The 58,939-nt window shown below is 37.0% G+C and overlaps 8 protein-coding genes and 1 pseudogene across 9 annotated transcripts; 4 read left to right on the top strand and 5 right to left on the bottom strand.

Annotated features, from left to right (window-relative positions):
- Window positions 1-164: 164 nt before the first annotated feature.
- LOC125213026 (mitochondrial inner membrane protein OXA1-like) lies at window positions 165-3,023 on the bottom strand. The gene is made up of 8 exons (XM_048113375.2): window positions 2,948-3,023; window positions 1,986-2,419; window positions 1,766-1,858; window positions 1,262-1,328; window positions 974-1,105; window positions 770-877; window positions 407-461; window positions 165-319 (listed from the first exon to the last, which is right to left on the bottom strand). The coding sequence occupies exons 2-8, from the start codon at window positions 2,414-2,416 to the stop codon at window positions 249-251; spliced, it is 957 nt and encodes a 318-aa protein (XP_047969332.1). The 5' UTR covers window positions 2,417-2,419; window positions 2,948-3,023; the 3' UTR covers window positions 165-248.
- A 1,239-nt stretch (window positions 3,024-4,262) lies between these two features.
- LOC125213027 (uncharacterized) lies at window positions 4,263-5,212 on the top strand. Its single transcript, XM_048113376.2, has one exon. It carries the CDS (start codon window positions 4,311-4,313, stop codon window positions 5,076-5,078), a length of 768 nt encoding a protein of 255 aa, XP_047969333.1. The 5' UTR covers window positions 4,263-4,310; the 3' UTR covers window positions 5,079-5,212.
- Window positions 5,213-8,060: 2,848 nt separating this feature from the next.
- LOC125214973 (light-induced protein, chloroplastic-like) lies at window positions 8,061-9,879 on the bottom strand. Its single transcript, XM_048116235.2, has 3 exons — window positions 9,262-9,879; window positions 8,934-9,132; window positions 8,061-8,523 (listed from the first exon to the last, which is right to left on the bottom strand). The coding sequence occupies exons 1-3, from the start codon at window positions 9,690-9,692 to the stop codon at window positions 8,212-8,214; spliced, it is 942 nt and encodes a 313-aa protein (XP_047972192.1). The 5' UTR covers window positions 9,693-9,879; the 3' UTR covers window positions 8,061-8,211.
- An 852-nt stretch (window positions 9,880-10,731) lies between these two features.
- LOC125209402 (protein CLMP1-like) lies at window positions 10,732-18,593 on the bottom strand (annotated as a pseudogene).
- A 2,454-nt stretch (window positions 18,594-21,047) lies between these two features.
- On the top strand, window positions 21,048-21,620 carry LOC125216761 (uncharacterized). The gene has a single exon (XM_048118526.2). It carries the CDS (start codon window positions 21,107-21,109, stop codon window positions 21,398-21,400), a length of 294 nt encoding a protein of 97 aa, XP_047974483.2. The 5' UTR covers window positions 21,048-21,106; the 3' UTR covers window positions 21,401-21,620.
- Window positions 21,621-29,510: 7,890 nt separating this feature from the next.
- On the top strand, window positions 29,511-30,631 carry LOC125214129 (uncharacterized). Its single transcript, XM_048115028.2, has 2 exons — window positions 29,511-29,657; window positions 29,957-30,631. Exons 1-2 carry the CDS (start codon window positions 29,643-29,645, stop codon window positions 30,362-30,364), a joined length of 423 nt encoding a protein of 140 aa, XP_047970985.1. The 5' UTR covers window positions 29,511-29,642; the 3' UTR covers window positions 30,365-30,631.
- A 3,909-nt stretch (window positions 30,632-34,540) lies between these two features.
- Window positions 34,541-37,457, bottom strand: LOC125214128 (uncharacterized). 2 transcript variants are annotated; one of them, XM_089068486.1, is made up of 4 exons: window positions 35,542-37,457; window positions 35,404-35,441; window positions 35,256-35,311; window positions 34,541-34,938 (listed from the first exon to the last, which is right to left on the bottom strand). In XM_089068486.1, the coding sequence occupies exon 1, from the start codon at window positions 37,330-37,332 to the stop codon at window positions 35,572-35,574; it is 1,761 nt and encodes a 586-aa protein (XP_088924612.1). In that variant the 5' UTR covers window positions 37,333-37,457; the 3' UTR covers window positions 34,541-34,938; window positions 35,256-35,311; window positions 35,404-35,441; window positions 35,542-35,571. The 2 variants fall into 2 exon arrangements, with proteins under 2 accessions (XP_088924612.1, XP_088924611.1); XM_089068485.1 differs by having other exon boundaries at window positions 35,256-35,441.
- A 579-nt stretch (window positions 37,458-38,036) lies between these two features.
- LOC125216388 (putative MO25-like protein At5g47540) lies at window positions 38,037-43,168 on the top strand. Its single transcript, XM_048118080.2, has 11 exons — window positions 38,037-38,287; window positions 38,783-38,944; window positions 39,102-39,220; window positions 39,573-39,647; window positions 40,381-40,474; window positions 41,563-41,622; window positions 41,909-41,977; window positions 42,123-42,221; window positions 42,520-42,564; window positions 42,652-42,754; window positions 42,836-43,168. Exons 1-11 carry the CDS (start codon window positions 38,162-38,164, stop codon window positions 42,919-42,921), a joined length of 1,038 nt encoding a protein of 345 aa, XP_047974037.2. The 5' UTR covers window positions 38,037-38,161; the 3' UTR covers window positions 42,922-43,168.
- Window positions 43,169-45,469: 2,301 nt separating this feature from the next.
- On the bottom strand, window positions 45,470-50,735 carry LOC125216918 (kihadalactone A synthase LFS-like). Its single transcript, XM_048118705.2, has 11 exons — window positions 50,557-50,735; window positions 49,913-50,108; window positions 49,732-49,830; window positions 49,497-49,548; window positions 48,344-48,465; window positions 48,167-48,267; window positions 48,031-48,089; window positions 47,624-47,680; window positions 47,054-47,099; window positions 46,424-46,503; window positions 45,470-45,753 (listed from the first exon to the last, which is right to left on the bottom strand). The coding sequence occupies exons 1-11, from the start codon at window positions 50,653-50,655 to the stop codon at window positions 45,675-45,677; spliced, it is 990 nt and encodes a 329-aa protein (XP_047974662.2). The 5' UTR covers window positions 50,656-50,735; the 3' UTR covers window positions 45,470-45,674.
- Window positions 50,736-58,939: the final 8,204 nt, after the last annotated feature.

Raw genomic sequence — 58,939 nt, 5'->3', positions numbered from 1 at the left:
AAAACGGAGTATACGTCTGTCAGTGTGAACAATTTAGACAAAATCAATGAAGAAAAGGGAATAGGAGTAACATGTCTGCCGTTCACACTTTAACATCCTAGTTAGTCTCTTTGAATCCACATCACCATTGTAGGGTTACACATTTTTTGAACCACGTAGCCATATTGACTGAAGAGACAAAACAACAATTTCAAGATACGGAAATCGGAATAGTACTAGTATTTTTGGTCTCTCTAAATTCAGGATCGCTATTTTCCAGCTTTATGTGGCATGGTCAATGATATCCCTAACAATTTCTGAACTCGAGGCTTTCTCATCACTATGAATACAACATTTCAAACAGATCAAAATACATGTAACAGATTCAATTATTCAAATAAAGAAGAAGAACAGAAGGAGAACACACCCATTGAAGATGCTATTGCAAAGAGGTTATAGGTCCACAAGTAAAAGTACAAACCCTGCAAAATACGCACGAAATAATTATTCATTTCATGGAGATTGTTCAAAAATACCAAAGATTATGATAACACTAGATTTAAATGTATATACACAGCAATAAAAACAAGCACAAAAAAGCTAGATAATGAATATAATGCGTTATGTAGTCAATAGTATTAAAACATTTTACTGTAATGAAAGCATGAAATGAACAAATTGAAAAACACAGCAATAGATCCTTGATAAGGTCTGGAAACGAAATATGAGAATAATTTTAAGGGGATGAATTATTGTTGAAAACACATAATGAGGGTGATGCACTACAAACCGTGTGGAATCCTATAACGATACCGACAGCGGATACTACTCCAAATCCGTAATGGATGGAACTTTCCTCGTCTGCTCTGGCGCCTTTGGTAAAGTGAAATGGATCCAACTGAAGAGGGATCAGTGATAGTTAAGGGGTGAGATTTCAGAAAAACAAATTCAAAACAACAGCCGCAGTTAGAATATGATGGAGAAGTTAGCTTACATTCTTGTTAGCCCAATATGTCAATGCCACAAGGATAGGAAGTTCCACGTAAGTAGGACCTGATAAATCCGTAAACCATAGTATTCCACCAGTTTTAAATGAGGGTTCTTCTTTCACCACCAATTCCACAATCTGAATTGGAAGTGATTAATAGATGGTGTAGTAGATTATTTATAGGACACTGTTTATTAAAAGAGTCAAATAGTATAGAAAGATGGATGCAAAACCAGAGGAAACAGAGGGAGCATAAGAAAATTTTATATAGAACTAAAGGGAATGTGATCTTACAGAAAAGTAAACACCACCCTCAGTCCATAACCACCATATCAATTCCGCTGTCAGTAAACTCAATGGGCTGCAAGTCAATATTCAATTACATCCACTAATACATCTCCAAAAATCAAAGCTAAGGACACAGGTCTTCAAGTGGGAAAAAGGAAGAAAAGTATAGTGCCTCACTCATATCCCATTATACTCCTTGTTACAGCATTTTCAATGTAAAATTGTTTCCTATGTTCAATTTTCTATTCTTTCTCCTTACCGTTTCTCTGTTTATGGCAACGGCCGCAACTTCCAAAACAGTACAACACAATTGTGTGTATAGTTATGAGATAGAAGTTGCATCAGATACTACATCCAAAACATCAATTCTATCCATACAGTAATTATCCAAAATGCATATGTTGAGGATATTTCACATTCACAACATAGTAACCTTGTTGTTCTTATTCATCCCAACCCAAATTAATGGAAAATCCCCAAAATATGCATAGAAATTGGTTTGGAACTTACTCCTTGGAATTTTGGTAATATCCCACCCTACTTACTTCAAAAGGAATATGCGCGAGACGCATAAAAAGAGCCGCAACTGCAATTGATGCCCACCTAATAAAAATTCCCAATGAGATGACTTTGCCAACCACAATCAATCCAATCAACAATTTAACAGTATAACACAAAGTGTTAAGTTCAAGTAAAGCATTAGATTTTGGCTTCAGAGAAACACCCTCACCATTCCAAACCTGTGTAACAGTGCACAAATTGAATTATGTTATAGTCAGAAATTGAAGTTGCTGCTGCAGTGGCCACTTCATTCGCCACCGGAGCTGCCTCAACAGCCTTTTCAGCCACCGCAATGTCCAAAGGCACCTTCGACATGTTTCTATGGAAAATCAGCCCATAGCCCGCGGGAACCTCAGCACGCATAAGTCGGGATACATTTCCTGATAGCAGCCCATAGCCTGCCGGAACCTCAGAACGCATAAGCCGAGAATTGCCTGCATTGTTTCTGGATATCAGAAAATTGGTGATCATCTCCGGATTCCTTTTAGCAGGCGACTCTTCACGGTCTCTGCCACTAATGTGCGAAAGTGGAGGCGAAAATCGCTGGTGCTGTTGGTAGAACAACTTCGATCTAGCTATGATGCTACGCCAGTACGCCATTACCTAAAGGAACGGATGAAAACAGTTGAATATAACCACAACGAAACAGTATAAGCTTATAAACACATCAAAGTTTTCATTTACATTCTACTAATAACAGCCAACAGAGCAATTTGGCAAAGGTTTTATGCGCTTCAGAGTAAATAACAATTTCCGCTGAGTCTATCAAAAAATTCTGAGTAACAACTAACAAAATATCTACATTTGCATCGATTACTCACGAAAAATTTCACCAGACACCGTACGCATTATCCAAATTCAGTCATTCAAATTAACACTTCAAAATATCCCCAAATGTGTATCAGCTCAGCTTTCACAAACAAAACATGCATACATTTTGTTTTTTTCACAGATTTCGAAGTGCGCAATCAGATCGCATCTCTGTCAACGAAAATCCTCCTAAGAATGAGCAAAAAAAAAAACTATTGTAAACGGAAAAAAAATGAACGTTTTCAAGCATATCTTCAACGGCGTTTATGATCTCCAAACTACAGTAGCATGCAATTTTCAAACTCAAAAGAAAAATCTTACTAGGTTTTGGAAACGGAAGAGAGAAAATGAGGAGAAGTGAACAAGTGTTGGTGGTGGAGGAAACAGCTTCCGAGTTGGTATGGGAAATGTTGTGAGCTTCCAACTTAGTAACTGACTTAGTTTCTTTTAATATTCATTTTTTTTCATTTCCATTTCAGGAATTAAAGCTGGCAGTCACAGTAGCGGTTGTACATATGTGATTGAGTCAAAATTCTCTCAAAATTAGTCCATATAGGGGTGTTCGATTTTGCAAAAAATGTATCCGGGTTTAAATTTGTAGCGTGTTTGATTTATGAGATTCAATCCGACAATTTAATCCTAGATAAATAATTATGGAATAATTAGTCATAGTAAACCTCGCATGACTAAAATAATCTCACAATTCTTGTATCTTGGTATTATTTTATATTGGAAACAGAACAATATCATAGTGATGTATTTATCATTCTAGTGCAACCAATCTTGGTACATGCAATCAAAAGTCTTTAAAATCGTTTCTTCTGTTATCAACATTGATTAATCATCTCTAAAGTAATAACTTTTATTTTTTATTCAATATATATTTTTTAATTATATACATTTATATATTCTAATTAAATCCAGTTGTTATATAATTTCATTAATGAATTGGCATGTGGCGCAAAACAATATGCAATGGTTCACAGATTTGGTTTTTTTTTTTAGAAAAAAACAAAACGACTTAACTTAGTTGAGAACTAAAAAAAGGAATACGGAGTCAACTTGGTTGAGAGTAGAGGTGCCCACGGTTCTGGAACCGGCGGTTACGGTTCAAAACCGCCGGTTCTAGTTGTGGAAATTGCCGAACCGGAACCGAACCGCGAGGGTGTTTCGCAGTTATGGTTTCGGTTCTAAAACCGCTGGTTTCGGTTTCAGTTCTGAACCGGCGGTTTTTTACGTTTTTTCACGGTTTCGAACCGTTGGTTTTTCACGGTTCCAGCTTGGTTTCACGGTTTTCTGACAGTTTTTCGTGGTTCCGGTTTGAAACCATCCGGAACCGGTGGTTACGGCACGGTTTCGGTTTGAAAATTATTGAACTAGAACCGAACCACAGTTCAAAAATTGATGGTTTTGGTTCGGGTAAATTCTCACTATTTCAGTTCGGAACCGCAACCGGCGGTTACGGTTTCGATTTTAACCGCTGGTTCGGTAAACCTTGGGAGGTCTAATTGAGAGTATATGCGTCCCTTTCATTGCCTTTAGTACTACTGAATGCTTATTCCCACTCCATGTAGGGTCTCTTTCTATCTCCAAACCCCAAAACCACATTTTTTTCCTATTAGTGAAACAAAGACCTCATAAAAATAAGATAACGTAAAACTGGATAGACAGAAAGAGAGAGAGAATGGAACAACCACATTCCTCCCCTCAAACTCCCTCAACAACCAATTCACCGGAATTCGAGTTTTGGATGCTCCGAAACCCTTCTTTACCTCAGCCCAATCTCCTCTCCGCCGACCAGCTCTTCTCCGGCGGCTTCCTCCTCCCCCTCCATCTCCTCCATCTCTCCCCCGAGCCTCCGCCAAAACCCACCGAAGCTACTGAACCTGAGTCGAAACGGTGGAGACATCTATTCAAGAAAAACGCACACGCCGCTAACAAGGAGAGGGATTTCAGCCATGTGAAGAAGAGCGGTGGGGCAGTGAATAAGGCGGTGAGTGCGGCCGAGCTCAATATCAACATATGGCCTTTCTCGAGGAGCAGGTCCGCCGGCTCTCGGCCGCGCCCGGCGGCGGTGGCTCGGAAAGCGAGCAGCGCGCCGTGCTCGAGGAGCAACTCGGCGGGGGAGTCGAAGGCGAGGAGATGGGCGCATAGCCCTAATAGAGCCGGGGTTCACTTGGGAAGGAGCAGCCCCGTTTGGCAGCTCCGCGGCGGCCGGGAAAAGGTGGCGAAAAGAGATGGGAACTATGGTTTGACGAAAGCTGGGGGTTCGAAGGCGAGAGTGTTGAGTTTGAATGTGCCTACGTGTATTGGCTACCGGAATCATTTGAGCTGTGGGTATGGTGAAGGCCGGGCCGGCGCGGGCAGTGGTAGCGGTGGCGTTTCGGGTGAAGTGATACGGAGGAGTCACTTGTTTAGTATTAGGAGCTTGTTTAGCAAGAAAGTTCATTAGTTAATTTTTGAGTAGTGTAGTGTGTATATTATGTTAGTATCTCATGCTTTGAATTACTACTCTAGGGGCCATGTACATTGTGACAAATGTTATTATTTGGTATATATATTTCAATACATGAGCTCTTGGGATTATATTCATGTGCTTAAATACAAGTAATTATTTTATTTCAGCTTTATTTTTCCTTCGTACTCCGACTCAACATGCCCAATTTTTGAATTCAAGCACATGATAATTCGAAAAACTGAAGCTTGACAACTCATGAATGACTCCTCTTTTGGGTATGAATTCACGAGTTCAATCTTGCAATCTTGTAAATTGATCTCTTCGTCCTCATTTCACATGTTGGTAAGCTCTACCCTGTGATTAATTTATAAATATATGGACAAACAAGTACTTTTGCGTACACTAAAGTTATCAGCTCTATCATGTGATAATATTAATTTAGATTAAAGGACAAATAAGCACTTTTACATACAATAAACTTACCTACTACTTTTAAAACTTTTTTTTATCTCAAATTGCCATTTTTTAATATCACCATAGCAAATGTATTAGTTCTAATTGTTGGAAAATCGTGAACTAAATAATTAAAAGAGTGGCTTTAATTAATTTTTATTGTGTCTAACCATTTAATTTTGCTGAATTAAAAGAAAAGATCGATCTAGTTATGAGTTGATAATCGAACTATAATAATTTGCTCCAATCTAGATTTGAAAAAAATGATTAATAATTAATCACTTGATGGTGAATTTTTTAGAAGATCAAGTGCTTGCACCACCCAGGCCAGAGCCTGTGGCTCATGAACCTTGTACCTCGGTTATTGCAATCGGACTTTGGCCAGGCTAATTGTTGGAGTACTCTATTGGGGTTTTGGCATAGACCACTTTTGGACCAAAATTCGTTGGGGGCCCAACTGAGGACGGCTCAGCTCGTTGGGCCCACCTGTGCATGTGGGAGGATCGTTGGTTCTCGTAACGGTTCGGGAGTCTTCCATGCCAGTTGAGGCACATGTGGCTGCACGGTGGATTGGCCTTGGTGCATGTGTTCCCTTTAACGGTTATCCTCTAGCTTTCCACTAATAGCGTATCGATTGTAACATCAAAACGTTGTTAATGGAACAAATCTTAGCTTCACTTTTCATAGCATGTAAGTTCATTGACAGAGCTTCACAATTCACCCTTGTCTTCTTTGCATTCGTATGTTGTGCTACCACCGTGAATGAAGAAACTGCTTCATATCTGGGGAGGCCATGCCAATAACAATCTAGAGCACTATCAACGTATACCTCATCTTACATAGGCTCCTGAATTTTAGTTTATTTTGTTCCATGTATTTTCAATTTTCGTTTCTTATATTTCTCATCTTCTATATCCCGCATGTTTAATTTTGAAATGTATCGCAATATATCTATATATGTGTAAGAGTTTCCAATACTAAATACTATAAACTAACACTATTTATGGTAAATTAGTAATAATAATTTCTTTGTCCTGAAAAAGTAAATTGTCCAAAACTACATGTTTGAATTGTCTCTTTTAACTTTAACAAAGTGTGATGGTATAACTCGTACAGTGGTCCTTAATGTGGATCCTTTCCATACATCGCGTGGGCACGTTTCTAATTGACTTCATGATAGTAATTGTTAATTCAATTTCAATTTTCTTATTGACATGAAAATTAAATGTACAATTTTACAAATATAGACTAGTTCATTCATTGTAGATTTTCTTATTGACATCACAATTAAATATTTACAACATTAAAAATATAAACTTAGACAAGCACACCCTTTTAATCATGTAAATAAATTAGGGAGTAATCATTATTCAACCTATGTTCTTAAAATTTGAAAACATGCCACCTAATACATGTCACACTAAAGTAACTAAAGTCAGTTCAGATCTAAGGTAAAATCATAACCATCATTACCATAATAAACAAACCAAATGGTTCCCTCCTTATCTGTTCAATTCCTCCCCAACCCAAGTCACGCCACCACCTTTTTTCACACACAACACACACTTTAACCTCAGGACACAATCATGATCACCCCAAAACCCAATTCACTCACACATAAAATCACTTTTCAAAGACATGACACAATAGTTTAAACTCAAGAATGCAGCAAAGATCCAACAACTCGATCACGCAGCAACGGCGGAGCAGAGGATTGTGCTGCAGCTGTAGGATCAGCGTTTCCTCGTCCGAGGAGGCGGAGAGCTCGAGTGGCTCGGGAAGGTACGAGAGCATCTCAAGCATAGCGCACGCGATGGTGCAGGAGAGGCTGGATCAGATGATCATGGAAGGGAGGAATGAGGCAGAGAGAGTTAGGCGGCGGGAGAGGGCGGCGGCTACTAAGTTCGTGGTGATGGTGGCGGCTGAGATGTCGACATGGGATCCTCGGGAGGACTTTAGGGAGTCGATGGAGCAGATGATCGTGGGCGGAGGGATTCGTCGGCCCAAGGATTTGAGGAGGCTCTTGAATTACTATCTTGGTATGAATGGAGAGGAGATTCATGGGATTATACTTGAGGTGTTTTATGATGTTTGTACTCGTTTGTTTCTGTATATTGCAAACTAGGATTACTACTATGTTGTTGGTTCTTGTTTAGTCAATTGGATGAGTTAAGGTTGATTCATTGATTATTAGTAGGAAAGTTAACTTGAAGATATCAAATTATTAGCTCAATGTATCTTGTCTTCCTTTGTAATTTAGTTAGTGATTAGTTTTTCAGATACACCCTCCGTTATGTAGTAGTAGAGAAATCAAATATTTTGATTTTTTGTAAAATAAAAGTTCAAAACGAATCCCATTCACGGGGCACATCCTCCCCATTGATCGAGAAGCAAGGGGCACGTGACAGGACGTCAGGCTGCCCTTGACTTCAAATCGCGATGCCCATCCCACAAATCCCTCCAACACATCTTGGATGCGTTCCATCCCCTGTGAGTGACCCAAGCACCGTTTTGCGGATGCCCTAAAACCAATCACCATTCCGTTGTATTGTCATAATATTGTATTGAACATTGATAACTCCAACTACATAGATAGTATCTGATCTAAGTTATTATTGATCGCTCATATTTATTTCACAAGCCCAAGAGAAAAGAGAGAGTGGTGTCTAAAGAGTCAATTCAAAAGGGGACTGCCTTCCTTGACGAGCACAAATATGCTGCCTCCATCTCCTCTCGAAATCCGGAGGTCATCGTCGAGGTATGTAGTCAGCAGCCACGACTCAGAGTTGCGATCAGGGATGGAGAACTTCAATGGCGGTTGGCTGGAGATAGTCTTGGCCAAGGATGAGGCCGTGTCCTGCACGGAGGTGAGCAGGCCTTTGAACGGCGAGAGGTCAATCTTCTGCCCCAGAAACTCCACATTTTCCGGCAGTTCGATAGAGTCCGTCAGCTGTGGTGTGCCGATCACCCCCTCTTCGAACTTAATCTGTAAGACTCACAGTAATTGATAAAGCTTGATATATTTAATTCAGATATTTTATATTACTGCATAAAATACAAAGATTATATCTCATTATTAAATACTACTTGTATTATGTTTGGTTCACGAGATTGAATCTCATGACTTAATCCTATGCGAAATAATCATACGATAATGAGTCATGGTAACCGAAGGACACCTTAATATCTTATACTCCTACAACCTAATTACTCATAACAAAGAGAAGTGAAGCACTACCTCCGACCAATTTAAAGTGACTCGTTTTCATTTTCCGAGACGTGCTATTTAAAATGACATATTCCCTAAATTAAAAACATTATCAATAATGTACAAAATCAGAGAAAATGCTCCACTTTAAATGAGACGAACGATGCTAAAGAGGTAGAACAGCAAACCTGCACGCGTTTGGGGCTCCGGAGTTCGAATTTAGCGTTGGTGGTGATGGAAGTTGTGGCCAACGGTCCAGCAAACACGACGGAGTTCTGCACGGTGAATGAAACGGAGTCGATTGTCTGCGATATCTCTTCAACTTTCACCGGAGACAGAGCAGCACCCCTCGACAGCAGGGGAAACAAACCCGAAAACGATGTATAGCTACAGAGATCAATTACATATCATCTCAAAATCAATTCACAAACAAGATGTAATTCGATATTGCAATTGTGTTGATTCGAATGTAATTACACAAATCCCCAATTAAGTTATGGCGGAAGCAGAACTTACACGAGTATCCATTTCCCGTTGAGCAGCGTGAGAGCCTCGGTGGGGGCAGGGGTAGGGTTCTTAGCCTCGAGCTGCGATATGAGCTCCACGATCTCCCCACGCGTCTCGGCGGAGGCGCTCAGCCCCCTTTGCGTTCCGTAGAAACTGGCAATCAATTGCTTCTTCAGCGCGTCGATTTCCGGCGCCTTCTTCTCCAAAACCGCCACCGCCGGCGCTTCTGGATCGGGCCCCCACTCGTCGTCGCTCACCACCGCTCTCATGGAGAAATTCGCCGCCGGCTTTGCTGAGAGAGACGGGAAATTGATCCGATTGAACGGAGAAGAGGAGGCGTTGGGGATTAATTTGGAGCTCTGCTGGAATATGCGGGGGAATTGATTGACGGAAGCGGTTGACGCCATTTTTGTGGACGTTGAAGCGATTGAAGAAATCATGATTTTGGGATTATTTTTTTTCGAATTAGAGAGGAGAAGTTGAAAACAGAGAAAGAGTAGATTGAAAACAACAGAGTGATGAGTTTTTGTTAGAAGAAGGTGGCGAATTGCGTGATTACTTTGTAGTGCTTGGGTTTTTGTTCATGCGTTTGTGACTCTGAGATTGACACAGATTAGGCTTATTGGTTTTAAACATTTTTCGCTCTTTTGCAAATAATTTGTGGTTTATACATTCTTCATTTTTTCTTTATTTTTCTATTTTTATTTTTATTTTCTATATATTCATGTATAGGATAGGACTAGGAGTATGTTTTACCAAAATATAGTTTCTACAACCTTCTATTGTATTCTTCTTTTCTGTTTTGTTTTGGCAGAAACATGGTGTTTTTTTGCGTGGCCACGTGGCAAATTTAGAAGCCTTACCCCATCGTCCATTCTCTCTCTCTTATATTTTCTTTCTTTGTTTTTCTTTTTCGGAATTTATCATGAATTTTACAAATATCTAGTGTTCTGAAAATTAAAAAAAACTTGTTGCTCGTTATGTTTTTTAGTTATTAAATATTATCCCTTATAAATAATGGAGTCATACTCTAATTGTCAATTATAAATTAGGCTTGTCAATACTGAAATTATAAACTAGACTGTGAGTCAATGTTGATTTTTTAGCTTAAACTTTAAGATAGTAGTTATTACCAATATTTAGTAAACCGAAGCCACAAATATTGAGAACTCCACAACGAAAATCATCAACATTCCAGCAATTAAATAAGTATTTTAGGTTATATAAGTGTTTAGATTAGTATAAGATGAAAACAGATACTGTGGCAGAAGCCATAATTCCAATTCATACCAAATCTGTTAGAACACAGTTTGTATGAAGCAACAGAGATAGATAAAGCAGAATCATCTCAGAAACAAGAAACTCTGTAGACAAATCACATATCTAAACCCAAAGAACTCACAATCAAAGGTCTCAAAGAGCTCAAAATCAGATTTCTAGAAGATGATGAGAAGCAAACATGATTCGACAAATTAGAAGTACATGCAAAAAACAAAACTTTCTTTATGACCATTGCAAAAATTAGGTTAGCTTTCAAGTCTAGAAGCTAAGGACATGATAGGAAACATTAAAGTATGGGGTCGATTAAATCCCACGGGTAGGCGATCCAGCTGAAGAGCTAAAAATAAAATTCCGACTCCATTCTAGAACCACGATCGAGTATACCATCATAAAAGGGTTATCGAGCACTGCATCGGTCACACATGAACCTACAGTTGTGGAAATTTTCGGTCATCTTTGTAAACCACACCAGTAGGCACAACAACCTCAGTCTTTTTCTGATTTCCCAACAGAAGGTTCTTCATTAGAGCAGTGATTTTTCAGAACTGTAGAGATGTCGGCTTCAGAAGCTCCAGCAAGTTTAAATCGCTCCACAGCAACGTCCAGATTCTTGTTCCATCCAGGCATGTTGAGTTTACATTCAATTTGAGATCTTTCGAAAAGCATATTGCCCCAAAATAAGTGAATTTGTGATCTCATAGCAGCAGCTTGCTCTGCTGCTTCCTCGGGTGAAATGTCCCCTACATGACCCGAGTCACCTTGTGCACCATTACCCTGTTTCTTCTTCCTTTTCGATAGTTCATCCTTGTTTGCACTAGGATCTTTCAACTCATTAGCTCTCTGCTCCTCCAGCTTCTCCCAAATTGCTGTTGCTGTTTTCATCTTTTCTTCTGCGCTGTCAAAGAGACCAATGGTCTCGCTCGGATCCCATTTCGATAGATCCTCTTTCTTTGCTAATACAAATGCCCAATGAAGTTTAGCCATTTCAAATTGTTGCTGGCCTAGAGCTAACAATCCTTCATAGAAGTCTGGTTTGACCATTAGAGCCTCGTCATACTTCTCTTTAGCAAGGGTATACTTGTCTTTCACCCAATCATAAGCATTTCGAAGCTGTGCATTCATCGTTTCTTTATCAGCCGATTCATCTACAGGCATTCTTTTCCTTGCTGCACACATATGAACATTTCCCCAGTTTAAAAAAGCAAGAGCAACCACCTCCTGGAACTTGAGGGCGGCCTTGTTGAAAAGACTTTGAGCCTCGTCACTAGTCACTGTCTCCTCAAGGGCTTCAGAGCACAACTCCATCCCAAGCTCATGAAGATCAATGTGAGCATCAGGGTCAATCCCTACATGGGTCCGGAACAGCTGCGCAAACTCAAATAGCCAATCATCCATCTCCACTTCCTTACACTCCGGATCCTCTGTTCCTCCTGTCTTCTCCTTTTGAGCAACTTTGTCAATGCTATCAATCTCAGAGTCCACAGCATCCCCAAGAGATTCCGCGGCAGAAGATTGGGACACATTCTCATCTCCTTCAACCTCCACAATCTCTTCCTCTTCCGGTAAAGGCGGCTCCTGCTCCGGACTCACTTCAACAATATGCAACTTCAACATCGCAGGCGCATTTCCCTTTTCAGTATCAGGGTCTTTCGGAATCATATTGTCAACTGATGACTCTGCCAGCCTAAGCTCAGCTGAACATGTTACAGTCACCAAGTCCCCATCACTGTCCTTGTACTTAATCAGCACGGCTTTTGACATTGGAAAACGCTTACCTACAATTTCCCTTAAAACTTTCAGACTGCAATTAACAGGCATTTGTGCTAGCCTTATGTCATGGTCATAAACAAGCTTCAACGGCCTGTATTGTATCACAGGCTCTTCAGATTTTCGATGAACTGAAGAGAACACTGACCGAGAGGGCAACTGTTCCTTATGGTTGGTATCCTTGCTAGCATTCGGGTTAGCTCTTGCAGTGCCATTTGAAGGCTTCAACACAACCTTAGGCAAATGGTTCTTGCCCTTGGTCCCATTCTCAATCGGAGGCACAGTGTTAACTTGGCAGTCACAGCTGTAGAAGATCATAGAGAAAAGCCAGAAAAGGTGGCAGTCACAGCTGTAGAAGATCATGGAGCAAAGCCAGAAAAGGGAGTATCAATAATAGAACAAAATCAGGGATCATAGAGTGATCTCAGGGATTGCCTCAAATTTAATTTATTTCCCTTCCATAGTTTCCTTTTTATTCCTTGTACAGACGTTCTGAAATCTCTATTTAAAGAGACTCACATCAGTAATAACATCATCATTCAACACAGCAAAAAATATATTGCATACCTCTTTTCTTGCTTTTCCTTTATGGTATCAGCGCATAGGTTTTCCTAGGCCTGATTTTTTTTTCCGCCGCTCATTATCCGAGCAATGGGTGAAACAGAGGGAACCATTGTTACAAATATGCTCTCTACACAACAACCTTCTCTCATTCCAATATACCTACATAACAACTCAATCTCTGTGAAACTTTCTGAAACCAATTACCTAGTTTGGCGACAACAAATCATGGCAACCGTTAGGGGATACGGGCTCGAAGCCTTCCTCACCGGAGACCAACCCATACCACCTCGTATGCTTCCAAAAGAAGGAACAACACAACCTACTTTGAACCCAGATTTCATTCAATGGGATCGCCAGGACCAGCTGTTGGCCTCCTGGATCCAATCGTCTCTCACCGAGAGTACTATGGTTATGGTTGTAGGAATGAACTCCGCCCAAGAAATTTGGGAGGCTTTGGAATCGAGCTACTCGAACCAGTCGAGAGCCAAGATCATGCAACACAAGTTACAACTGCAAACAGTAAAAAAGGAATCCCTCACAATGAGAGACTATTTAACCAAAGTAAAGTCACTCTGCGATCTCCTAGGGGCTGCCGGCTGTAGAGTTTCCGAGGAAGACCAGATCCTCCACATCCTAGGAGGATTAGGGATGGAATATGATCCCGTGATGGTTGCCATAACCTCGAAAGGTGACACGTGGTCTGTACAAGAAGTCGGAGCTCTTTTGATGAGTTTCGAGTCCAGACTGGGGGTGACAAAACCTTCAACAATCAATACAGATGGTTCTCAGGCAGTAGCTCACCTTGCTCAAACTACTGGCCAACGCAGAGACAATGTGCCACACTACAAATATGGACAATATGACACCCATGGAAGTGATGGAATGAGGGGTGGTTTTCGCAGCAGTCGCGGTGGTCGTGGAGATTCCCGAGGACGCACAACTGGAAATAAAATCATCTGCCAGTTATGCCAGAAACCGGGCCATTCAGCGGATAAATGCTGGCACAGGTATGAACAAAATTTTGCTCCTCAAGCGCCCCGCCCACAACAGCAAAACATTCGCCAGTTGCAACAACCACACCAACCCTCTGTGAACATTGCTCAAGCTAGAAGTGTTTATGCTCCAACTGAATATCTCAGTGAGAGTGTTGTCTCCTCCTGGTACCCAGACTCGGGCGCCACTAATCACGTTACTAATGATTTCTCAACCTTGAACACCTCATCTGAATACCATGGAGGTAACCTTCTACAACTTGGTGATGGTCACGGTCTTGGTATTGCTCATGTGGGGCAGTCAATACTTAAGCCCTCTTCCTCTCCACAAAATTCATTCTTGCTCAATAATCTCCTACATGTCCCCAAAGTCACCAAAAATTTGCTAAGTGTCTCACATTTTGCTCGTGATAACAATGTGTTTTTTGAATTTCATCCATCTTATTGTTTTGTGAAGGATCAAATCTCCAAGGCCATACTCCTCAAAGGTCATCTTGACAACGGCCTCTACAAGTTTTTGCTTCAAAAATCTCCCTCAAAGTCTCCCAAGCCTTCAAGTTCCCCTAAGAGTTCAAGCTTAACTCATGCTGTTTGTTCCTTAGCACTAGGGCCTTCAGCTTTTTCCGTTAATTCTGTTGCGTCTTTAGATCTCTGGCATAGAAGATTTGGCCATTGTGCTTTCAATATTGTAGAGAAGATTCTCAAAGAATGTAATATCCCCTTTCATTCAATGAAGTCATCTTTATTATGTCATTCTTGCTGCTTGGCTAAGAGTCATCGCCTACCTTATGCCTCTTCTCAAACTCAATACACAAAACCTTTTCAATTAGTTCACAGTGATCTTTGGGGGCCTGCTCCAACCCCTTCTAGGAATGGTTTTGTTTATTTTGTCAACTTTATCGATCAATACAGCAGGTACACTTGGCTTTATTTGCTGAAATCCAAGAGTGAAGTCCTTGATGCCTTCAAACATTTCAAGGCCAATGTTGAAACACAATTCAACTCCAAGATCTTATCTCTCCAATCAGACGGGGGTGGAGAATATCAGGCTCTTACCTCTCTTCTTCAAAATGAGGGGATTCATCATCGGATTTCTTGCCCATACACTCCGCAACAAAATGGGCTAGCCGAACGCAAGCATCGTCATGTTGTTGAGACGGGGCTCGCTCTTCTAGCCCAAGCCGGCCTCCCTACATATTTCTGGGATGATGCATTTACTACCAGTGTACACCTCATCAACCGGATGCCCACTCCTATTCTCCAGTCCTGCTCTCCCCATGAGAGGCTCTTTAAGTCCCGACCTATCTACACTGATTTAAAGGTGTTTGGGTGCTTATGTTATCCACATACTCGGCCCCTGAACAAGAATAAGCTCCAATTCAGGTCTGATGCAGCCACATTCCTTGGTTACAGCCCTAAACACAAAGGATACAAAGCTCTCTTATCTAATGGAAAGGTGATCGTATCTCGGGATATCATCTTTGATGAGAATTCTTTCCCATTCAAGTCTGTTCAATCAGCTCCAACTCCAGCTCCTCCAGTTTCCACAGGTATCTCGTTACCATCACACTCTCCACCTATTCACATTCTTAACAACCCTCCTCCCTTACATTCCACTACACACATCATCCCAGAATCTGCCTCCCCCACATACTCTCCTGCTCCACATCACACTCTTAGAACTTCGACCTCTTCTCCTGTTTCTTTAACATCCCAATCTCCAGAAAGCACTGCCTCCCCAACTGAAATGCCCGCCAACTCTCATGATAATGTCCCTTCTCCTTCTCCGTCATCTACGGACTCCGAAAATTGTGCTATCTACCCTTCCACCGAAAATTGCCCTGCTCTACCTCCGGATCCTCCTCCAAAATCATCACATCACATGACCACTCGCTCTAAGGCAGGTATTTTCAAACCCAAACTATTCCTTTCTTCAGCTACTACACCACACCTCACCATTCCCAAATCTGTCAGCATTGCCCTATCTATCCCGGTCTGGAAATTGGCCATGACAGAGGAATTTCTTGCCCTCCTACGCAACAAAACCTGGATACTTACTTACCTCCCACCGGGTAAGAATCTTATTGGTTGCACCTGGATATTCAAAATCAAGAAACTTGCAACCGGTGACATAGCTCGACACAAAGCTCGTCTTGTTGCTCAAGGTTTCTCCCAAGAGCCCGGCTTTGATTTCACCGAAACCTTTAGTCCTGTTGTGAAACCCACCACAATTCGCCTTATTTTGAGTATTGCAGTCACCATGGGATGGTCCATTACCCATTTGGATGTCAATAACGCTTTTCTCAATAGTGATCTTAAGGAAGACTTGTACATGCGTCAGCCACCAGGATTTGAACAAGGCCCTCCTGGCCTCGTATGCAAACTGAACAAGACCCTTTATGGCCTGAAACAAGCTTCTCGTGCCTGGTTCTCCACCATCACCAGTGCCCTTCTTCTTCTCGGCTTTGTTCAATCTCGTGCTGACACTTCTCTCTTCCATCGGCGCACCAAATCCGACATTACCTACTTGCTCCTTTATGTTGATGACATGCTGATCACAGGGAGTTCATCTGCTGTTATCCGTCATGTTATTCAGCAACTCAATTCAAGCTTTTCCCTTAAAGATTTAGGGGAAGTCACCAATTTCCTAGGCATTGAAGTCTCTCGGACCTCTCAAGGATTGCATCTTAGCCAAGGTGCATACATCAAGGAATTATTGAATAAGGTTAAAATGCTTGACGCCAAGCCATTCCCAACTCCCATGACGTCTGACTGTAAGTTGAGTAAAGATAATGGAAATCCTACGGTGGATGGAAAATTGTATAGATGTGTTGTAGGGGCTCTTCAGTATGCCACAATCACTCGGCCAGAACTTAGCTTCGCCGTGAACAAAGTGAGTCAGTTTATGGCCTGCCCTCTTGATGCACATTGGAAAGCTGTAAGGAGAATTCTACGCTACTTGGTAAATTCAGTGGATTATGGTCTTCATGTTAGAACAAGTGATTTTGGATTAACTGGTTTTTCAGATTCTGATTGGGCATCGGATGTGGATGATCGCCGATCAACTACTGGTTACTGTGTCTTCTTTGGTAGAAATCTGGTGTCATGGTGCTCGAAGAAGCAGAAGGTGGTATCGCGGTCGAGTACTGAGGCTGAATATAGATCACTTGCTCATGTTGTTGCAGAACTTTCGTGGGTGAGCTCCCTACTAAACGAACTCGGAATCAAGTCCAAGAAAAAGACAGTGGTGTGGGTAGACAACATGAGCACAATTGCTCTTGCATCCAATCCAGTTCTTCATGCGCGTGCCAAGCACATAGAACTGGACCTCCACTTTGTAAGGGACAAGGTTGCTGGACAGGAAATCGACCTAAGATATGTTCCTACTGCTGATCAAATAGCCGATGTCCTGACGAAGCCATTGAGCAGCCAATTCTTCGTGAGGCTCCGAAACAAACTTGGGATTTGTCCGTTGTCCTCCCTCGAATTGAGGGGAAGTGTTAACTTGGCAGTCACAGCTGTAGAAGATCATAGAGAAAAGCCAGAAAAGGTGGCAGTCACAGCTGTAGAAGATCATGGAGCAAAGCCAGAAAAGGGAGTATCAATAATAGAACAAAATCAGGGATCATAGAGTGATCTCAGGGATTGCCTCAAATTTAATTTATTTCCCTTCCATAGTTTCCTTTTTATTCCTTGTACAGACGTTCTGAAATCTCTATTTAAAGAGACTCACATCAGTAATAACATCATCATTCAACACAGCAAAAAATATATTGCATACCTCTTTTCTTGCTTTTCCTTTACACAGGATACAACTTATCCGACTTATTAGATTGCGCATTTGCTGGAGGCACCGGTTTCTTGGGGACAGGTCTAGCCGGCAAACACGGCCCAAGGCCACCAACGGGGGCCCCACGAATTGCAGACGCCCCTAATGCTGCTGGAGACGGCCGGCTCTGAAGGTCCTGCTGAGCCTCCTGTCGAGGCCCAAGCGCCATCCTCAGCCTTCCAGCAATCTCAAATGCATCTCTGTGATTAGGATCAGCAGCCAGCAATGACTGCACATCCTGCATAGCCGTTTCGTACCTCCCCATCGCCTCAAACGCACGAGCCCTCCTAAGGAGAGCTCGCACGAAATTGGGCTGCGCCTGAAGCGCGAGCGTGCACTCGGATATCACAGTCTCGTAATCAATTGGCTTCATTTGCATCAAACAGGCGGCCCTATTGCTATGGAACACGGCTCGATCGGGGTGAGTTTTGGGGGTGAGCTTAATGGCATGTTCATACTGTAAAAGAGCACCTACAAAATCTTTAGCCTGAAACCTACGGTTGCCTTCTTCCTTGAGCTCATGAGCTCTCTTTAAGAAAACCGCAGAATTGAAATTAACACCGCCATTAACAACAGGCGGCGGCGATTGATTTTCGCCGCCGCTAGCTTGGCTTTGCGCCTGGGTTACGGCGGCAGCAGCCTTCTTCTTCCTACCCCCAGACTTCCCCATAGAAAAGGAATAAAAAGATAACCCTAAATTGCTGAAGCTTTCGCTATTGTAGTTGCACAGTGATAGATATCGCTCTTAATTACCATAGAACATAATTGAACAGAAAATTTTGGAAATCAAACTTACAGGAATCAAGAGCGCATTGTTCTGAAGAAATGTGTAGTTGGTCTCGACTGAATTCGAGATGATGAATAGCAGGGGATGGGAAGAACAGAAGAACGTTACAGTGAAAAGATAAAAATGGGGGTTTTGGAAAATTGAAGTTGAATATACATGTGGGCCCTGTGGGATCATTTCCACCGTAGGATTGATTTCTTTTCCTCAACACCGTTGATTATGACTACTTAACTGTCACACTAATAAAGTAATAATAGTATAAATGTACTTGAAAAATGCGTGACTTGATAAATTATGGAGTACTGGTAATGTTCAATCATGATTCAAAATAGCTCCTCTACTAATACTAGTATTCCCTCCGTCCCAAAGAAGATGACCCCTTTCTTAGGCGACATGAGGTTTTATGCAACTTTAGTTTGTGTGTTGAGTGGAGAGAATAAAGTAGGAGAGAAGGAATAAAGTAGAGATAAAAGGTGTTTCCATTTTAAGTAATGGGTCATCTTGGTTGGGACGGATGAAAAAGTAAAGTGGGTCATCTTTAATGGGACGGAGGGAGTATTTTATTTTCGAGATTTACACGTAGTTCAATAGATGTGCCATGGTTATCTTGCATAATTGCATTGGAATTTTATCCCGGATTTGATTTACCTCGGTGGACGTATGAAATCACACCCTTTTCTCGGAGAAATAGGTCCGTGGGAAGTTGCATGCATTGTGATTTGTGAATGTAAAAAATCGGTGATGCTTGCTTGGGCTAAGATGAGATATATGGGCCGAACCCATTTCAGTAGTAATATATTCATATTGTAATTAGAATTAAATTTTAATATTATACAATTACAATGTAATTAATTATCGGTTAAATCACAGTTTAGCCAAATGGTTAACTATTTGCATCCTAAATAAATGATCGTGACTGAACCGAAATAGTGATCTTCGGTTTTTGGTTATTTAATAACCAAGCAATTTCGGTTCAATTAATGGTAAACCGGTAATCGCTACTAAAATTATCAGTCCTACCCTAAAATTCAGAACAAGAACTAAAAAATTGAATACAGGAAAAGTTTAAATTAAGATACGGAGTAAAAATGGATGAGTTAAACAGAAAGTATTTACGTCCCTTCGGATACTACCTCCGTTTCAGAAAAGATGTCACATTTATGGAATGATACGGATATTTTTAAGAGATTTTATTTTTATGTGCTAAGTGAGAGAAAAAATAAGTTTTATATTAATCGGTGAAACATATGGTTTCAAAGGCGAGCACTTCAGGTGTTGTCTATATATGCTAGTGCAAACTAAGCCAGCTGATATTTTTGCATATTCGCATGTTTCTTTTTGTTTTCAGTAATTTTCGTTACCTTATTATTTACTAATCCGTTTGCTAAGTGTACAGGTGATACTTGGACTGAATGGACTTAGATCGGTGAAGATGGTGTAGCTATAGGGTTGTTGTTGGATCTTGTACCTTGATCGTTGAATGTTCTTTGTTTGGTTTGAAATCGGAGAGACTGACCATCTCTCCTAATTTGGCCTAGAAAAGTATTAGTTCAAGTGAATGCTTAGTGGTTTGATCCCTACAATTTTTACATGCTCGCAAGTTCTTGCTAGAATTTTGCAGTGCAATTTATCATTTCAACAATTTAAGTCATTTGCAATGGAGGCCATGAGGAGGCGTCAGCCGCTGGGAGGTGTCATCCATTACATATGGGAGGGGTGGGGGTGGGGGTGGGGGGCGGCATGGTGCGAGTGCCCATTGCGACTGCACCACTGGTTTCTAGGGGTGGGGCATGGTGCGGGTTGCCCATTGCAAGCGCATTTCTTGCTAGGGTTGTGGTGGTTTGTAGGGGCGAGTGTGGATAAAATATTTAGTTTTTTAAAATTTTAAATCCGAAACTCTATAAACTAACGATCGACTCACTAAAAGTCCGGTTTTAGATTTTTTTTAAAACTATTATTTGACTTCTAGATTTTGCTCTATATTGTTTGTATATATTTTAAATTTACAAGTATTTGACATGTAAATACTAAATCATGCAAATTAATTGGAGAGACATAATTCGGGTGCAGCAAAGACATTATGGGCGTTGTGGCTTGACACGAAAAATAATGACATGGCATGTTGACTCGTGGATGAAATTATAGTGAATGCTCTTATAAACCTTAGAACACAATCAAATAAAAATAATGTCGATAAACCCTTTTTTATTGTCCTAATCTAAGTATCGAACAAAGTTATAGTAGTAGCATCAACTTTGTTGTCGTGAGTCAGTATCTCTTACGTAGTTACGTTATGCTAGAATAATAAATTCACCATTTTTTTTCTTTTCTATCCGAAGCACGCGGCAGTGTTGGAATTCAATTTGGAGGAGCCATTAATATTTAGCAATCCAAGGCAAACCCTGTGGCCATCACCAGGCATTCAATTTTCACACCAAATTTATCAGTAAACAGCCAAGAAGTCAAATCCACTTAACTACAATGAAAGAAACTAATCAGCCAACAAACAATCATCAGACACAGAATTAAATCAGGTGATGGCATAACATAACATAAGAACGTCTATAAATACAAAGGCTGCACCGTCTCTTTAATTTGCCAAAACCAATCCCTTCCTGATAACAATATTTTCCGATGCGAGGGGCGCCGTTTATAGTCTGCTTGGTGATGCTGGTACTGTTGTTGGTGGCTCCGCCGTGCAAGGGCTGCAGCCCCTCCGGCAACGGCGGCTGCAGAAACTGCATCGTGCGGCAGTTGAACTCGGGCTGCCCCAGATGCGTGCCGATAATGCAGTGCACGGCGCGGTGCCTCTGGGGCGGCGCGTCGCGCTCCAAATGCGTCAAGAAATGCGACTGCGGCACCGGCTATCCGCGCCTCGCCGATTGCAAGAAGTGCCTATCGCAGTGCAAATGCAGCTGCTCCGTTTAAGCCTAGCTAGGTTGGCTTTTGGCATCGGCTTGTAAGGTTGGTTTGGTTAATTAGGAATTCAAGTTTGTTTTCGATGGCTATGTTTCTTGTGCATGTTAATAATGAATCGAGGTGTGTTGTCCCTTGAAGATGGCCTATATATCGATAATTACTTACATCTTAGTAACATTGTGAATTTTTTGCATATATCAATTAAGCTTAAATATTCTAATTTCATGAATTTCTAGTTTTGCATATGCAAGTACTACTATCCTTTATGTTAGTACGTCTTCAAACTGTATAGTTTGCCGCTAGTTGAATGGGGGTCTCGCTGCCTTAATTTTTTATTGGGCCTAGTCCGTCGCCTGTGTGCCTATTTATATAGAAGTAGGGCGCATAACTCCCTAATCTAAAAACAATCTGAATAAAATTTGTTCTCCGTTTCTGCCCGTAGACGTAGCCAACACAACGTTGGTGAACCACGTAAATTCTATTTCTCTTTATGTTTCTGTTTGTCTCGATTACACAATTGCTCTATTATGTCACGACACTTTATGTTTATGATTCTCAGTTGCCTCCAGTTAATGATCATGAAGTAGGCATTTGAAATATATATATTGCTTAACGGGCATATGATATGCGAGAATATGTAATTGGTTGTAATTGGAAGTTAACACTGCTGGCCCATGAGTATACGCTATTAAATTTGATCTTTGGAACGGCATAGCTAAAAGGTATATGTGGCTACATAAGACTCTTTAACTATGATATAGTAAAAGATTTTAGGCACAACTTTCAAGTCCATCAACATATTAAATTGTTAGACGTCTTTAAATACGTGCCGAGTCGAGTGCAAAAATATACTTCCTCCGTCCCAATAAATATGAAACGTTTGCTTTTTGGCATAACATTTTATGTAGTGTTGTTTTGTGAATTAAAGAAGAGAGAGTAAAGTAAGAGAGAGAGAAAAGTAGAGATAAAGTTATTTCTATTTTAAGAAACGTTTCATTTTTAATGGGACAACCCAAAATGCAAAACGTTTCATTTCTAGTGGGACAGATGGAGTACTTAATTACCGCTAAAAACAGTTTAAAGTGCTCTTAAAAGAAACACAATTGCATTACATGTATACAAGTGTATAATCGTAACTCAATTTGTTAAACGATTTGAAAAACAACATACTTGTTTTAAACAAAAAACTGCATATGATTGTATATATGAAAGTGTATGTTAAAATTGAAAAATCAAAATATAAGTAGTTAGCATTTCATTAATTAGTTGAACTTGTTATGCCATTTTAGTTAGCGTTTCGCACTTTTCCTAGCCTATATAAGAGCATCTACAATGGTAATAGGCCAGTCATAGGCCAAACACTCTCTCTCTCTGCCACGTCAGCAGCACTAAAAATCCACCTGCCACATCAGCATAGGCCAGCAGCAATAAAATTAATTCAAAAACAACTACATTTTACGGAATAAAATTTACGATTAAATTACAGAATAAAATTTACGATTAAATTACGGAATTAAATTTACGAGACATATACGGGAAAATTCATTCATTTCATTAAAAAAAAAGGTACATAGATTAAAAAAAATACATGATTTTTTTCAAAAAAAAAGAGCTTCCACACACGAGCCCCGCCACTCTCTACTCGTCGTCGCCGCCGCCGCCGCCCGGGGTATCTGAGCCCGCGACTGAACGCCCCACCAGTGCCCTCGAGGCATCCAAATCCACCCGCATGTTCTCGAGCATCGAGTAGAGGAACATCTTCTCCGTGGGGTCGGTTGCGGCCTTCCACTCTTGGAAGACCTCGAACATACGTTCCTCCGTCTTCGCACGCGAGAATAACGTGTACGCGCGTGGGGGTGGGGGGGCCGAAATGACCTCATGAGCGATAGGGGGGATCCTCTCCTCGCTGCCCGTTGCGCCCGCTTTTGGCCAACCGGGCGAGGGCGACGAGTAGCGGATGGAGGGGACGGAAACTCCTCAGTATCCGGGGGGAGGTCATGGGATCTGCCGCTGCTGCCGCTGTAGTCGCCGGAATAGTTCAGCCTCTGCTTCTTCGGCCACCCAGCGTCGCACCCCGCCCGGAACTTCTCGGAGTCCTTCAGCAACACATAGCATTCCCAGAAGAGGAACTCCTTATACTTCCCCGGCAAGGGGAACTGACTCTCTGCTATCCTTCGGGCGTCCTCCTCATTCTCCTCACTAGTCAGCTGGCGGAGGGCGTTGGCGTACAACCCCAAAAATCCGCCGACCGCGGCCCTGATCCGTTCCCACCCCTTCCGGCACTCCTCCCCACTGTAGTCCTTCCCATGCGGGCAGTTCCTCCTGTAGGCTGCTCTAATCTTCGCCCACACGTTGACGACCCGCTGGTTGTTCGCAACCAGCGGATCGTCACAAACCGTCAACCATGCCTTGGCCACGCCGGCGTACTCATCCTCCGTCCACTTCCTCCGCGTGGGAGTATCGTCCACACCGGGCTGCGAGGACTCGCCGACCGCCTTGCCCTTCCCCTTGCCCTTCTTCTTCTTCGGCGCGGCCCGCCCCGCTGGAACGGGAGTGTCCGGATCCCCGAGATCGATCCCCATATCATGCAATGACAAAAGGTCATCGCCAGTGAACTGCGCCTCCACTGGGGTCGACGTGTGAGACGAAGCCATCAAAAAATCAAGAGAGGGACGATAGACTGTGTCCCCCCCCCCTGCATCCCGGGATGCATACCGTATGGCATCCCTCCCTGCCACATCATCCCCATCATCTGCTGCATCATCTGCTGCTGCATCTGGGGCATACCTCCCCACCCCGGCGCTGACTGCCCGCCGCTCCCTTGCCGTCCGCCAGGCATCCCCCACGGCATATTCCCCTGGTTCCCCCCCTGTGCTCCAGCCATCATCCCCATCAACTGCCCCCAAGGGACGTTAAACCTTGGGCCCATCTGCCCACCCATCTGGCCCCATCCAGATCCCACGGGTTCCGTGGGCGTATGAGAGCCGCTCGTCGCCGGACTGGACTCGTTGTTGTTGTCCATCGCTCGATGATGCTCTTGTACAGAAAGTTAGAGAGAGAGAGAAAACTCGTTAAAACAAATGGTGCAAATGAGAATGAAACTAAAATCGCGTATATATAGGTTTTCAAAATTTTTTTTAAAAAAAACGAAAATAGGCGCGGCCGATCGGCACGCCACAATGGCGGCCAGCGCTCCTGAATCGGCTAGCCCACGCCGATTTTCTGGCCGATTCGCTGCTGGCCGACTACAATGGTTCGGCTAGCCGATCGGCTAGCGACGCGAATCGGCTAGCCGGCATTCAGGATGCTCTAAGGCATTTGATTGTGTTATTTTTAGGCAAACTTATGCTTATCACAATGTAATCATTAATAAAGGAAATCCCCAATTTTTTCTCATTTTTTATCGACGGTTTCTTATCTTTTTGTTAAGGCACTTTTACCCGTCTTCTTCCCTAGTATTTCTCTGCATTCGCATTCAGTTCTCCATTTTTAACAGTGTATACTAGTACTAATAAATATGCATATGAGATTTACTGATTCAAACATTCTTGTTTATGGTAGCGAAGATCCATTAATGTATTGTATATTGTGCCGGGTTTTTCTTTTTGTAGTTATTTTGTTGTTTTATTTGATTGAAATTTGTAGATTTGATGGTTGGTATATTAATTTGTTAAGTTTTACTTAAAATTTTGCTGACCTGATCTTAACAAGTAATGGTGAATAGATTATGCATTTGTGTCAAATAGAAAAATAGGAGATCAGAGAACGAGCCTAATAATACTGTAAGTTTTGGTGTTTTGGCGACTTATTTTGGTCAATCTTTGAATATAATAAATGAGATTTAAAATATTTTATTATTAAAAAATTGCTTCATCTAGGAGTCGAATCTATGATTGCATTATGCATCAAGGAAGATGCAATGATCACAAATCTTCATCATCAGAAAATAGTTTGAAGTTTTTATAAAAGTCATGCATGTTTTTAATTGTTTACATCTCTCCCAATATTAATATTTTCAAATGTCAATTAAAAATTAGAAATGAAAAACATACAAACATATAAGCATGTATGAAAGTATATACTGCCACTTACATACTTTAATAAAGGCATATTATCAATAATGTCATCTTATATAAAATTATTTTATGGATAATTCGTCTAGGAAAAATGACACATTTAATCAATTTTTAAAAGTTATATACTCTCGTCGTCCCATAATATATGTGCATTTAAAATAACACGGTAATTAATGCACAATTAATAAAGTTAAGAGAAATGAGGAGAATGATAGTAATTAAAGTAGTGTTAAGTGATAGTAAAACTCACATTATTATTAGTTTCTAATGATATTAGGTAATGAGTTGGAGGATAATATTCCATAAAAATAGAAATGACTATATTTTATTAGGATATACAGAAATAAAAATTGCACGTATTTTTATCCTCTCTTCACTCACCGCATCTACTCATATGTAATGAGTTCTGATATGCACGTCTTACAAATATATAAAAATATGAATTAAAATATGAATTTATACTACCTCCATTCGATCAAATCCAAATATATAACAGAGACAAACTAGAGATATTAATTTTTGTAACAAAACGCAGTAAGATGGCGTGCAAGCTTATGCGCAAGATAGTACTCCCCCCGTCCCACATTTGTAGTAACATTTAGTTATGGCACGAGTTTTAAGGAATTGGTGGAGTGTGTAATTAATGAAGTGAGAGGTGGAGTGTGTAATAAATGAAGTGAGTTAGTGGAGTGTGTAATAAATTAAGTGAGTTGGTGGGTCCCTTTTTGACTTTTTTGGTTTTTATTTTTGTTTTGATTTATTTTAATGTAGATAATGACATTTGGGTGTAATTTTAGTGAATAATGGGGTAAAATTTTATGTGCAAATATGATAAATTCTAAATGTTACTCCAAATGTAGGACGGACTTTTATGACAAAATGTTACTACAAATCTAGGACGGAGGGAGTATAAATCATGACTACTTGATTTTGTGCAAGTTTGTGTTTCTAGCCTTATCGGCCCATATTGTGAGGATCCGCTCTTGTTTGGTAAGAACAGTAGTTAGAATTAATACTAAGTACTACCAATTATGGAGTAGTATTTTTAGAAGAAATTACAGAGATAAAAAAAATAAGAGTATAAATGAGAGAAAAAAGAGAGAATTAAAATAAATTAATTCATATTTTTATTTTCTATTAATTTTTGTTTTTATGTACTTACAACATTATATATTTATATTAGTATTTGTTTTACTCAATCAAAGTAGCATAGTTTTATTTTTTTAAATATTTTGACACATTTTTAAAGCAACATCATTTTCTCCACCTATTATATCCCTAGGTTTAAAATTCAGTACCATTTTATTTTTCTTTGAATTAATGTTAGTAGAGTCTTAAATTTTTAGAATCGAAAAGTTTTCAGCCCTTTTCTACAAAAAGCAATTACTATCACAGAGTCAGGTGGGCGGTGCTGACTGTGATCCAGCGTGGCACCATGTGGCGGCACGTATTTGGGGCCCACGTCAAGTGTGTGCGACTACCGAAAGGCTATGAGGCGGGGCCCACGGACTAGAGAAGGGCGGTCGCCATGTGTATGTGATTGAAATTCGAAAACGACGCCACATCAGCGTCTTGATTTTTATTTATTGGCTGACAGTGACACACTGCGGGTCCTACAAAATTGAAGTAAAGCCTTTAATTATGTAGTTTTCGTCTATACACTCATGATCATCAATCGGTGAAAAACTTTGTTTACAGATTCATCTTTAATTCTTGTAATGATAATAAGATGGACGATTAGAGCAGATTAAAAAAAATCCCAGGGCTTTACTGTACAATTTCTAAAGATATTTTTATCTTTCAAATCTTAGATAACGTAAGTTTATGGGAGTTGCTCCTTTCCGTCCCTCATAGTTTGACATGCTTATTTTCTGCATTCGTCTTCTACAAGTAATATTAAATAAATAGAGCGAAAAGAGTGTAAAGTAAAATAGAAAATAATTTAGTTAAGACTTTTCTTTGCATTATTTTCTCTCTTACTTTACCTTTCTTCTACTTAAAACTATTTATAATTATTTTCACAAAATGAGTGCCGAAAAAAAGTGTGTCAAACTTTCAGGGACGGATGGAGTACCGTTTATGAGGCTCTAAGGATTTTAGGCGATGGAAGGTCTAAATTTTTTTAAAATGTTAAAGTTTTAAAACTGTATTTAGAATAATCAACCAATTTTTTTTCATAAATAACATTAATTTATTTATTGTTGTTTCATTCCCATTTAATCTCTAAGTCTTATTCACTTTTTTTTATCTATCTTTTTAATCTTAAGTCAGTGCATGGGATGCTGCCACATGCGCTGAGTATTTGCATAATTTTGAATTTTATATTCTATTCATTCCTAAAATAGTCAATTTCTTTATTTTGATTAATTAAAAAATACTCCGTTCTCTTGTATATTTTATAGTATGATAAAATGAAATAAAATGCAAAAGGTTTATGTGAAGCGGTGGAAAGTCGCTTAGAATGCACAAACATTCAAGTGAATACTTTTTTTGAAGAACATTCAAGTTAATACTAGTAGACAAATTACACGAAATGTGATGATTCACTAAACCGATAATTTGCATGTGACGATAACATTGGGATTAGATTGTAATGATTTATTGTACGCCATTTTGAAGACCATATTCAATTACCAAAAAGTTTATTAGAATCGTAATCTCTACGGCTTGAGATACACCTCTTTGGTAATTCAATATGATCTGTAAAATGGTCTATACGGCTGGAGATGTGGTCTATACACCTTTCCACTTTACCCTTTGAGTTGAATTACAGCAGTTGAGTTAGAAACGACAAGCTTGCACAATAATTTAATTATCTATCACTACTAGATGCTATTATGCAAATTATTCAGAATATTTCTTGGTATCTAATGAGTCAATTTGTCATAATTACTCCTATTCAAGAAAAATACTAACGAGACACTTATTTTGGCCTTCTCTACCGTTGGTTTACTTTTTTATTTTTAAAAATATTTTCACAAATTTTACCTTACTAATGTGGTGGATTTTATTATTGAGTAACACTATTCTTCTAACTACTTTTTATTTTTATGTTTTGTACTTTTCCAATTTACATTACAGCTCGTGTTGTCTTCGAAGTGAATTTATTTGTATTCATTTTCGAAACTTTCCAAGTTCAGTGACTCATTTTATTTTTAACAAAAAATACTTCTATTTATTCTCTTATTTTATTATCCTTATACTTTATTACTTTTCATTTTAACTTATTAATTTTTTTTATTAGTTCTTATGCCAAATAAAATCTCACACTTAATTAAGTTGGGATATATATATCTTCAAAAAGCAAAACAAATAACAAAAAAAGAAGCTTATACTGATTTGTATAATAAATATTATAAATTAATATAAGAGCATGCATTACCAATTAATAGAAAGTTAGACTTATGAGATTTATGGAACATGAAAGCATGATGTGGATTTGTGACCTCCCCATGTGCATCGGCCCATTCCTAAGCGTTCTATACTTCTATCCTTTTTAATCATAAAAATTAATCATATTTTATTATTATTATTATTTTATTTATTCATTAAAATTAATCTTTATTTAATTATGATAAATTTTTCCTAGTAGATAAATTTCATTTTCTACTAATAAATACTTCAACAAATTTTCTTTTTTTAAAAAATATTTTCTCAATATTAGGCACGAGACTTCGTTTTCAGAAAAAACATTTAGGCATAGAAGACCCGAATAAGATGTGGTCAATTTGATTAAGGCCGTTTTGAGGATCAAATGACAAATATATTTTCAAAATAATTTATAAAATAAATCAAAATATTCTCATTGGACTTGAAGTTAGAATTTTCAATTAGAAATATGTATCTGTAAGTTGTTGCTGTTAAATGTCAGACTATTTTTGCAATTCAACCAAAAAGTGAACTATAATTAAACCCCATTTTATTGTAAAGTCGAAAATTTACAACTAGACCTGCCTAAAGTATATACAACTGATCATGATGAGATGTATATCCCTAGTGGCTTCCCATCCCTTTACTTTTTCATAATCAATATTTTAATTATGAAATAGCTGATTTACTTCCCTATAAATACCTTCTCTTATAATCCACTTTCCATCATCAAATTAGCAATTCAATCCTCTCTCTCCTCTTAATACTAGAGATATCACATCTTCCTCCACACACAAATTTCATCAATGGCTACAGCTGAGGTACTACTTCAATTCCTTTTCTTTAGTACATACAAAAACATTACTAGTAATACATAAATTTTTGTTATAGATTATCTCACACATGATCAAACTACTATCGAGTGAAATCAAGTTCTCCTCCGATCAAGTTGATCTTGCTTAGTTACATATCAATGTTAAATACGGTTTATAATTAGTTCGCATCCAAATTTTATTGTCTAAATTCATATCCCATCAAATGTCGCATAACCAAATAGTTCTATGAAACTTTATTTCACACCATAAATAGTTACATAAATTTACATTCCTATCTTATGAAGGTTCAATCCGTACCGGCGCCAGTCCCGGAGACTCTGCCAAAGGAGGAAGTGATCGCCGTGGCGGAGCAAGAAACGGTGGTTGCCGACGAAGCTGCACCTCAAGAAGCACCTGAAGAAGTTGCTCCGTTGGAGAAACCAGCTGCGCCAGAGGTCGAGCCACCGGCTCCAGAAGCTGAGGCCGAGAAAGTTCCGGCTCCCGAGGCCGAGACACCAGAGGTTGCAACCGAGGAAGCAGCTCCAGAGAAGGAGGCTGAGAAGCCGGAAGCCGAGGCCGAAGAGGAGAAGCCTACGGCTGAGGTGGAGGCTGCAGCTCCGGCAGAGGAAGCCGCGGCCGAGGAAGAGAAGCCCGCGGCTGAGGAGGTGAAGGAGGCAGCTGAGGAAGTCCCAGTTGTGAAAGCTGAGGAGTGAGATGGTAGAGTTGATGTCAAGAATGATCCATCATGCACAAGTGGCCTAAGTTTGTTTATTTCTATATCCTATTATTATATGTGGTTTTAATTATAAATTTAGAATAAAAAGTTATGTATGTCCAGTAAGATGTGTGTGTACTTTTCCCCTGGATATTAAGTTCCCTTTACTCTTTAGTATGGTTTGGTTGGTCTATAAAGGTTAAAGGTCTTCTCTCACATGTATGATGTACTTTGAGATGAAATATTAATGCTCCATTTTGGTCTATTCATAAATAAATGACTCATTTCAATTCAGACATAATTTTTTATAAGGAAAAATGTATGTACCTCAAACCTAAGAAAAAAAATTTAATTTAGCAAGATCTGTTCAAAGGATGCATCACATATTTCAATCGTAAGACACAAATCAAAGAACTGAATTCACACATTAATGATGAACACCCACATGAAAGTAGTTAATACAAATTCAAATTATAAAATAAAGGTGAAATCAACAAAATATGAAAGTAAGTTCACTGCTACAAATCATACTGTCCATACTCCACATACTTTAGCTTACATTAAATTTCTTTATGACTATTCAAAACTTTTTCTTCACCCACTTTAGCCACACCATCACCAACTTTGGCCAAGCTCTCGGCTCAAACATCAACATGATCAAATACCAATTATACAAACCTTAAAATCAATCTACTCAATCTCCCTAGCTTTGCTGCTAGCCAAATCATGCCTAAAACAACTCTTATAATCACACCACAAAAGAAGCCTAGCACCATCTCTCGAATACGTCAACGGATACAAGCAACGGTTATAGTCGTTGATGGTAATGTGAACAATCAAATTAACACTGAAACATGTGATCTGAATTCGCAATATTATCATGATAATCAACTCCTCAAATAAAAAACAATTAGCATTGATGACTTTTTTTTTATTCATGAACAAGAAAAGACTAACGCAGGACAAATCACCAAATCTACATTTCACATTAGCAAGTGCAAATTGATAGATTAAATTGATAGATTCTCCAACTTTTTGAGAGAGCATATCTATCCTGTTGGAGAAAAAAATCAATGGAGCTTCATCCATACCATACCATTCAATTCAAATAGATGAATTGCCTTACTGAATTAAACAACAAACCTAAAGACATATGGTAAGCATTATTACACCATACCATCATGGAAGCAAAAAAATCTTTTATTATTCATCTAAAATATATAATTATTTTTACTTAAAATTTTCTACTTCTTTATTGGAGTATAATTTTACTTTTGATGATAACAGTTTTAAAAATAATAGAGGACTTTTCCATTAAACTGGTCAATTGAGACAAGTAAATTAATTTTTTCAAGGTACAATTATGTTTATTCAATAGGATTTATATTTTTGCTACATTTATTTTAACAACGGTTTGATTTTATAGTTGCTAACTGTTTCATATGGCTAATTGTTTGATTTATATATTCTAGGTACATTTATTTTTGCTAACTGTTTGATTTGGCTCTGTCACTAACAACTGTTTGATTTTATAGTTGCAAATGTTTCAAACCAATAGTCAAGATCTAAACATATGTTTTTATCTAATGGACAATATTAGCTAGTTCAATTTTTCATTAAAATATCTAGATAATTTTTTCCTCAATGTTTCCAAACACGTTTTTTATCTTATGGTCATTATTACCTATTTAATTTTCCATCAAAATATTTAAATAATTTTTTACTAATATTTTTTAAAAAATTAAAAAGGTTTGCCGAATATCATGGTGTACTATTTAAAACTAGACTTTTAATTCTTTTTTCTCATGGCACAAAAAAAGATAGTTTTGTTCCTCTTGTTTCATTTAATTGGTTATTTCACTTCGCATTTGGTTCATGTTACAATACATATTACTCCCTCCGTCCCCGATTAAAAGTCACACTTTGACCGAATACGAGTTTTAAGAAATGTAAAAAAAAGTTGGTTGAAAAAGTTAGTGGAATGTAAGACCCATTTTTTTGTATTGATTTTATAATAAAATGTGAGTGAATTGAGTTAGTGGAATGTGAGACCTACTTATTATTTATGGTAAAAATGAAGTGTAACTCTTAATTAGGAACGGATAGAGATGGAAAAGTGTGACTCTAAGTCGGGGACGGAGGGAGTAATACATATTAGTTCATGATTTATAAAATAAAATTAGTTCAAGATATAATCATAGTGCGAAAATAATTGGGAATTTTACTGATATTTTATCTTTTAAAATAGTACTCCCTCCGTCCCATAGCAGATGTCACACTTGGGAAATGACACAGGATTTTGGGAGATGTTATTTTGTGTGTTAAGTGGTGAGAGAAAATATAATTTTATAATTGCTGTGAGATGTAACTTTTTCTAAAAAAGAAATGTGACTTTTTTTGTGGAACAAACTAAAAAGGAAAGTGTGACATCTACTATGGAACGGAGGGAATACTTCTAGTAATAACGTGTGAATTGACGAACATAGCCTAACCTACAAAAATAGGTGAATTTTTATTTTATTTTATACTCAAAGGTGCCGTCTGATTCATTAATTAAAATAATGGTAAGACAATGCTCCATTAGATAAGGTAAAATGAAATTTGTCTAAGATTAAATTAGTCAAATGTGTGGAAGTGACATGGATAATCATAAGATACATTTTAATCTTGATATCGTGGAAACAGACCAAGATATATTGTCAAAGGCTGATTTTTTGAGAAAAAAACAATTGAACAAGAGATAAAATTGGATATGACATTTACTCACGCATAAGCATGGCGAGCGAACAATCCAAAACCACTAACTAAACAAAATACACACCAAAAAAGTTGTCAGAGTAAATAAAAATTTCTCTCACGGAGTTTCTTAACATTTACAAGGAGATATATAAGAAACGGAAAGAGCAGCGCAAGAGAAACATACAATCAAAGGATTTGGCTGTCTTACTTTAATAGCCTCAGACAAACATTAAGAAGAACAATTAAATTCAGAAATTGGAAAGGAAACACATAAACTCGAATTTTATCTAGGTAGATAACTCGAAAACTAATGCACATCATCACGAACGAAATCTTCGACTTTAGCGGATGAAGTAATGAGCTAATTCCTTATCCGGTTAATCAATAAGGACAGGTTGATTTCGGATTAGGTTTAGGTTGGATTCGAATAATTCGTTAATAATTAATACTCCCTTCGTCCAACAAAATTAGTCACATAATTCCATTTTCGTCCGTCCACAAAATTTGTCATATTTCACTTTTTACCATTTTTGGTAGTGAATCTCATATTCTACTAACTATTTCACTAACTCTCACTCACATTTTATTACTATAAAACTATTCCACTAATTTTTTGATCAACTTTCTATTACATTTCTTAAAACTCATGTCCAATCAAAATCTGACAAAATTTAAGGAACGGGGAAGTATGCGTATTTATATTCTTAATTTTATTTTTGGTACTACTTTATTTTAGTTTTGATTTTATTTTTTTTCTAACTCTCAGATTTGCCTCCATTCCTTACTTCATTTTGTTTCGGTTTATGTTAATTGGCAAACTTCGCCCCAAATATTCACATTTATATTTCAATAAGTTTTTTTTTTTCAAGTATATTGCTCTAAGCATGTTTGTTTTGTTTACGTTTTGCATGTAAGGAAATGACACATTTAATATTACAGTAGCATATAGATTCACAAGGCCTGATATGAGTAGTCATGATGCGTACTTATTGTTGAATCGCTCTCGAAAATGACCGAACATGTGAGTGAAACGAAACTAATCGATAGAGAAACTCAATCCTATTATTACTAATTGGAAACGAAATTACCTTATCTTAATATATGTGTCCTAAAATATCCATTGAGGGTTCCTAGCTTTTTTCGGTATGAAATTACCTTATCCCAATGTATGTATTGAGGAAGATGAAATTAGACGAGTTCCCAAAAATTATTAATCCAATATAGATATAGATATAGGAATTGGGATGTGCATACACACAGAAACATGCGTATTTGCAAGCAGCTCCAGGATAAAAACGCACACTCGTGGTATGTCTGACTTTTGCATCTAACACCCCAAATGAAAAAATGAGACTATTTTTTTATGGACGGAGAGATTATAAAACTAATGCATAAAAGTAGGACTGACATTCCACTATATTTTTTAAAACACGAGTCAAGTCAGATGGTGTCAATTAATGGAGGGCGGAGAAAGTATCACTTTGCTTAGCTTATCCGGATAAAAAATTCACAAAGCAAATACAAGAAATATCTAATTTGGCGGCAATGAAAACTAGCTACTATACAAATACAGAAGCAGCCTTTCCTACAAATAGCAATTTCAATTGCTGATACTTATTTGACAGTTGAAGCAAAGCATAAAATGACCTAAACTTGTGAATGGTTGCTGCGGCAGTTCAATCATAAACTCGCTGTAAAACTAAAACTGGTAATCCTCGAATCGGAGTGTGCAGCTGGGCCTCAAAATCCCAGCTCCAGTGATTATGTGCAACATGTTGAGATAAAATCAATAGCCATAACACGTTCGGCCTCAAAATCCCAGCTCCAATGATTCTGGTGCAACAGTTTAGGCAAATTTTCATACGAACAACAACGCAAACAAACAAGTATTAAAATTAGTTGCATGTGTTGCTTCATCAATTTTAAACTAATGAACTATATTTACATTGCTCATTCACCAATCTAAGAGATCAAGAGTTAGAAATAAACATAGGCAAGGATTCTTAACAACCCAATTTACACCTGTTGATCTTGCAGTAACTTGTCATTCGTTCAGTATTATATAATTCAGCATATGTTTCATCATTGTAACAACGTTTTTTACATCACAACTTAAATTAATATTACATCATAAACTTGATCCAACTTACCTTGGTAGTGCAGCAAATAGCAGATGGCAGCAGCCAAACCAGTGTAGTAGTTCCATCTACTCAAGAATATTAATATGTAAATAGTCACAGAAAACTCAAAAGAAACGGTTACAATTATGTTAAGATCTTCAAAATAAAGAATAGTCACCAAGTTGATTCACTCTACGACCGGGCTGATTGAAACCTCTGTGGCAAAAACCAATGAAAAACACCAAAATCAGATAAGAAAAAAGAGTAGTCAGCTGCTCTACAACTCTGTAGTAGGAAAAGCCAACGACATACATACCTAAGAATACGTCATTACCAAAACTCTGTCTTAAACCACAATTCCCTTGGGCATAACTCTCTTCATCAATTTGAGAAGAAAATCATCTTCGGTTTGTCCTTCAGCTTGATCTATTAGCATTGAAAAGGTACCAGAATCTGCGGAGAATTCTTTTTGATGCATATCTTCGAGGATTGGTATTGCCTTGTTAAGTTCATTTTTCTTCAACAAATTCTGTACTAAAACGTTGTATGTCACACTATCGGGAGGACAACCACGGTTCTCCATCTCTTTAAGCAAACGCTTAGCGTTCTCCACATCACCTTCTTGACCGAGCAGACCAATGATAATTGTGTATATTCTACGAGAAGGTTGCAAACCTTTAGAAGGAAGTTGATTGAAAACATCTATTGCAACATCATGCCTTCCGTTTCTGCATAATCCATTAATAAGAACACTATACGTGACTATATCGGGAATAACTCCTTTCGCTTCAAATGTGTGTAAAAATGAAAGAGCTTCATCAATCTTCCCATCCCTACACAATCCATCCAACAATGTATTGTAAGTATACAAGTTAGGACTTACTCGTCGAGCTTCCATTTCGTTGAAAAGCTTCCAACCATCAGTAAATCTACCTTTGCCAAATAAGCCATGTAACATAGTAGTGTAAGTGTATGCATTATGCATCAAACCTTTAGAAGGAACGTTGCAAAAAATCCGCCAAGCTTCATTCAATCTTCCATGCTTGCAATATCCATTGATTAAGCTGGCATAGCTGACAATATCAGGCTTAAGACCACTTTCCGCCATGGAATTAAGCACTAGTTCTCCCCTACCCATTTTACCTCTCATACAAAACCCATCAATCAACGTATTATAAGTGATAATATCAGGACAAACATTATGTTGCATCATAACTTTTAACAAATCCTCGGCCTCTTCCGCCATACCCTCCTTGCAATATGCATCAACTAAAATATTGAAAGTGATCACATTCAAAGGCACATTAGAATCAACCATTTCATTCACCAAATCCTTAACATCTGCAAGTCTACCAACATCACACATCCCTTGGATCAATGAATTATACGTGATAACATTAGGCGAAAGCCCCTTATCAACCATCTTGGACAGAAGCCGAAAAGCATCATCCACCCTTCCGGTTTTGCACAAGCCGTCGATCAATGCACTATAAGCCCAAGCATCAAGTCTCCGCCCGGTTTTTTCTAATCTACGAAACAAATCATGAGCTTCAAAGATATGTCCACCTTTGCAAAGCCCATCTATCACTGTCAAAATCATAATATTACTAGGCTCACATAGTTCCCAATCCAACACCTTCTTGAACAAATTCATGGCATCGACAACCTTTTTATCCAAAAACAGACCTTTGATGAGAGTGCCGAATGTCATGACATCCGGTTGGTAGCCGATCTTGATGAGTGTGCCCATTATAGCAAAACCGAACCCTACGCGTTTCAGAAGGCAATAGCAATTGATCGCAATGTTCATCGAGCAATCATTCATTGCGACACCCATTTGGCGCATTTCGTCGAACACATGGAGGGCAAAATTGTACTGCTTCAACTTGGCAGTGGCACTCATCAATTTGTTGTAATCGTAAACGGAAGGCTTCGGACGCATTCTAACCATTTCGTGAAACAATTTAACAGCATCATTCAATTGATGAACACAACTAAAATCTATACTACTACGCAGCTTAGGTGGAAAGGGCTTATCTTTAGCTGCAATTCGTCTTCTACCAACCAGACGTATTGCAGAAGCAGCTGTATTTCTGGTCTTCTTCATCGTTGGCTATAGGCTGCTGAAAAAGAAAAGGAGCCGAACAAAATCCTAAGAAAATTCTGTTTTACTTTGTTTCCTTGCCTCACTACAAAATAAAAGAAAAAGGAAAACAAAAATTGTTTATAATGGAGTACTACAGTTTTAAAAAGAAGGAAACTAGAAGTACTCATTCAAAAAGAATAAATTATAAAATTATAATAATGTCAAATTTCAACTTGTTTATCTATAGAAAAACAAAAATTCTACTCCCTCCATCCACGAATAAGAGTCCCGTTTTTCCATTTTGGTTCGTCCACGAATAAGAGTTCCGGTTCATAATTACCATAAATGGTAAAGAGACCCCACATTCCACTAACTCATTCTACTCACATATCATTTAAAACTAATATATACAAGTGGGATCCCTATTCCACTAACTTTCTTCCACCCACTTTTTTAACATTTCTTAAAACCCGCGCCATTTAGAAATGAGACTCTTAATCGTGGACGGAGGGAGTATTTCGGTAATAATTCATCTGTTTCATAAAAACAGAAACTTTTTTTATTTTGATTTATTTTCTAAAAATAAAAAACTTTTATCTAAGAATTATTTTTTGCATATGAGATGAGACCTATTATTTATTTAGAGGAGTATGGAGATAGTAGTAATAAATAAAAGCTGAATTGATGAAGTCCGAATTGATTATCCAAAACAATAAAGACGAAAAAAACGCAAAACAGACATGCAAATATATGTAATGGTGTATCATCTGATCGACGTGATTCGATGATGATTCCCGCGAAAGAATTTACCTAAGAAATGAAATGTCATCACAACTAGCCGGAGATCACCATGAAGGCTTTTTTCAAGCCCAAATCCAAGACCCCCGCCGAATTGGTCCGCCAAGCTCGCGATCTGCTTCTCTTCGCCGACCGCGCCGCCGCCCCCCACATCAAGGACGCCAAACGCGACCAAAAGGTCCCCCTTTTTCGCCATTATCCCCACATTCTGTTCTATTCTTATTTCATGTCGTAATCATATTCCTATGTTGATCTCAATTTCATTCTGCATTTAATTTCCCCCATTTATGTTGAGGTGTGAAATTGAACGGATATTCCTTTCATTATGATTTTTATCTTAATTACCAGGGTATTGAATTTAACCAAATTAGCTCAAATGATGGATATTATCAGGGGGTTTGGGTTGGGATGTTCCACACTTTCAATTCATTTTAGAAAACAGAGGATTAGTCTACCCAGCTTAATCCTTCTAAGTGATAACAAAAATATTCGAGTTAATCTACCATTTACATTGATGGATTTATTTATTTTGAACTTACTTTACTATGCTTTCCTTCATATACTCATTCTCATGTTTTATCAATCTATTCTGTGTTTTCATATTTATTGAATCAGGTGATTGTTGGAGTATATGTTTTGCATTGTTTTACTCTATTTTTTTTAATTTGTGTAGATGAAGGATCTGAACAAAGTTATCGGGGAACTGAAAAACATTCTTTATGGAGACAGTGATTCCAAACCTGTAGTAGAAACTTGTGCACAATTGGCAATAGAGTTCTTTAGGGAAGACAATTTTCGTTTGCTTATTACATGTCTTCCCAAGTTGAACTTTGAGGTAAATGCAGAGTATTTTTACTTTCAAGGTTAAAATGGTGGTGTTGAAAAGGAAACTATTTCTCTTGATTTTGAAATGTTTGAATTTACCGCCCCAAGATTTTTTACTGGATATTTCAATGGGTGATTGTTACAAGTCACTAGATAATCTCTTGCAGACTCGCAAACAAGCTACACAGATTGTCACGAACCTGCAGGGGCAAAAACTACAGTCAAGGTTGATAGCTTGTGAATACATGGAAAGGAACTTAGCTCTCGTGGACATTTTGATAGCCGGGTAAGACTATGTGGATGATTTTGTTTGGGCTTTTGACTGGTATTTTGAACTGAATCTACACTTGAAGAGATGTTTTTGGAACTTGGTGAGTTAGAAAATTGTACTCCATTATGCTACAATATAAGAAACTCTAATAGTTTTCATTTCTAACATCGAAACTTGACAACACATGACATCTTAATACTAGAAGGTTTAAACCCTTCAAACTCGACCAAGATAATGCACTTGATTTTGTTTCATGCTCGCAAAGTGTCATTTGCGTTTGATAGTGCGCATGATCTTCTTTTAATTGTTAAAAAAGTATATTTTTTAACCACACTATCTTAATTATATCTTTGCTGGTGGTCATCAGTTATGAGAATAACGATCTGGCATTACATTATGGTGCAATGTTGAGGGAGTGCATACGCCACCAAAGTGTTGCAAAGTAAGTTGATTATTCATTTTCCTTGTTGATTATATTAAACTGATTTTCAGAATGGGATCAATTTCCAGTATCATAACATTAACATAGATAATTGATCTTGCAAGTAAGTGATATTGATCGGCCTGGGTGTGGGCAGTGAGGAGTCCAGCTTAAGGATAGCGCTTAAAGATATCACCAAGTTGTTTATCCTTATCTTTAGTTTGTCAGTTATCTTTGATTAAGAATCCCTTGTTTAATAGTCTTCTAAATTATCTTCGCCCTTTTGAGGATTATCTCTTGTCTTTAACTCCATTTTAATGAAGTGTAATAGTGAATTCATTCCGTGATAGATGATTTTTTCTCTATGCATAAACCAAGATTAAGTTAGTTTACAGGGTAAGCAAGGAAGCCAAATTGTAGTCTCCTCGCACCCCTAGACCTTCCCTCATCTCCGAATTTTTCCTTTATACAAGGTCGCTCTATTACCACATATGTGGAAGGGCTAACTTGTTTAATGATTCTTGTGTTCCTTACTGGAATCTGGAATTTTGTAGTTTAGCAAACCGTTTGGGCTGTTACCCACTGATTTAATGAACCAAAAGTTTCTGCACCTGCAGATGAGCACTTATGTCTCCTTTATTAAGCAGCCGGCATATTAGTATTAGCTCCATGTTTACCTTTAGCCTTTGCATTTTGTTATTAGTTGCTTTGTATGTTTAAATCTGGCTTACTAATTCTAGATTCTGCTTTAAAGGTACATTTTGGATTCACAGCATATGAAGAAATTCTTTGAGTATATACAACTCCCAAATTTTGACGTTGCTTCCGATGCTGCTGGCACATTCAAGGTTATGCATTTAAACTAATTAGTGAAATCGTACACTGTACTTTATTAGTTCCATTAGAAAATTGCTGGTTCATCTGCAAGCTATTTCGGTTTTTTATTCTTTCTTCTGGAGCCTCAAATATTTGTTCGGGGATGGGATTCGTACCCTGGTCTCTCACCCTTGCAAAGGGAGGAATGCCTCTAAGAATAAGTTCCTTGTATTATATTATAAGTATTGGGATGGTATCACTAGAAATATTAGTTGCTGTTTCTCATTCTCACATGCTTCTATAATCATGTCATATAGAATGGCACTGAACTGTGAAGATATATTAACCATATAATTTCAGTTAGATACTTATGAGTTGTGATAGATGAGCAAAATTTGGTAAAATGACCTTATATAAGTGAGGGGGGTGTGTTATATTGCTAACTACAACTAAATAATATGCATTAGATCATTAGATCAAGGCACAAGATCATTTAGCCACGGATATTAATATAGTATTAAAAAAATATCAATCAGGGGTATTAATGTCAATTAACAAAAAGTTAGTTATAACTAACTTTTAAAAAATATCCCAAAACTTTAAATGAGTATAACTATCTCAATTTAAATTATTTTTTTACACAACATATATCAAATTAAAGATAATTTTATAAGGATTCTAACGAGAACTCACTTGCATATGTTCCAATGTCAAAAGTTGATTTTTTTTTTAATTTTCGTATTTTTTTCGTATCAGCTTAATGTAAATATTGGTATAAAAATATGTCAATATACTATATATACAATGTCAACGCAAAATTGTGTCGACATGTTCAATGAATCACATTGATATTTTTTATATACTATATTGATATTTTGATCAAAAATCCTAATTTTGGTAGTTTTCTAATCTTTTTAAATTTAAATAATAATAAAATGAAATTACACATGGCAATTTGTAGACCACTAGATCTTTACATACTTATGATTTTAAATTAGTTGTAGTTAGCAAATAAAGGTTGAGTTGGCAATTGATCACTCCCCATATAGGTGATGTATTGTGCCTTTCCCTCATTGTACTGATTATGTCTGACATTCACTTATGGTATCTCTTGTTTTAGGAACTATTGACCAGACATAAGTCAACTGTAGCTGATTTTCTATCTAAGAATGATGACTGGGTTAGTAGATTTGTTTCTTCTTTCACTAATGTTTTATGTAATGTAAAAAAGGTTTAGCATCATGACCGTTATATTTGTCTATCATCCATGTACGAGTTCTGCTGCCATATCTTTTTATGAAGCTTAGTTTGTGCAAGTAATAATAACTGAAACAACTTCCATCATATTATCATTTCAGTTTAAATTAAAAATTTAATCATTTAAATTTCACAGAATGAAATGATGCTGATTTAGAACACCTTAACACATCGTGACTTTCTGATATATTAAGTCATTTTCTTGCTAGTTCTTTGCGGATTACAACTCGAAATTGCTTGTATCTACTAATTATATCACTAGAAGGCAAGCTCTCAAGGTAATGATCATTCTCTCTCTGTTATCTGTTCTATTGGAGTATTGTTGCATTCTGTTTACTCTGTATATTGTAAGTGAAAACTTTCAATTATGTCTATTGCATCCCATTCCTGCTCATTTCTGATTTTGTTATGTACTTCTTTCAGCTCTTGAGTGATATCTTGCTTGAACGTTCAAATTCGGCAGTGATGATTCGATACGTTAGCTCGATGGACAACCTAAGGATCCATATGAATCTTCTAAGAGTATGATTGTCTGCTAATGCATTAGCCTCCTTCATTTAAAAGAAAAAGAGTACAAGGAACAAACAATTATAATCACAAATGCATTTTATTCATATAAATGTGGAAAGCACAACTTAAATTCATGGGTTATACTACAAATTGCTTCATCTGCATGAAATCTAGCTTTTGGCCTAGAAAAAATTGTAAAACTCTAACTCCCTTCCAAAATTTTAAAAAATATAAATGGATATATAGAATATTCTGATATCGCAATGTTAATTTAAACTCATGCCTCGCTCTTCATTTTTTCTTTTGACAGGAGTCTAGCAAGAGCATTCAGATTGAAACATTTCATGTTTTTAAGGTATCAATTCTAAAGTTGATCTAAGCTCATGGGAAATCAGGTGAGTTCACATGTTTTCATGGTTCTCATTCAACATCATATTGGTAGTTATTTGCAGCCAATCAGAACAAACCCACAGATATCATCAATATCCTTGTGGCGAATCGAACCAAGCTTCTTCGACTTATCGCTGATATTAACAGTGACAAAGGTAATAGTGAAGTCTCATACAGATCAATCTTGAGATTTTATTTCAAATGGAAACTCTAACTGATCATGTCGTCTGCTGCAGCTGCAGATGATGAGAAATTTAATTATGATAAATCTCAAGTTATACGAGAAATTTCAGCCTTGAACTCCATTAACGACGATGGATGAACCTAGGACAGAATCTTGGCTACGAATTTCTCTCATTTCAATGGAGTTCATGGAAGACGTTTTGAAATCAGGACCCATTTCCTTTAGTTGTAACCTATTTTTCATTTTTAGCACAACCTATTACTTTCCAAAAGGAGTGAATAAAGTGAATAGTTTAGCTATGTTAGACTTTAATTATTTTGCATCGTGTTTTTTAATTTTGAAATCTCAATATTGGAATTAAATAAACAAGACTCCTACCGAATCACTGACCGAGATATAGCGGGTCGACAGGCAACAAGTAGGAAGGATTAGTTCAGCAACACTAACATGGGTAGCCTTTTGAAGGGGTGAGACGTGGAACACTAGGTGCAGGCAGGCGTCGGCTGACAACTTGAGACGGATAAGTCACCAGACCAATATGTTCTAGAATTTTGAATGGGCCAAAACAATGGGGTTTCAACTTATGATTCTTAGACCTGTGCAACACCAACCAAGTTGCCCTGGCTGCAATCACCTTGCAGTGTCGAACCCGGCAAAGATGGAGAACCTTGCATGTGATTTGAAGTTGTATGAAACTGACGTGGCTAAGGTCACGGGGAAAAGTGTGGTGCACAAAATTTGCCCAAGGCCGGATGCACACAAGCTGAATTAAATGAGAAGATTGTTACGAAAACAACAACTATATTTTAGGACCACCAAAGTGTTAGTTATCAGTGATACTCCAGGATTCTATTACGCAAATTGTATTTTATTATACTCGACAACGGTGTACGAAACACCAATACAGAACACTATACCTCACAAGAACCCGAGGACACACCTCTTACACTTAACTCCCCCGTACACACTCCACGCACACTTAGCTTCCTAATTGTGCACACTTAACAACACTAAATGCCTATTTATAGGAAAACCAAGTCAGTCAAGAACCGACATTACTAATCTAGAGAAATCTAGTTAACTAATTCTACTTAATATAATAATACAAAATATCTAATCTATATTCCACATCGGTGGAGGGGAGTGATCAATTGTTAACTCACTCTCTAGTTGCTAACTACAACTAATTTAAGATCATAGGATTTTAGAAATCCAGTGGTCTAAAATTTGTCATGTGTAATTTTCATTTTTATTAATTAAATCGAAAAAGATAAAAAAAAACTACTACCAAATTAAAGTTTTGGATGAAAATGTCAATATAGTGTTTTGAAAATATCAATACAATGCTTTAAAAATGTTAACACATTGCTTTAAGATTGACATTCTACATGTGTTATATTTACATATTTTATATAATATGTTGAAATTTGTTGTACGAAAAAATTGAAAATTTTTGAATTTTTTTTCAAATTTTGACATCGGAACATATGCAAGTGAGATCTCGTTAGAATTCTTATGAAATTATCTTTAATTTGATATATGTTGTGTGAAAAAATAATTTAATCGAGAAAATTATATGCGTTTTAAAGTTATGTGATATTATTCAAAAGTTAGTTACAACTAAATTGTTGTAAATTGACCTTAATACCCTTATTAATGTTTTTTTTATCGTATTGACGTTTCGAGACTTATGATCTAGGCTCTTGATTTGAATATCTAAAGATTTTTAGTTATAATTAGCAATTAAGTATTAAGTTAACAATATAACTCTTCCCGTACTGGTGGAACTCTCTAGATATGCCTTTCTTTTGTTAATTTAATTAATCCATTTCTCTCGGCTCTTCTTGAAGTCGGTGAAGCCCTTTTTTTCAATAAAAAGGACATGGAGCGACGTGGCGAATCAAGGAGTGATAAAGAAGAGATGTTTATTATTCTGTTTTCATCGCCTTTCTTTTGTTAATTTAATTAATCCATTTCTCTCGACTCTTCTTGAAGTCGGTGAAACCCTTTTTTTCAATAAAAAGGACATGGAGCGACGTGGCGAATCAAGGAGTGATAAAGAAGAGATGTTTATTATTCTGTTTTGATGAAATCTTGTAAGCAAGAGATTAAGAGGTTGTACATAAATTAGGAGGAACTTCTAGATGCTTCCAATGCTAGAAGTTTGTAATGTTTCTTATTTTTGAATCAATCAATGAAATAGTGACCACCAGTTACTTATTTCGAGTATTGTCTATGTTAACTTTCTTCTTCATCGTGTTGTGTTTCTTTCAAGTATGCAGTGGACATCCAAATACAACTTCAAATGGTTGATCCGGCGGATGAGTGAACACTCATATTGTAGCACAATTTCACCCATGCAAGCCAGTTTGACCAATCGAGGAAACGATTTAAAGCCTCCGTTACGTTGCCCTTCTTCGAGTGACAGACACAACTCATTTTAAGTTTCATATGACATAAGAAATAAATCGTACCAAAACGAGCTCACAAAAATGTGATAGCAATCTGATAGGAGGTTCGGATACTAATATGTAGGCAAGCAACTACAATGGAACCATATAAAAAGACTACGACTCAACAACATTGTGATAGACAAACCGACTAGTATGCAAAAAGATTGGTTGTACTTCATCCTAGCAGGTCTAGTCGACGGGCATATAAATCTCCCTATATATTTACACATACATCCACCACAATCTTAGTATAGATTTGTATAACTAGAATGTCTTCAAGAATGTATAATTACTGTGTGTAGAACAAAAGTACATCAACACGGAGTGACACTAAATTTCATGTACAAAGTAATCAAAGCATCGATAACTAAAAGTCATGTTCATAGAATCTCGCTTGGATAGAACTGCCTTCAACATCGTGGTTTTGTATGCATAATATCATGCATAGAAACTGAGGTCGGCATGGGTATCTTTATACTTCTGCGAGAGGTAATCTTCACATTTAACTGGAGGGAATCTGAGAGAGCATAACAGTGTAATCAATAAGAACTACAAAAATTATAGTAATTAGTAAATAGTTTACTATATTATAAGTCTATGCAAGTAATAACATAATGCTTGACCGTAAGCAGTCTTATCCCTGATGGCAGCGTCAAGTTTTTATACGTGGCAACAAATGACATTGTTTTGATCAAAATAATATAAAAGGACATGATTTTTATTGCAATGTCATTTTCAATTTTGTTAAATCATCTTTGATTTGGGGGCAGTTTGATCTCATGAGAAAAATCAGACAAATTGAAAGCTCAAGTATTGTCATTCAAATTTATATGTTCACGGTGACAAACAAGAATTCGGCCAAAGTTGATGTTTTAACGCTTAATATCCCTTTTGTTAAGTGCCCATGCTAGTATTGCATGGGCTGTGTTCCTGCATGAGCCTAGAGTTAAAAAGATCACCCATGTTAATGTGTCTCGTCAAGGAATATTGTTTTGTGGACCGCGTTCTGCTGTAGGGTCTCATTTAAGGAGAGTTCTATTGAGGTATCATTAGTCTCTCACTTGCAATCACCTTCACTCTATCAGTCCCACATGATATATAGTGTTGCACCAAATTCTCATTAACATACCAAAAAGCTCATAAGCTATAGAGAGTATTAAGTGCAGGCGATTATCAATTAAACTTACTTTGGAGGATTCTTCTCTGATTGGCATGTTGGCAAACATTCAACAATGCATTCATGACTAGGCTCGACAAAAAATGCTATCTGCCAATGGAAAAACAAGAGTCAGCCTTCCCATGGTCATAGATCAACATGCATACGGATAAGAGACACAGATTATATCACCATCAGAATATTAGAAGAATGATCCTTTTTTTCCTAAAAAACAATCCTTGGCTTAAATAGAGAGACTACTTCCACCATTCCATAAAAAGAAGTTTCTTTGGTCCAAGTCCTATATTTCATTATTGAAGAGGTAAGAAGACAAATAAAAAAGCTGTGCCCATGGTTTGTTTTGTGTCAAACTTTTTTTTGCTGTCTGATCCCTATGAGCAATAGGATGCAGATTAATAATAACTGCGCTTTTGTTTGTTTCTATATATACTTTGAAATTAGACGCTCCGACCTATTTCTTTGACAATTAACACTAATAAACCCAACACTGTTTCAGCTAAACAAAACTAATTTTCTCCTTTTACAGGATGAATGCTCATACAATGAATGAAATGAAAACCGAAACTAGATTAAACAAATGTATAGTGCAAGACAAGAAGAAAATCCCTGAAAGGACATCACAATAATTAAAAAGTCTTACTGAGTATCTTTCTTGGCCATTGCCCAATACTCGATGCAGCGTGGATCTGCCCAGAGATCAATTACACATTACATATGTATATACACATTATTTGACAACTAGTGTTAAAAAATCTCAGTATAATGCTGTTGTAGATGGACACAAAACCAGATGAAATGGTGCAACATTCTATAAAAAGAGATAGAACATTAAAAAGTGAGGAAAACTCCATGATAATGGTATTCGCTTCATATTTCTAGAAAATTCGTTGGATGCCCATCAACCATTGTGCTGTCGTGCAGTTACCTTTAAGGATTAGCCTAGTTAGATAAAATATTCAACGTTGATCCATGTCATTTAGATGGATTAGAACTTTGGGATATGCCATTGCTTTTCATAATTTCTATCATTTGAGCTAATTTTGCTTGATTCATATCCCAATGAATGGGGGTAAGATTGGAGAAATATAATAATAAGGATAAAAGTGCTCAATCATCTATCTTATGATTCTTATCAATCATGAAAAGAAAACGCCTCCTTAAGGTATTAAAATAAACAAGTTATCATACTTGTATGTCATCGCATGATTACCTGAAAAGGCAATTGCTCCATCGCTCCAGCATATCACCTAGATTAACTATAAATGCCCTACATATAAAAAAAAAATGCACAGTTACAAGGCTTAAATTGGATACAAAAAAAATGTGGATTTAATTTCCTCAATTCTGTTTTTTACATAATGCCAAATACTACAGAAATATAAGTACACAGTTATAAGTAAAAATCAAACAAAAAAGTAGATTATTGACTTGAAGTAGTAGTATTAATGTTCTATATGGTTACAGTAATAAATTGGTACAAACTGGTATTAGGCTTCATTATAATATAAAAAATAATGTCCTGATCATACAATGCAAAGTACTAACAAGCAGAGGCAGAAAACAGTTTTAGATGAGTGGCCATAAATTCTGCCAGGAAAGACAAAAATATAGCCTCACCCTTTTAATGGTGGTACATACTCCCAGGTCTGAGGCTTAGCATCTTTGTCTTTACATATCTGCAGTTATTGCTAACTTCCAGATCAACTGAGAAAATGGAGAACGAACAAGGCATAAATATATATGTTGCACATACCTGAAGACCATAGTTATCATCTGTTGCCAAAAGGGTAATTAAACCATAATCAGTATGTGCACCAGCTCCGAAAATTCCATTGGCAGGTTCAGAAGTTCGACCTAAGTTATAATGAAGCACTGTTACTGTCTACTATGATCAGTTATGACATGCTACTTGAATCGCAATAATCCTTACCTTCGTAATGTAGCAGCCTCAAAGTTGCAATAGGGTTTCCGAGCATTTCAGGTTGATCAAAAAAGTTGATATCTAGCCCTAGTGCAAGGGCTATCAGCCGGGAAATGGATCTCGATACCTCTCTATTAAAATCCAAAAATCGAAACTGTAATATTCATACTACTAGGTAGGTAGTAGATACTCATACCAGTGATAGAAAAGAGATAAGAACTTATAAACTCCCTAATTGGATTGAATGATCAAACAAAAAGAACACATCACATGTTCCAAGCGAACAACGCCAATTTCGGAGATAGTGAAAATATTAGACAGGTCCTCCACAAACAGTAAAAAGACTTAGTTTATTAATATAGGGAAATGCAGGAGTTTCCGAGCAAGCAATACAACAATAGTGAATTAGTTTAAGTAAGGAAATTATTTCATCCAAGGGACATAAATAAGCCTGTGCAGCTGCACGTGCACCCTTTGTGTATAAACTGCGTCCCTAACATGTCATTAACTGGACAAGAATATTGGTTTATTATGTCAAAGTGATGAGACATATCACCAATTATCTAGCCCAGAGCGGTGATTTACGTAGCCCATAAGCTATCAGTTCAAATGGCAGATAAGTAAGTAGCAGTATGACCTGCAACAATAATATCTAACTGTATCAGTTGAAAGAGTGATGGTGATTGCAAGTGATCTGTTCTTAAAACTAAAAATGACAGTCACCTAAAATAAGCGGAGGGTTGTCATACGATCTGCTAGCATAAGAAGTTTTAGAATGAAAACCACAAGCTAACTAACTAAGTGGGACATGGATGATGAATAGCATATAGTTAATGGTGTAAATAATATCCAGTGACTCTTCATGTATAACAGTATTAGCAGACTAATATGTGACAAACTCTCATAAACATCACTAAATACTTCTTCCAATAATATATAAAATGTTTTTACTGTTTCTCATATTATTAGTTACACTAGTAATGTTTTATGCTATTGTACTACATATATAACGAAATTAGTAAAAAAAGAATTATTCTAAGATCAAAGAGAAAAACTATGTTTTGGCCTCCACTGACAAAGGAAAACATGCTCAGTACTGAATTTCATGGACACATTTGTGTCTAAATGATGGTAATTACATAAATGAGAAGATGAAACTTACAGTGCCTCTTGGTGATATTTCTCCATGGTTTTCCTCCACCTGGGCAAAATATCTGACAGAAAAAGTTCACTAAGTTAGAGGATATTCACAATAATCAAATTGGATTTTGACTTGCGATGCCAACCGAGTCCCATAAGCATCCCTTGGAATTAGACACAAGGACGACAAGCATTTGGCATGCAAATACTGTAACAAACTGATACTCTTCATGAGATCTAATCTTTCTAGAAGTTACCTTCCGATGGCCACTTGTTTGGGCCGTAAAATGGTTTCTGTGCATCAGACTCATCTTCAGACACTTCAATGCCTATGTAATATCCCTCCTTATAGTCCCCTGAAATGTGCCATACAGATAATCTCTTAACTCAGCAGGAACATTTAAATTGAACCATGTTTTCATCAAACAGTGATCAAACCATGAATTTGATTGGCAGGGTTCAAGTTTTCATCAAACAACGGAGTATAGCCCCGACTTTTCTCATTCTTTAGAAGCTTCATTTTCTCCTGCTCGGGCAAATTGAAAAATCTTTTGCTTTGAGAGAAGACCTCATCCATGAATTCCTTATCGATTCCATGATTGATCACATAGAAGAATCCAGAATCCAAGCATGCCTATATTTCACAGAATAAGTTGGTGAATCAGATGAGAATTAAAATATCCGTTCAACATAAGTCTCCTTATTTCAACAAAGAAATAAACAGATTTGGGCAATCTGTTCTCTCCGAATCAGCAAATTAACTATTTCATCAAACTAGCAGAGCTGTGAAACTGTAATTTTATTTTTATAATAATTTTATAATTCCTGATTGAAATGAACGCCTAAATCCAAATAACCATGATTATGCGTTTATGAATACACATGAAAATTAACATACTATTTCATCGAGAAAATCCGGCACAGCAATAAACCATTCGGTAAAACTAATTATTTCGATAAACAAAGCAGAGTCTCACAATTGAAAACTGAATTCGCAGTTATCGGTTTGTGTTGAGAGGTATAGAAGCATAAATAGGATGCTTAAACAGCAGAAATTGAGCGCGAGATAGAGAGGGAGTTGCCTGTTTAAGGAGGGAGACGGATAGCTGAACATCTGAACTGGAAAGGTCAATGCAATTCAGGAGTGAGACATTCGCAGACTCTGGAATCAGAGTATTCATTTCTTTGATTTGTTTTCTCTGCAGTTCTACAATTTTTTGTAGCAGTTGGCTGAATATAAAATGCAGCACTTTCTACAATAAAGGACAAAGAAATTATTTTAGTTTTGAAAATTTAAACAACAGAGTTTATATGTTTGGGATTATTTTTTAGGTTTTTTATAAACAAATATATTATCATGGTTTAGGATGTACAAATGAGTTTGATAAAATAAATTAGAATGATATTTACCATTTTAGGCTAAACCTTCCCTATTTTATTTTTGAGACATTTCTTTAAAAGCCTTATGCTAATTGAGTAAGTATACAACTAGGCTGAAAGCTGCATATTGCTACTGATGCAATTTTATTTATCTTATCAATAGCATCCTCAAGAAGTCAAACAAACAGATGTCAAAAAGATTTGTTTCTTTTGACACTTATATGTACAATAAAAACGAATCTTATTATTGATTTGAATCGTAAATATTAATTTCTCATGATATTGAGTTGAGATTGATAAATAACCGAACACGAAAAATAGCTACTATGATCGACACATTTCTCATCACAACAAATGAAAAAACAAACGAATGAGACAGTGATATTTAAGTAAACGTTTTGAAATTTCAAGTAGTGTCGGACGCATTGCAACGGCACAAGGGGCAAGAGTTGTGGACGGACAGCCACCGGAAAATGCAGTTTTCATGGAAAACATGGCCGCAGTGCACTTTCTTGCCGCCGCCTGATCCAAAGCCCTCCATGCAGACTGCGCATTCGCGGCCGCCTGCATCAATCGTCGGCATCTCCTCCACCGCGAACCGGGCGGTGGCGACCCTGAATTGAGCTTCAAGGTTGTACTTACTCCACTCTACCGTTGAATCTTCTTCGGGCTGCGTAAAAGCTAATTCGAAGTCGATCATTTCATCCATGCCAATTAATTACTAATATATACGCAAAATTAATTAAACAGTGGTGAGTATACTATTTTCCCTGTAGCATATGGTTTCCCCTATTTATAGAGACTAAAGTAGTTGATAGTTGATTCCCATTTGTAGTGGTATAAACATAGAAGCGTCCAGGTAATAGCCAAAAGCTAAAACTAGTGATGTTTTGTTTATTATATTTTATTTGAATGTTTTAGGTGTGTCTTAATTAAATGTGTTTTCTATATTTGGATTTGCTTTCCGGAAGTCACTGCTCACTAGCGTCAAGCCACACAGAATGTTTAAATTACTAAGTTAATTAATACTCCTGTAATATAATTCCGGTTTTATTCCAACGTCAATTTACATTTATATCTCGTGTTTCTACCAGACAGCAAACTCAGGTTATATTTGCGTTACGCTACTTATTCCGTTAAATATTACTTCCTCCGTCCCTTAAAATTTGTCACCTATTTCCTTTTTCGCCCGTCCCTAAAAATTTGTCACATTTCACTTTTATCATTTTTGATAGTGGATTTCATATTCAACTAACTCATTCTCACTCACATTTTATTATAAAAACTAATATATAAAAGTAGGACTCACATGTCACCAACTTTTTCAACCCACTTTCTATTACATTTCTTAAAATCCGTGCCGAATGATGACAAATTATGGGGGACTGAGGGAGTAAAATTCATAACGATTAATTATACTTTAGTTTGTTTTTGTAAGTTGGAAAACTGTTTTTGTAAGTTGGAAAACTGAGGTCGATGCCGAATGAATTATAGATATAGTAATTTTTATATAGAAAACTTTAATTTGCCATTGGATGTGGTCCATTAACATTCCAATTTATAATTTTATTTGGTTTTTAAAGATATGGAGAAGGAGCTATAGTATAATAAATTCTCAACAACATCATCCTCCACTATTGGAAATTCATAAAAAGAAAGATGGTCAAGTTTGACGTGATGAGTCAACTAAACATACAAAACTATTGACGACATCGAAAACTCAGTGTAAGGAAAATGGATGCACTTGTACAAAAGTTTCTCATTGTCTCCCCACTCGACCGTTAAAATATTTCAGTACATGAATGTTAGTACAAGTTTAATTAAAAGGGTGGATTACTATAAACTAATTTAATCAGGATTTTTTGCAAATCAAAGTATAATAGTTTGACGAGGAATGAAATGCTGAGCGCTCAAAATGAGCACCAACATGCTACAATTCTCTCTTTTTTTTTTCTTTTTTTTTTTCATTCTATTGTATAATTTAGTTAATTCTCACTTTCTCTATTCAATTCTCTACGTTACCCTTCTTCTTTTTTTCTTTCTATAATTTTCTATGCCTCCCCTCTTCAATTATTACGCCTCCCCTCGTTTTTTTTCTTCTACAATTTAATCGATTCTCTATCTTTTTTTTTTCTCTCTTTATGCAATTCCCTCTTCTAATTTTGTGCCTAAATTTTTTTGCTCAATTCTTATTTTCTTTCAGTGATGCTACTTTCAATTGCCAATTACAGACTACTTAGAATGCCCATGGCTGTCAGGTTTGTTCTCAAATTTTGAATCTTCATTTTTGAAATCCCCAAATATGAATTTGATATTCCAAGATTTGTGTTTGGAAAGAAAAACATTGGGAAATTTCAATCTCTGTGTGTGATTTACATTTATATGCAAATATGAGATTATTGATATATTAGACGTGAGAAATTATAATATGAGATGTGTAGTGGAATCTGATTTTGGAAAAAAAATGTTATGGAATCTCAATCCGAGAAATAATTGATAGAAAGAGCGAATTGAGCAGATGAATTTTCGAACGCGCCAATGGGCGCTCACAATTTTCAACGCATGTTAAACTTTTATGGTAGTACTCCATAAGACTCACTTTCAAGTGAATATAAATTAGTGTGCGGGTACACGTGAGTCTTGTTCTTTCTATTTTATCTCTACTACATCTCGTCACTATATTTACTTTTTTAGCCATTCCGGGGTCGTCCAAAATTGCCACTACCGCTGATCGGAGTTCATCATTAAAATTTAATCAATCCATGGCCATACGAATAATTAACTAAGAGAATTTAGTTGAAAAACTATCCTGTATGGAGAATAAGCCGAGAGAGCAAAAACTACGGTTTTTGTTAAGCTGAAAAATTAGCGTGATTATCAATAGATCCACATCAGAGAAACAAGCACGCGAAATAAATACTAGGAGTAGTATATTTTTATTGAGCTCTCTTTCTTTTCTTTTCTAAGTGCTGACATGGGACAGATTGGTCAGGAGTATATTCTAATTAACTAGTTAATCCAAATTGGCCTATTAGTATTCATTTCAATTAATTAATACTCGTTTTAAGTCTATAAAGTTGTTTAATTTTTCAAATCAGCATATTAATTAGTACTTGGAAATTTTCAACTATATAAGTAAAATTGTCTATGCATTGTAGTGCACTTGTTATTTTACATATATTGTCTCATGCCATCCCGAAAAGGCATAGTAGTTCATGATAGTTTAGGCCATATAATAATGCATCTTAGTCTTGATAGTTTAATCCACTAACTAGTCTACAAGACAAAATCTTATAACAATAACACTAAACACATTGTGCAACAATGAACAAACCCACATAGATAAAACCTTTTCTTATCCATTCCAAAACACTTTTTTCCAACTACATTTGTGGTTGAGTGGTTCTGCTGACTTGCTGAGGTCGCACACCATGACCAATTTGCATGCCGAAAGCCCCGGCCCCCATGGACCTTCATGCACTCACTCACCTTGTCATCTTTAACTTGATCGATAATTGGTTTGTTAACAATAAGAACTTACGTATCTGTTCCAAGTTACTTGAGTTATATTTTATTGGAGGTTGTCCCAAGTTATATTATTCATTTCTTTTTTTAATGATTTTTTTTATTCTCTCTTCTCTCACATATTTCCGTCTGTCTTATACTTTATCTCACTGCAATTCATTTTTAAACATCAATTTCTTAACCTCGTGCTCAATATTACAACAAATGAAAAAACAAACAAATCCGACAATAATATCTACATTTTATCAAGTGGCGTCCGACACATTGCAGCGGCACAAGGGGCACGAGTTATTGATGGAAAGCCACTCAAAAATGCAGCTCTCATGGAAGACATGGCCGCAACGCACTTGCTTGGCGCCGCATGACCCGAAGCCCTCTATGCAGACTGCGCATTCGCGGCCGCCCGCAGCAGTCGTCGCCATCTCCTCCACCGCGAGCCGGGCAGCGGCCATCCTGAATTCAGCTTCAAGGTTGTACTTGTTCCATTCCACCGCTGAATCTTCTTCGGCCACTGTTAAAGCAAAGTCGAGGTCGAACATTTCATCCATTAATTCCAATTAATATTTATATATGCGTGTATAGTATATATATAGATATATGATGAAAGAGGCAAAAATGATTAAACAGTGGTGAGAGTTCCCTCTAGATTATGGTTTCTCCCTATTTATAGAGTAGTTGATGGCAATCTGTAACAGTCTAAACATAGAAGCGTCCACGCAAGAGCCAAAAGTTCAAGAAATTATATTTTTTGAAAAAGTAATGTTTATTTATGTACAGCAAGTTTTATGCCACTTGGGGAAATTATAGATGTCACAAGCTTAGTATTTTTTATTTTGGATTTACTTTCCGGAAGTCGGTACCCACTAGCGTAAATTAATAAATTAATAAAATGGTCTGTATTGATAATTTGAGGTTAATTGTATTCTAGTTTGTTTTGTTAATTTGGAAAAGCAGAGTGAATTATAGATAGTATCATTTACATAGACAAATTATAGTAGTAGCATTGAATGTGGCCCATTAATTTTATTTGATTTTTAAAGATATGAAGAAGGAAAATTAATGGGTTCTTTTGTGCAAAAGTATAGTTGCCCCACTCGGCACTCGACCGTTTCAGAAACTTCATATCTCCATCTAAATCATCTTTCATGTTTCTCTACCATTTAGTTTAAGCCATTTCGAAGTCAGTTGGAAATGGCCACTGGTCCCGGTGGCGGAATTTATCATGTAAATTCGCATTTGATATTTAATATTTTCTAGATCTGAAATAGTTTAGTATTCATAATTTATACCCCGTATATTATTATGTACAACGCAAAGATTGTTGGTATACCGATAAATTTGATATAAATTCAATCATCTCATACTTATTATTATTTGATGGTGAGGAAATTTGGTGCATATATATATCTAACTAGTTACACCAAATATGTAATGCCCGAGACAGAATAGGTTGAATGTCAATGCCAAAGTACCCCAATGAGTTACCCCAACGTCTAAAATGGAGGGAGCATGATTGAACCGAAACGTACCAGAAAGATAAAAATTCCAAGAATACATAGATATGAGACTACATATTCAATGAGAGCTTAACAAATTTGATATGGGCTAGTCATACCAACAAGATGTCTCATCTTTTCTAGTGTCTATCTCATAAGAACTCCATAATTAAGCGTGGTTAGCTTGTGGCAATTCTAAAATGGGTGACCCCTGGTAAGATTCTCATGAAGCGTGTGGATGAAGACAAATTTCGCTGAAAAGACTTGTGTTGATTTGTGGAGACATCCGTCAATATGAGAATCGGGTCGTTACAAAATCCCATTTTATGTTTAAAAATGTCACATTAATTAATTGTGATTTCACTTACTACTTTTTTAATTATACCAATATATTCTACTGTTACACAACTTAAAAATTCAAATACATTAAAAGTAGTAGTACTATGGTAATGTTTAAATTAAAATTAAAATACATTTGAAGGTATTGATTTCAGAGAAATGATATGCGGCGCGATTCAATTTGGGCGACAGATGAGGGCTTCCATTTCACGTGTGAAGATTCTTTTTTTTTTTTTTTTTAATCTACGAATTTCTCTCTCATCAACCTCTCTCCCTCCCTCCTTGCACACCGCTCCACTTGCTTTTTACAATTGACTAGTGTTAACACCTGTGCTATGCACAGGACAAAAGATTTTTAAATAATGAAGGTATATTAACTTAAAATAAAGAATATAGACTAAATAAGTATAAAAATGTATTTACAGATAAGGACTAATTAAAAATAAGTATTTATAATATTATAAACAATAAAAAAAAATATTTGTACAATTGTACTTCTCTCAATCCACTCTTAATGAAACATTTTATATTTTAGCAGAGATTGTATACTATTTTAATATTTGATATGAGTGTAGTATAAAATTAAAGAAATAACAAAAGTGGAGATGTGAGGATAAAATAGAATAAGACATACAAATAAAGAAAAATGTAATACTATATTTACTAAAGAATAAAAAAAAGCAAACTATTTGAATATAATTATGTGTACTTTTAGTAATTTAAATATAAATATATTTATAAATTATATATCTTGAATATAAATATATATTCATAAGTAATTTCAACATATTTAATTAAACTAATATATTACATACTATAAATTGTACTACATTATTACTATACACAACAATAATTAATGTTATGCAATATTGTTCTTTGTTTGATAATGGTATTAATTTAGTTTCACTTTATATCATTATTTATTGGTGTTTTATAATTACTTGATTTAGCCACCCTTGAATTCAATATAAACATATTTTAAAATTTTGAGAAATAAAAAGAATAGAAATATGAGTAAATAAAAAACAATTCAATCTATACAACACTGAAGTATAATTACTTAATTCAAAAAAATAATTCAAAAAATATAAAGGCCAATAAATTAAAATTTCAAATTAAAACTCAGCATGAATATAATAATAGAGTACATAAATTAGTCAAATTGTATGCTTATCCGATTTAATCGCACTGATTTTTCAATTACTATAAATTTATTTAAAGAATTTAATTTTAGAAGTATTATATATTACTCACTCCGTCTTATAATAAATGTCATACTTTATTTTTTAGTTCTACCAAAAATATCATATTTCCATTTATTAAAAAAGGTCTCTCTTATATAAATATAAAAATTATATTTTCTCTCTCCATTTATTTAACATATAAAATAAAACTTCATAAAATCTGATGCCGTCTCACAAATATGCCATCTTTTGAGGGACGGAGAAGATGCTATTGTACAAACAAAGTTCAAGCCAAATACTCAAATTAAACACTATTTATTTGGAAAAGAGGAGTATACGGAGTTCTATTATTCAATGTTTTTAAAATAGAAAATATATTAAATGCACAAACAAAAGGCCAAATATTACACATAAATTAATTACTGCTTTGAAACCCTGTTATTTTCAAACGGTCAAACCCTACAGGCCTACACCATATTGGCACCACAATCTCTCTCTCCTAATCGACGCCGCCATTTCCCCCACCGCCCCTTCTGCCTCGCCGCCGTTCCTCCCGCCCCACTCGCCGCTCCACCGCCCCGCCTCGTGCCATCGTCAGTTCTTTCGCCATACATTACGCCCTCCTGCCAGCCCCCATACTTCACGCCCACCTACCCCGGCCAGCCGTCGTCGCCTCATGCCGAAATGCGCTGATTGCTGGTCGTCGCCGGCGTATGGTTGTTGTGGTTCAGCCTCGTCGTCAGCCTCTGTCTGTTGTGCACTTGATTCACCACCTTCCATCTCTCTCTGTTCGTAGTTGAGCTCGACGGTTCAGCTTCTTCCCCCGTCCGTCTGCCTTCTCTATCTACTCCGTGGCAATCGGCCACCACCTTTGGTACATCTGTCACATACTTTCTTTCCCCCAAATAAAACTCTGAAGACTAAACATCACACAGTCTAACTCATCTTTCTCTCTCCCGTTCAATTCTCCGGCAATAAGAGCCATCGTCACCTCCCTCTCGTCAGATCGGACCGTCACCGCCCAGCCTGCTGCCCTTGTCATCCATCAGTGGAGGCTTGGAGCTGTCTGCAATCAAAAAATCAGATAATTAGTCCACTATAATATAGATTCAATTAATGGAGTGGATACATATAATTGTTTAATCTATAATTGTTTAATCTTATTTGAGAAACCACTATTGTTCAATAGGAGCTGCCGGCCTCATCGGTCCAATGGTTATCATTCCTTAAAATGACTAAAAGGATAAATAAAATAGCTCTACATTTTCCCTCCAAAAAGGGCAAAATCGTCTTTTCAATAAACTGTCATTTTAGATTAGTAAAGATAAACTGAAATTCTTAATCTCTCTACACCATTTTTTTTTACAAAATGAAGCTCCAGATCTCGTTCTTCGTCCTTTTCTCTACACTATTTTCACATATATAACTTGACAATTGACACTTGTTTTCTTCACTGTGAAATATGAATTCCCAACACCTGTATTCCTTTCCTTCCCCAACTTCTCGATATTTGCTACCCCAATTTAATAATTTCATTGAAA

The sequence above is a fragment of the Salvia hispanica genome, chromosome 3 (assembly GCF_029641045.1).
Source record: "Salvia hispanica isolate PSC_SH4W2 chromosome 3, Shi_PSC_v1, whole genome shotgun sequence".
NCBI lineage: Eukaryota > Viridiplantae > Streptophyta > Magnoliopsida > Lamiales > Lamiaceae > Salvia > Salvia hispanica.
The sequence above is the reverse complement of the archived record's forward strand: the minus strand, read 5'-3'. Positions and strand labels throughout refer to the sequence as shown.

Coding starts and splice junctions, on each gene's coding strand:
- LOC125213026 (XM_048113375.2), bottom strand. CDS start 2,416: ATGGCGTACTGGCGTAGCATCATAGCTAGATCGAAGTTGTTCTACCAA. Junction 1,329..1,765: donor TATTACCAAAATTCCAAGGA/GTAAGTTCCAAA, acceptor ATTGACTTGCAG/CCCATTGAGTTTACTGACAG. Junction 462..769: donor TCGTTATAGGATTCCACACG/GTTTGTAGTGCA, acceptor CGTATTTTGCAG/GGTTTGTACTTTTACTTGTG.
- LOC125213027 (XM_048113376.2), top strand. CDS start 4,311: ATGGAACAACCACATTCCTCCCCTCAAACTCCCTCAACAACCAATTCA.
- LOC125214973 (XM_048116235.2), bottom strand. CDS start 9,692: ATGATTTCTTCAATCGCTTCAACGTCCACAAAAATGGCGTCAACCGCT. Junction 9,133..9,261: donor AACGGGAAATGGATACTCGT/GTAAGTTCTGCT, acceptor TGATCTCTGTAG/CTATACATCGTTTTCGGGTT. Junction 8,524..8,933: donor GGAGCCCCAAACGCGTGCAG/GTTTGCTGTTCT, acceptor TGAGTCTTACAG/ATTAAGTTCGAAGAGGGGGT.
- LOC125216761 (XM_048118526.2), top strand. CDS start 21,107: ATGCGAGGGGCGCCGTTTATAGTCTGCTTGGTGATGCTGGTACTGTTG.
- LOC125214128 (XM_089068485.1), bottom strand. CDS start 37,332: ATGAAGAAGACCAGAAATACAGCTGCTTCTGCAATACGTCTGGTTGGT.
- LOC125216388 (XM_048118080.2), top strand. CDS start 38,162: ATGAAGGCTTTTTTCAAGCCCAAATCCAAGACCCCCGCCGAATTGGTC. Junction 38,945..39,101: donor TTCCCAAGTTGAACTTTGAG/GTAAATGCAGAG, acceptor AATCTCTTGCAG/ACTCGCAAACAAGCTACACA. Junction 41,623..41,908: donor TATCTAAGAATGATGACTGG/GTTAGTAGATTT, acceptor TTTTCTTGCTAG/TTCTTTGCGGATTACAACTC.
- LOC125216918 (XM_048118705.2), bottom strand. CDS start 50,655: ATGAATACTCTGATTCCAGAGTCTGCGAATGTCTCACTCCTGAATTGC. Junction 50,109..50,556: donor CCGTCTCCCTCCTTAAACAG/GCAACTCCCTCT, acceptor TGTGAAATATAG/GCATGCTTGGATTCTGGATT. Junction 46,504..47,053: donor ATGGCCAAGAAAGATACTCA/GTAAGACTTTTT, acceptor TTCCATTGGCAG/ATAGCATTTTTTGTCGAGCC.